The sequence below is a fragment of the Rhipicephalus microplus genome, chromosome 2 (assembly GCF_043290135.1).
Source record: "Rhipicephalus microplus isolate Deutch F79 chromosome 2, USDA_Rmic, whole genome shotgun sequence".
Classification (NCBI taxonomy): Eukaryota; Metazoa; Arthropoda; class Arachnida; order Ixodida; family Ixodidae; genus Rhipicephalus; species Rhipicephalus microplus.
Genome location: NC_134701.1, coordinates 262,287,990 through 262,360,078, shown reverse-complemented (window position 1 = coordinate 262,360,078; position 72,089 = coordinate 262,287,990).

Below are 72,089 nucleotides of genomic sequence, written 5' to 3'. Positions count from 1 at the left end.
GCACCTGTCGGGCTTTAGGTGGAGATGAAGTTCTAGTTGAACGTGCTGAGGCTTTTCTAATATGAGCGTTTATATTAAGAATGCTCACTCTACCTTCTACACGTCGCTGCGTAAGCAAGCCGCGCTTCAGCAGGCTATTTGCAATAAGTGACTAGCCACCTTTAATTGTTGAATTTGCATAGCAGAAAAGCCAACTTCACAATTTTTAAAAGGGTCCATTGCGTTTGATATGAGGAAGATAAGACGTTTTCTTAAAAAAAATGAAGGCTGCAGAAATAACTCTTGAATTTTATATCATCTTACCCTTGAAACTAGTTTCGTAAGAATGAATAATTTCCTCATCGTATATAAATATTTTTACAAAGAGCTCACAGAGAGCAGGCTTTTGAACTATTATTTATCTGACATACTATTCTTTACGAATATATGAGAGCACATCAGTGAAATATATTCACAGCTTCAGGGACTTGTATCGCGTGAGGCAGTGGGAATGACAGCCTTTTTTTCGAGACTCGAAAGAAAACCTTTTCCGGTACCCTTGTCATTGCATTTGACTATGTAAGCGATTTATATGGTATTTATACATATATTGAATATAAAGGAAGTGGCATGCTCGTCAATATTTTGTGAAGCAACAAAACGTGATGCTGAGATAGTTGTTGTTACAATAAATTATACAATACTGTACCCTAACATTTTCCATGCTATGCGAAGAAATAAACTCATGAATACAATTAAGCTTCTGTGCGCATTATGTAAAAAAAACTTGGTTAGAAAATGCCGCCATCATCTTTCCACGGTAGGAACTCAAGTGAACGCGTCGCTGAGTGGCGAGGGCATCACGTCAATGTTGCGCAATAGGATATGGTTTGGAAATGCCTAGTTTTGTGTGAAATATTGTGAAAGCACCCAAAACGGCATGAACTGGCCAGATACTGTGTCTTGTACCGTTACAAGTGCGAAACTGCTATATTGTGATATTCTCGTGAAAGCGCATGCAAGCATCGTGAAACCTTATGGAACGATGTCATTTAGCGAGATACAGCGTTCTGTATTGTAGTAAGTTGGTGAAAAACTGTGAGGTCATGCAGATATTGTAATTGTGAACACAACAGTCTAACAGAGCGTTTTTAGATACAAGTGCTAAGTAATTTTTATCTATAAATAATATTCATTAAATGGAGGAGAAGCGTTGCCTTTAAGATGTGGTGGCACGCTGATTTGCGATCCAGTGTCTACATACACGGGGTGACCAGTGAACGGTTGTGCAGCTCGAGCAGTCGGTTTTTACCAGCAGACGCTGCCTGCGTCGGCCTTGCGAAGCGAGAGAGCTGGGTGAGCAAAGCGTTGGCGCGAGATGCAAGCATGCGACACAATACGCGAGGCACGAGCATGCGCAGTGGCGGTGTGGAGAACACCGACGCAGGAAGGGTGACATCGTATGACCATCAAATGCTGCGCATATAAACCCCAAAACACACGTAATTGCAGAGTTGGCTTTTTCCACTAGCAATACAGTTAGACGTGAAGCATGCTTTACAGGCATACTTGCAAATCGATTTTTTTCAAGATCGGCTTGGAGAAACATATGTAAAACATTTGAAGAAAAAGTAAAAAAAGTGAAAATATATGCACTGCACTAATTCAGACGTCCTAATTCAGTCTATGAAGGTGAAATACGTCTTCTTTGTTGGGAGTGAAATAATTATTGGACGCCAATCCAAATAGCTCACACGATCCCTCATGCATGTGACTATGACGACACGAAGGCGAAAGCAATATTCTTCCACTTTCTCACCTCACTTTATTGTATTGAGTTCCTTCCCACCGCAACACTCCTGAAAACTTTGTGCATCTAACGAGTTTGTGCACTGCCGGTGGTACAGGGGGACATCAAACTTCTTTTGGCTCCTCAAGTAGTTTTAGAGAGCCTCCGTAGTGATCTTTGACAAAGAGGTATTGTCATGTGATAACATCATGTTACATCATGTAATGTGACGTAGTGGTGATAATGTCACAAAATTTGATGACCTCACGGAACTAGGATAGTCGTGCGCTGGATAAAGAAATTATGTCTTTTCTCTTTCTGGCTTCAGGTAAAGACGCCTGCTTGTGAAGTCTTCGTGAACATTTTTGTTTTATCACCCGTGTTGCAGTAAACCTCGCCGATGATCATTTTCCGCGTTCTATAAGGCACATAAGGTTTTTGCTTTATTAACAGTGCCCTTGTTTTGTTGTGTTCTAACTGTTGCTGTGGAGAAGTTGAGGTCCATATTGCCCCGGCAACTCTATATAGAGACGGACCCTCTGCCACTATTTCCACGTAACAATGTATTGAGACTACCACAAAGTAGAAATTGTGGCCTCGACACCCTCCCTAGCGCCAATACACCAAAGCCACCAGGACACCATTGGTGAAGTGAGCTTCATTGAAAGAGTTCCTAACGGCGAGATCAAGAGCTCTGTTATGCGATCTGGCGCTACCGTCAGAAAGAATTTCAATAAAGTATGGTTGTACGTGTGGTGTACTCTCCTTCAGATATGCAAAATTTTTGGTCAATTCACTCTTTTATAAATACTCGCTCTAGCAGTTGTATTAAAAAATGCTTCACTTTATTTCACGATTTAATACTAAGTACAGTTTTTGGTGTGAAATTGATTCATCTTACTTGATTCAACCTCCTGGTCTTTTCTGGAGCCCTTTGGAATCATAGGAGGATAGACAAATTGTCTGCCTATTTGTTGATTATTTATAATCAACAAAGGTTATTATGAAGAACAAGAAGGAGAGGAGAAAGAATATGACTGAAACATTTTCTGTTATGGGCCCTCAACTGGGCCGCTTAGCCAGCCCGGAAAGCACGCTGCATCGAAGCAGTAGCTTCAGATTTGCAAAGCCATTCTACTCGGTTAGGAAGAGAGGAGAAATGATAAGTGAAAAACAAAAATGTGTGTGTAATCATACATTCTGGCACTTGAAAGCTTCAGACTAACGAATTAATTCTATTCAGTTAAAAGAGAGTAAGATTCATACCTGAAAAATAAAATGTTCGCGTAGTTGTACACCCTGTCACCTAAAAGCCCGAAAAACTCAGTAAGGTTAAGATGTAGCTTCACAATGACGAAGCCTTTCAAACTGCGTTATTTCGAGATGGAAGCTCTAATCTATAAAAAAAAGTAGTATAACCAGCTCAGCCCCATTTTTCGTGGATTTTTAATCTTTCTAACGCTTTAGAAGGTAACGTAGAGAGAGAGAGAAAAGAGCAATTTACTGAGAAACCATTCATCATCGGAAAATAAAAAGAGCAGGCAAACATCAAAGAAGCCTACGTTGACGTGGGAGTTTGCTTGAAAAAAAAAACGTTGCTTTGATAAAAGAGACAGTTGTGAAATAAACAAAAACATGTGATGGAGAACATATTGTGGATAGAGCATGACGAGTTTCATGGAGCTGTGATAGACTCACTTCGGTCATTGATCATCAGACCCAGCGGTGACCATTCAAAGGTGTCTTTTTCTCTTCATTGTCATCACCTCCGGAGACGGATAGGAATGCGACAACTGAAAGCATGTGACAGCTCCGTGTGCGTAGCTCAGTTATCCATTGCCACCTCAGCTCAGTGCGGTTCATTCGATCTCCTCAGCGCATCGTCACTTCTCATACCTGGAACACTATAACATCTATCCTGATGCTATGGCTGCTTTTCGACGAGGTTGGTCCTCAGTTGATAGCGTTATTGATTTAGTGACCTCTGTTCAGCATCAGAAAGCTCAGAAGCGGCTGTCGGTAGCTCTTTTCTTAGACGTGAAGGGTGCCTATGACAACGTGACCCACGAGGCTGTTCTCAATGCTCTTGAAGCAGCTGAACTTGGAGGTCGTGTCTTTCGATGGGTAAGAAGCTACCTCACAAAGAGATCCATGTTCATTCTAACTGAAGATGGGTCTACGAATAAGTATTTCACAAGTCGTGGGGTGCCACAAGGCAGTGTTTTGAGTCCAACTCTTTTCAAACTGGTTCTTGTGGGGCTCACCGAAATGCTGCCACAGACGGCTTATATATCTCTCTACGCTGACGATATCTGAATTTGGGCGTCCGGCGTGACACGGCCTCAAGTGCGCGCAAGAATACAGAAAGCGGCAACAATGACATCGACATACCTTCGCCAGCAAGGTTTGACTATCGCCACAGAAAAATGCGCAGCGGTGGCGTTTACACGCAAACCGATGTCTTTCTACTTATTGTGCATCGATGGCAGATAAATCCCTTATAAGAGCACTGATAGATTCTTAGGTGTCATAGTATATTGTGACCTAACCAGGAGCCCGCATGTCACATACCTGAAAAAAAAGCTCATTGGCATTGAGAATGTATTCAAGTTCGTCGCCGGAAAAGCATGGGGCCCATCCGTGAACTCCATGTTGTAGCTTTACACGGCCCTCTTTCTCGGAACTCTCCGGTACAGCGTTCCTGTCCTGTCCAATACGTGCAAGACTAACATCCGTGCACTGCAAAGCGTACAAGCCAAAGCACTTCGGACATGCCTTGGCCTTCCAAGATGCTCATCGACAGTGTCCACTATTGTTATTGCACAAAAAGAACCAGTCACAACGCATATCACTGTCGAGACGCTGAGAGCGCACATTCGGCATTTATCACGGCTACCGTCACATCATTTAGCGTGTTTGACAGCACAGAGGCCCCATTCTTCGTACTGCGGTGTCGTGACAAAACATCAGGACATACTACCGCCTGGTTTCAACCTTGCGATGCATCCAGCAACTGCGCCATAGAGTCTTCGTCAACCTGACGTGCGCTTATCAGTTCCTGGAATCTTTAAGAAGGCACGCTTGTCAACGCTAGCCCTGAAGCAATTGACTTTGCGTCTGTTGGACGAAAGGTACTTCGACCGCATACATGTTTACACCGATGGCTTCACAGATTCCAACAGCTCTACAGGAGCAGTGGTTGTTCCGTCTGAAAATGTGTTGCTTCAGTACAAGTTTTCTCACACCACGACGTCGACAACAACAGAGCTCGCAGCACTTCAAGGTGCAGTAAAGTACATTCTTCGCCAGCAACCTAACCAATGGGCCATCTTTTGCGACTTCAGGTCAGCCTTACAGTCCCTATGGTTTGTTATGCATGGGTTACATGAACAATCAGTATATCAGATAAGGCACGACTACCACGAAGCGCTCACAGAAGGTCACGATATTGTATTTCAGTGGTTGCCGAGTCATTGCAGAATCGTCGGCAATGACCGCGCGGATGAAGCTGCTCTATCGGCTCATGACCAAGACCAGCGCACGCCATACCACTCTTGAGAACGGACGCTGCAAGGCTACTACAATCACTTGCTCGCCGTATATCTCTCCTACAATGGAATACCCAGGGTTTCTCCAACACGCACCTGTATTCGATCGACCCAAACTTGCAACTTTGTTTGCCAGGCTCCCACGATGCGCTGAAACTTTACTGTGTCGAATGAGGTTGGGCGTGGCATTTACGAATTCGTACTCTCGTCTCCTTGGAATGGCGAGCACTTCGGCATGCAACACCTGTGCCTGCGAGGAAACACTTCAGCACATTCTATGTCATTGCCCAGCATACCAGACCAAACGACGTATTATGGAAGCCAAGCTCTGTCAGCTGGATTCATGGCCGCTTACAGAAGAGAAGATCCTGGGACCTTGGCCGACGACTTCCCATACGTGCAAAGCCACGAAAGCCCTCTTGTACTTTTTAAGGACCACCAGACTTCACGACCGCTTGTTAAAGAACTGTGCTAGACCGTGCTGTGTAGTCTCGAACTGACTATTCATGCTTCTCTTTCTTACTCCTCTTCTTTTCTATCTCTTTCCGTTCTACTATTCTCCTTTTCCCCCACCCCAAGTGTAGGGTAGCCAACCGAGCCAAGCTTGCTTAACCTCCCTGCCTTTCCTATCTATTTATTTCTCTCTCTCTCATAAACAGAAAAAAAGCAAACACATCAGAAATTTGACCATTGTGACCCTACAACGTGGCCACGCAGGCGAATCTACGCACTGCGTACATGTCTTTGATGTTGCGTTTGTAGTAGTTTTCATTAAGTGGATTTGTTTCTTTAGTTGACGTGAGTGTCTGCCTTGAGTGGGTGTTTCAAACAGCACACTTTTCCCAAGCCATCGGTAGCGACACGTTAAAGTTGAAACAATGTACGAGGTATATGAGAACGGCTAGAGGGAAATTGTGTGTCTTTGCTTGAAATGGGGTTCTTTGCAGTCAATCTCTGCAAGACACCATTTATCCCACGGGTATGTCTGTCTCTCTTTTTCTTTCTTCGCGTAGTGAGGAAAGCGTTCTACAGAAAACGGTTTGATTTGGACGACGGAATGGAACAGTAAACATAATAATAACAAAAGAAAGCACCTGAAGTCAGCCACAATATCACAGAGAGACTGTCCCCGTTAAATGGGCAACCCCCGAGAACTTGGAACGGGCGAGCTCTTTGACTGTCTCAGAAGATGTGCCTAGAAAAAAGTTACTGGTATTGACGCGCCTTGAATGTTACTCCGCAAGAGGAGCTTTCCATTGCTGAAGCAGCTCGGACTGAATCGCAAGGAAGGTTCAGGTGATCTTTTTTGTGATTGCTTTTTCACATATATTTGCGAGAGCGGTAAGAAAAACACGCTTGTTGGTGATGTTAATAATCTCAGCTGGTAAATCGCGAATATATATATATATATATATATATATATATATATATATATATATATATATATATATATATATATATATCCGTTCAAAAGGTTCCTAGAACACGTTTACGTACCTAGTTTTAAACTCGTGTTTGCGGGAAGCGCCAAATTGGGCTACACGGGGACAGCAAAAAAAGAAGAAACAAAGGTACAAAGGTCCCTGCGTACATTATTTTGTGCTTCTCACAATTAAGGATCCATACCCACTCCCGATCTACATGTTTGTTTAGTTTTAAACGCAATTGAAGAAAGGGACCATTGTGGTGTACCGCAAATAAAAGTGTGACATTGTTCACAGTTGATAACGGGCGGAGTTGTCTCGTTCTGCAAAGAGCATGAACTTTCCCTCCTTCAGACAGACAGACAAAGAAGGCGGATTTGTGGCTATGCCTACTTCCTGCGTCCTGGACAAAATCAGGGATGCTAATACGAAGAATTTTCTGCCTACAAATGGCAAAGTGTCAAAGGTAAAAAGCCGTGCTTTTGAGTTGTGCAAAAGACTTAGTTTATACAATCTTGCGAAATTAGTGTCCGAAAACACAGGTGCTACACTACCTTGGAAGACATTTTTAGTGTAGTATAGATGTACCAAATTGAGCTCTTCGGAACATACTCATCACGGTTCGCACGATAAAGAACATGAAAAATGAGGGAGTACACGGCACTTAATGGGGAAAAATGTGACATATATAAACAGGAATAAAGGTACTAAAAGAGGGGCAGGGTTCATAACATTGTATTTGGTGTCTTCCCATAGGTCAATATATGCCCCGTTCTTTTCATTAAACTTTCAGTTGTTAGCGCTTGTGTCACGTACAGCCGCGGCCCCGTTTGTAGATAATGCGCGAGCAGCCAGTTCTTTCTTTGTGGTGCAAAAACTCAAGGCAGTATTTCATTTTTTTTTTGTTTCGAGGCCTCTGATGTGGGCAGCCTTACAGATAAGCCGCAAACGCTTCTGATTCAGCACTTCAGAGCCCGAAACTGCCTCGAGGTTTCGCCCCTCAGAGCAAGGATTGGCTTCTCACGTGCTATAGACAGACTTGGTTTTGGCTGTACTCTTTTGTTTTTATGTCCTTTTTTTTGCGCTGACCGTCATAATTTTCTCAGTGTATTGACACAAGAAATCGACATACCGTTTAGGTCAACTTGGCAGTTTTACGTGAGTCGCTATGTGTTGAGCAATTTAGCGCTAGTTAGCGCTAGTAGATGTATTCGCCACAAAAAAACTCCTGTAACGTCATACATTTCTTCAGCAGCATGAATTGCACGGGTTGTCATGAACGCCGGTAACGTAGAAGCCCAATGTTAATCAATGCTATACTTCTGGCTTACCTGTAACCAACTTCGGGTCACCTTTAGAATTTTGCCTTCCTATCAGCTATGCCTCTTATAGTAATGATTCTTTTTATTCAAAGAAAGGGGATTTCTATCGGCTCTTGCGTTACGGCTGTTCTGTGTAGCAAATGTTTGGCGTCTATTGACCATGCTTTGGCAAGTGTTATTGACCAAGGCAAAGGTCATGAGAATTTGAGATATCAGGACAATTTTATTGTAGTTTCAACTTTTACTAACGCAGTAAGCCACTCGATCGAGGCAGATCTAGTTTTGTAGGCTATTTTGATTGACAAAACGAAAAGGCTTGTGTTTTATTTATGACCTTCCCAATGACTGGAGCTTGAGTTTTTAGACATTAACTCGACTCAGTCATGTGTTTTGGAAGTTCAGCCTTAGAATGAGGAAACACTTCTTTCATGTAATTTTACGCTTTTGAACGTAAAAGCTATCTATCTATCTATCTATCTATCTATCTATCTATCTATCTATCTATCTATCTATCTATCTATCTATCTATCTATCTATCTATCTATCTATCTATCTATCTATCTATCTATCTATCTATCTATCTATCTATCTATCTATCTATCTATCTATCTATCTAGCTAGCTAGCTAGCTAGCTAGCTGCCTACGTCGGGGTGCTCTCGTGATCATCAACCCCTTCACTTGGGGTAAACCAAAATTAGTATAAGAGAATGAGATGCTTTGACGAATACTACTCGCTGGTCATGAAATGAATATTGTCACAATCCCGTTGCGCATGTTACCAAACACTTTCTGCCAAACAGTGGCACATACCCGCAGGCGGAAATGTGCCACTTGTATGGGGGTATGTGTCACAGTTTATATCTACAAAGAAACGGCGAAACAGGCAGGGGTACTTTGAACGCGTGACAGTAAAGAAAAAGCTAACATCTGCAGCGTTGACCAGACGGATGCAAAGAATAAATGTCAGGGCCATGGTAGTCTAATGGGTGAGGCACTCGACCTCCTGCTCGTGAAATTATTGCTAAATAGTTCAACAATTTATGCTTTACCTAAATTCACCAGTTATAATTTCAAAAAGTTCTCGATATAATACATTTAACTAAAATGAGGTAATTGTTTGCAGACATGCCGGGCTATATCCGACAGTTTTTACTGCCATGGCTTTAGATTGTCTACTTTTTGGTGAGTCTCTTCAATTCTGTGGCAATTTCTCGTTGTTTTTTATGGAGTAATCTTGACGTGAGAACCGCCTGTGTTCACCCAAGGATTGATCTTAAGGATCATGCACTACGCCACTGTGTAAGATCTTTTTTCGAAAATTTAAGGTCACGACAAAAGAACAACCTGGAAACCTGGAATTCATACGTTTTTGAAGGCTTTTTACACCACATTGCCTATCTGACAGGTCTACTGCTGCTACTAGGTACAGGTCAATGTTGTGCACAAGCATGGCAAAATAGCATTGCTCAATATTACAAGAAACATGCGGTCGTTATGGCGGATACTTTGTCTGCTAAGAATTTCGCATTTGCATGCCTTGTTTTTTTTTTGAAAACATTCACTCACTGAAAGGTGTTTTTTCACGCAATACGGAGAAAAAAACAACTATGCGAAACCTAATACTAGTCGAGTAGGGAAGCACTACGTCAAACAGATCAAAGGAAAAGTACTTGGGCCATTTCTCAGTTAATGCAAATGTTTCCCACTGTCTTCTTTTCTCTGGGTCATACATAAACGGAACTTTTTTTTTCTACTGGAGCACTCATCGTGCGCATAAAGCAGCACAATTTTCTGGGTGAATCATTGGTGGTCAAGCGAGAGAGAGAGATAGAATAAAATGAGGGAAAGGCAGGGAGGTTAACCAGAAAATGGAGCATCCCGTTTGCTACCCTGCACTAGGGGAAGGGGGAATGGGGAAGAAAGATTGGAAAGAAAGTGAAGAGGAAAATAGACGCGCCCGAAAAAAAAAAGTGGGGGGGGGGGGTGGAGCTGGGGTGCTACAGTCTATACAATAGGTCACTGCCACGCAAAAAGTTCAGTAAGGCCTTCACTGATTTTCTGTGAGCACACAAATCATGTCGTCTTTCCAGCACTGATTGCTCAGACAAAGGTCTGTCGTCAAGGCGAGCTAACGCAGCAGCTAGTTGCCGTCTTTGCACGCTGTAACGAGGGCAGTGACAGAGAACATGCACTATAGTTTCATCGCTGCCGCAATGACCGCAAGCAGCACTGTCTTCCATGCCGATTCGGAAGGCGAAAGCTTTGGTGAAGGCGACACCAAGCCATAGTCGGCAAAGCACCGTTGTCTCGAGTCAGGAGAGTCCAGACGGAGGCCGGAGTCGACGAGACGTGTCCAGTCTACGCAGTCGCGTGTGCCATGAGCACTCGGTGTTCCACAGGGATTTTAATTCTGCATTAGCGATTTTTCGAATGGTCATTGCAGCATCAGTCCTTGAAAATGGTATGGATTTTTCTTCACCATCTTCGTGTGCTGATCGAGCAGCTGCATCGGCATGTTCGTTGCCCAATATGCCGCAGTGACTTGGAAGCCACTGAAACGTGATTCTGTGTCCTTCGTCGAAGAGGTGGTGAAGCAGCTCTCTAATTTCCAGCACTAGTTGTTCATGAGGTCTCCGGCGTAAGGCGAATATCAAACACTGTAGTGCTGCCTTAGAGTCCGTGAACACGCTCCATTTCTTGGCTTCTTGGTGTTTAATGACTTGAATTGCGCTGCGTAGAGCAGCAAGTTCCGCAGCTGTCGATGATGTCTGGTGGGATAAACGAAACTTCACCGTTGTCGCTGTTGCAGGAAAGATCACCGACCCTGCAGACCCATCCACTTTAGTTGAAGCGTCAGTATATAGATGAGTATGCTCACTGTATTTCTCATATAACAAGAGAAGAGAAAGCTGCTTTAGCGCTAGAGACGAGAGCCGGGCTTTTGACCCTATGCCTGGAACCGTGAGTTCAACATGTGCATAAGTCATACTCCATGGGGGAGTTGAAATTCTGGGTGGAGTTGTATATCCCGTAGGAATGCGTGTGCGATATGACAAGACTGTCTGGCAAAATGAGGCACGAGGTCGGGCTTCTGGCAGTGAAGCTAGATGATGGGCAGGAGCACGAGTAAGATGCCTCACGTGTGCTCTCAGCACTTCCATCATGATATGCGTCTTTAGCGGGTAGTCATTAGCGATCTCGATTGTCTCAGCTGTTGATGAACATCGCGGTAGCCCCAGACAAACTCGAAGAGCCATGGCCTGTATGCTTTCGAGAGTCCGAATGTTGGTTCTACAGGTGTTGGTCAACACAGGCAAACTGTAGCACAAATAGCCAAAAAAAGCGTCTTGTACAATTGCATCATTGCATGTACTGAAGTCCCCCAGGTTTTTCCTCCGAGATACTTGAATAAGTTAGCAATTTCTGTCAGCCTCTTCTTCAATGGGCCACATGTGGGCCCCAGCAGAGGTCTCTATTAATGAATACGCCTAGAAATGTGTGCGTCCTGACATATGGTATGACTTGGCCATCAATTGATATAGCGTATGGTGTCATTGGCTTTCGACTAAAAGCAATCAATGCACATTTCGCTGGCGAGATTTTCGGACCCTGGTCCTTGAGGTACACTGATACCAACGTCACAGCTTTCTGAAGTCTTGTGCGTACCTGAGGTCTTGTCACGCCAGATGTCCAGACGCAGATGTCGTCAGCGTACATGGATAACTTGACCACACTTGGTAGTCGTTCTACAAGACCAATGAGAACGAGGTTGAAGCGGGTTGGACTCAAGACTCCACCTTGCGGGACTCCACGATGCGTTGGGTGTTGGGAAGTTGGACCATCTGCAGTGTTCACAAACAAGGTCCGCCCTTGTAAATAACTGCGTGTCTAACAATACAGTTGGCCGCCTAGGCCCACTGACTCAATGACTTCGAGGATGGCGTCATGTAGAACGTTGTCGTATGCTCCTTTTACGTCAAGGAACATGGCTGCAGACAGTCGTTTACCTGCCTTTTGTTGCTGGACATATGTGACGAGATCTATAACATTGTCGATCAAACATCAGTGACGGCGAAAACCAGCCATGGCGTTCGGATATATCTCATAGTATTCCAGGTACCATTCAAGCCTGGCCAAGATCAATCTCTCCATTACCTTTCCTACGCAACTTGAGAGTGCGATCGGTCGGTAAGAGGCAATGTCCAGGGGAGATTTGCCAGGCTTACTGGCAAATCTCCCCTGGATGTTGGTGGTGATGGTCTCTACTGGATGTTGATGGTGGTGTAGACCGAAGTGGTGCATGAATATCACCATGACTGGAGCGCTTCCGTCGGTGGCGACGTCGACGCCGGATTTTCTGTGAAGCTTCTCTATGGGTGGAGTTATCCCTGACCATTTCTTTCAGGATACCCATTTCTTTCTTGAGTCTTGGGCATTCCTTAGACATGGCCTCATACGTACCTCGACAATTGCCACACCTATAAGTTGTTGCACAACAGGTGCCTACCGTGTGCGCCTCCGCGCACCGGGTGCATACGGTAGAGTTCGCACAGACGCCCTTGACATGACCGATCTTGAAACACTTGTGGCACTGAAGCGGCTTTGGGACAAAATGCCGTACCACATGCCGGAAATGTCCCACCTTGACGTGCGTAGGGATTGAGTCGCCCTCAAAGACTATCTTGATTGATTTGTTGGGTTTAACGTCCCAAAACCACCATATGATTATGAGAGACGCCGTAGTGGAGGGCTCCGGGAATTTCCACCACCTGGGGTTCTTTAACGTGCACCCAAATCTGAGCACACGGGCCTACAACGTTTCCGCCTCCATCGCTAATGCAGCCGCCGCAGCCGGGATTTGATCCCGCGACCTGCGGGTCAGCAGCCGAGTACCTTAGCCACTAGACCACCGTGGCGGGGTCAAAGACTATCTTAACGCAGCTTCTGTTCCCGAGGCGGCTTATATGCTTAATGACCACTTCTTCGTACGCCGGTTTTATCAGAATGGGTAGATGCGTGTTTGGGATTGCCAAGTCAATGTCGTAAATGACACCTGCAGTGCAGGTCCCAGTCATCGGTACGACCGCTCGTACTTTGACATCTCCAAACACTATCCTCATTCGAAGCTTCTCCAGCGTGTCTGCATGTGTTGTGTCAACAGCTAAAACGTTCGTACGTGTGTTTAGCCGGACCTTTTTGATTTCATTCTGTGCTATTCCCTCAAGAACATTGAAAATGGCTTGCCTGTTCAATTTTCGAAAGCTGGCGGAAGGATCCACGGGCATGAAGAGAATGGTATGCGGCCAGCGTTCACTCCTTGCCTTCACGGTTGACGCGCTTGCTGGTGATGACGTCTTGATGAGCCTCCTTTTGGCCTTGCGGCTCATCACAGACACGAAGCTGCCATCTGATGAGTCGTCGCCGTCGACTGAGTAGATGTCCGTGTCTTCACTGGAGCTGCACCAAGAGCCTCGTTTCTTTGCGGATCTTACAAATGTTGAGCTGTAGCCAGACGGGCCAGCAGTTCGTTCTTTGTCCATGGGCACGAGAACAGGAGCATCTCTTGAGCCGTCGCTGGTGATGGACCATGAGCCTTGAGCCACAGAAGAACTTGAGGGCGCCGACATTTGACCACGTGGGCCTGCAAAAGTCGCCGCTGCCATCGCCACAAGGCGGGACGCAGAGACCGTCCCAGGAATCGTGGAATATATAATGAAAAACAGTTAGTAGTGACAGACGCGTTCTATCACTAAGTAACTTCATCGTCGTCCCATCGGTAGTCAAGCGAGAATTCGTGTTCAATTAGCAGCTGATGCTATAATTCAAAAGATAAAAATAAAGCAGAAGATAACGTCCACTTTTCATAATAGACTTAGACCAATATTTATACTTCTTGCGCCAATTTTGGGTCTTGCTTTTTCGACGTGTCATGTCATCATCCCATTTCATCCCATATTCTACTATTCTCCACTAATAAATACTACGCATATGAGAGGAGAGTTTGTCGGTACTACCTAAAAGCAGTGTTCGGTTTAGCAACGGTGCCAGAATGACCACCAAATTTCGCTAATGCGCTCGAGTTTCATATCTGAAGCCACAGACGCGAGCATTTATCTCTACAGTAAATTCACCTATTTTTTTAAGTATGGCTTTCTGGTCCAAGTTTTCCTAATGACGCCAGTTCCTACAGTAACGCCATTCCGTTACTTTTCATGTTATCTTGTTTGAAAGAACTATTCATTTTTATCATGACAGTTTTTCTGAATAACTCGGGTTACCGCTCAGGACCAGCAAAAATTAAACAAAATGAAATGTTTCTTAGAGGTTTAATACGGTATCACATATATAGTATATAATAAAATACTTTTTAATAAATGTCAACAGACCTTCAGGCCTACAACAACTAGTCCCAATTTCAGTGAGCAAAGTGCAAGAATCATGAACTATTCAGCGGTGGCAAGAGGAGGGAGGGGAGATGGTTGTATAGCACGGCCGTATTAAACCGAAGGCACTACCTTGTTGCTAAATGCGGAGCGAAGTTCCAGTATGACATCACAACAGGAAATATCTAGAGCAGCTTCGCAATTCTCGTGCAAATACAAGCACTGGAAACTCGGACAGAAATATAGTATTCGATGGCAGCCACCACCAAATGGCCTACGAAAAAAGAAGAGCCGACATCGAGTTGTTTATCAGCTGCCAGAGGTCTTCCACAGCTTTATCGAATAAGGCGCTCGGTCCGATTCTTCTCCAACGCCTCGTGCGCGCGACCGGCGCATTTTTAGGGTCTCGGTGGGGCCATTTCGCCCGAGTGGCTTCTATGCTGATGCGATGACCCCGGGCACGCCCATGCATCTCCGCTGCACCCCGTATGAGCTTCGATCGCTTCATGACAAAAAAGAAAATTTATGCGGGCCCGAATCAAGAACGGTTCTTTTGTTGTTGTATGTTTGTTAAATTTCTTCAGTGTTGTTTAAGAATAATTTTGGCCGTATGCTGCACTGCCCATATACAAACCCTATAGGCATGGGAGGACGGTTACAAATCGAAAGTATAACGAAAATAACAAAAATAAAAATATTCCATTAAAATATCTATTTTGCCTTTGAAGGATCCACGCCACATCTTTAATACTGTAAATACTCGTTCAATAGGTTTGTAATAACATAATCTGGGATTTCGCGTCCCCAAACTACCACGCTATTACGAGACATCCTAGTGGTGGGCTCTGGAAGTTTTGATCATCTGCACGGCGTTCTTTAGCATGCAATGACATCATACAGTACAGGGGCCTCTATTATTTCGCGTTTATCTAAAACTGACCGCAGCGGCCGCGAGAGAACCCGTGACCTTGGAGTCAGCAGCAGAGCCCCCTAGCCATTGATCCACCGAGGTGGACAATTCAATAGGTTCATGTTCGCTTGATCAGCTTTGTATGCTTCTGAAGTAATGTAGCAAACTGAGCTAGTTGAAGCATGCCGATCAATTTTTGTGCACTGATGATGATGAGACTTGTTTGTTTAGCCTGCACAAGGTGTTTTTGTTTTTTTATGACTCTTTGTAGTTTGAAGCACCAGTTTTTCAGCGCCAGCCAGATCCAGCCATTCACTAACATCTCCTCTAGCCTTTCCTAACTCTCGCCCATCATCTAACCTTCGTGTGCGTTTTGCGTTCATGGGGGAGCGAACCCTTTATGTAGGGCCTCACGACACAAATCAGCTGAAGCAATGTTTTGTTCAGTTGTGTACAGTTGCGTGGGAAAGCGTCTTACATTACTCTTGTTCACTATGCTGGTGGTGAAGTTTAGTTTTGTACGAGACATGGTGTTTTGAGATAGCGTGTCGTTGTTCGTGGTGCTATTCGAAGAACGAATGGAGGTGCATTACGTCAATGCTGCTGCGTGCAGATGCCCTACGAGCACTGGGAGGTGGCGGTCGCATTGCTTCGAGCCACAAAGAAGTAGTACGAAAGAACAAATCTGACTGACGCGTGGTATTGAAAAGGGAGGAGGAAGAGGAGAAAGACTTTATTTAACCCAAAAGAAAATGTGCGGTGCATGGTGGAGTTGGCAAAGCAGCATTACCCGGTGTAGGTCTCCGCTAGCCTGTTGGCCCAATCCAGGATTTGGTCCTGAACCTTGGGCGCCACGCTGTACAAAACAGCCTACCACTGCTCTTTACTAATAATGTGGATAGATTTAGGTTGTGGCTTACGAGTACAACCCCACAAGGTATGGTCTTGATAAGCTCTTTGTTGGCAGAAAATTCATAAAGATGAGGGGTACTGGGAAAGCGCGCCTGTCGTATATCACCGTGGGAAAGCGCTCGGACGCAGGCGTAACGCAAGCAACCCTGCCATTTGTGGGGCGTCAAGACCACTTGCTGAACTAAGGTGGACCGACGGCTCCTATGGAGCAGCAAGCGTTTGCACTGGTAATGAAGGAAATAGAGGAGGCATTTTTTGAAGCATTGTGCTTGTGCGTACAATAATGTCCTGACTTTTCTTTAGTTTCTACGGTGAAACTAGGCTGTCTAAAGGAGGCCAAGTTTACCTCAAGATCCTAATTGCCACTTTTATGTCTAGGGCTTCCTCACAGTTTAACTAGAAACAAATTTTATTCAATTAAAGAAAGGCGCAAGCTCTACAGTCACGAGCAAGACGAGTTCAGTTGCTGGCAATACTCGAGCAATGCTTTTTTCATTACGTAAAGCTTCTGTGCCTTTGAGCCGTGACACCTCCCGATAATGAAAAACGAATATCCCGTAGATCTCCATGAAGGACGCAAGCAAAGCTGAGAGCAATCGTACTTTTCTTTAAATAACTTTTTTTGAATAAAAGTGCTAGCGAACATGGAAAGCTGGAGTTACGTGTAATAAAATGAATCTGTGCTGACATATGTTGCTGACAGTCTGATATAATAAACCACTTTAATGAACTGCTGTTCATGAGCTCTCCTGTAGACATTAGCGAAATAACAAATCATCTGTGCACTAAAAGGCGTGTGCGTGTGTTTGTTAGCGTTCCAACAAAATTTTATAACCTGAAAATCTCTACTCGCATTACCAAAGGTAAAATATACTTATCATAAAAATCTGATACTTTCCAACACTGATATCTCAAAAAGTGACCCCATTATAATACCTAAGCTTGTCGCTAAATTAAAGTGTTGCTTATTTGAATAACAACGCCGTGTTTTATACAGCTACTTAGGTTTCTTCCTAGCTGTGTGCAGGGCGTGTCAGCTATAGAAGGGCCTTGTCTGCACAGATGCGTGAGGCCATTTGCATAGCATACCCGTTGCAGTCGTCGCGAGAACCAACACAGCATTCTCTATCGTGGACCAGCGGAGACGAGAAAGAGCCACAATTCCAAGGTGCCACAGCTAAAGTGCGCAGCGATTGCGATCGTTTGCCGCAAAGTCTCCAGCTTCCACATCATGTCATGCCCTTATACATTTTTTCCTTTCTACCCGCCAGTTTCAGAACCCCTCCCCCTAAATTCATCGACACTCGTCCATTGGGCGGGCATCCGTTTTCATATTTTTCCACGTTTTGCCTCATCCTGCTTAAAGTTTCCCGCCCTATACTTCAGGCCGCTTGATCAAGTGGGCCTACCGCTCTGTTTTTCGATGCCCTGAATTTTGCGATCGAGCGATTTTTCATGCCAATGGGTGGGAATTGTCCAGAACAAGCACGTAAAATATAAACAAAAGGTGTTGTATATTTACGTGACAAAAGCACGATGACGTACGAGGCACACTGTAGGGGTCAGGGGGTCAGGGGGGGGGGGGGAGGGGGGTGTCTTCAGAATTTTCGATCTCAGCACATGTGTCTCTTCCTTTCGTTCCTATCGATATGAAACCGCCACGACTGAAGTCCAACTTGCCTCCTTCAGGTCAGCAGCCGAGTACAGTAACCACAGTATCTCCTTGTCATCACCAAAAATAAGTAAATTAGAAACTAGTCATAACATTTTTCTCCTTCCACGTAATGTGCAGAAGGATAGGATCCTGGGAAAAATGAACACATTCCTATAAAAGCTTTTATCCTCCCTTAAGTTGAGAATCAGCGTAGTAGCGTACAGAGACAAAAGAGATAAAGAGGAAGGTCGGTAAGTTGATTAGATATTAGCATCCAATTTCCTACTCAGCCATTATTAGTGTATTTTTGGTTTATACTACAATACATGACAGTAATAGTATACTTTTAGCTCTATTCACAGAAGCAGACCATGCTATCTTCCAAAATTGAATTTGGCAAAACTAAATAGTGTGGATAGACATTCAAAATCACTTGCAAAACCTTTAGGCCTTTTCAACAGAAACGTTTTAAACTATCAATGTGCGCGCACTAGTACAGCTCTTGCAAGAATCGGGAATAAAATATATACACTGATCATTACGAATAAATATTTCGCATTGTTAACTATAGTCAAATACATTTGGTCACATCGCGCGTTTTCGTGTGTTTCTTGTGTTTCGTGACAGCCGGCTTTGAAGTATGGCAACTGACGAGAGACCCTTGGAAAATTGCCTTGATGAACTTTTCAGTAGTGCAAAAACATTTCTTGTGTGGACGTGATCTGTATGTGTGAACACGAATTAAAGCGCATTTTAGAGCAAGTCGATGCACGGAATAATAAATACTGAAGGCACCAAGGGACGAGAACACGAAAAAAAACGATGTGTGAAGGCTGATGGCGTGTGAACATTGTTGTTTTGGCAATGGACATCTTGATACGCAAATTTTTTTCACCTTATGCAATTGACCACTTAACAATAAAAACTCTCACGCAAAATAAATTAGGAATAAGCGGAGCCATACTTAAGCATTAACCTGTTCGTGCATACACCTAATGAAACATTTTTTTTGAAATGTAACTCTATGGGCCCCTTATGCACACAACTAATACGACCAGATGGCGAATTCTATTTTACTTTTCTTCTCAGTGGGCGTGCTGTTGCTCCGCCACCACCCTTCGAAATATTCTTGAACTTAATGGGGTTTTTCATTGCCTCCATGATGAGCTTTCCCTTGGCAAATCTACTAATCATGGAATTACATCATCATGTGACGTCACGATGACCTCAGAGTTACATAAAAATTTTGATTTGTGACGTCGTGATTATGTCGTAGTGTCAGTAATCATGCGATAAGTTTTTATAGACGCTGATGGGAGAACATCGATACGGAACTCCGGTCAACTTTCGCTTTTGATGAAGCATCTAAGGCTTGCACCTTTAAAAAAAAACAACTAGATATCGTTCTACAAACAAGCACGTATATCTTTGAAATTTGTTTGCTTTGCTTCCTGTAATTCAAAAATTGGGTAAAACAGAAAGTATGCCTCGAAAGTTTCTCAATCGCGGAAGTGACGAGGCCGCTAGCACACCGCGAAGACGCTTGACTGTTGTCGTGAAATAACCACCCCTGTTTGCATGCCGGTTACGTCGCTCACCACATAAGCACTCGCGGCCATCCAAGGGTGTCCGTGTGGAATCTTTAAAGCGATTTATGTTGCGGCCACGGACAGTACTCGCCCTGGGGCTCAACACAAACAGCGTGGAGATAATTCAGCTTTCGCTGTCTCCTCATCGTTCTCTTTCGTGTTGGGCATGCGACATTCTGTCTAGGGAAAAAAATGTGGAGTGAGGAGTAAGTTTTCAACAGCCTGAAACACGTCATGATGGCTTTTGCCTGAATACAGCCAGGGGATGTACTCTGTGATCTTACTGCATGTTAAGAACTCAAGGGGGCGGAAATTATTCAATGCTATTTATTACGACGTCTCTGAGCCCCAATCACTTCGAGAACTTAGAATTGTGATTTACGTATATTAGTACTTAAAATGTACGTATTAAAGTGCATGGCATACATTTCTGATCTAGCATTTAGTTCAGTTAATACAAATAACCTTTAAAAAGTAATTTTTGTGTTGAATATCATATTTCTCAAAACCGTAGATCCCATAAACTAATCAATCAATTAGGCAATGTTTAGAGTGTTTCTTCATATCGAGGTCACAGAATCCATAGTTCCCTATAAATGCAATAGAGGAAAATGCAATATGGCAGTAATGTATATGCGAGCAGCAAACCAAGATGCTGCAGGCAGCATGAGAAAAATGGGTAGATCACAGCTTTTTCTTAACTTTACTCATTTGGCTCCAGTTAGCTTCATGTGGTTTCCATCTGCTTTGTCGCAAGACAAAACTGAGCAAAAGTTCAGTAGTTCCACGTCACCATCTTGAATTTTTGGGGCTCACTAAGAGAATCAGCTCATTAAGTTCACAATTGTATTTTCTTTGCCTCGTGACAAAACTATAAACACGACAATAAACGGGGTTCCAAGCGCGTGGAAGCTGCGATCACGAAGGCTAGCAAATGCGAGTGCTACCCATGATTCCCATGGTGGCAGAACAATCGCACCACCAGAGTTCGTTTTAGTAATATTGTAGCAACCTCAATGGCATGATTTGCTCCTGTCAATGCCGGTCTTAATTTAGAGGGGTGAAATCAAACGACACCAATGTAGTTAGAATTACTTAAGCACTAAAGCATCTATAGCAGTCAAATCTATTGTGAGATCCTTCACTACATGCGTCGTAATTATATTCTCGTGTTTATGCGAAAACTTTGTAATTGTGCTATATGTTCGCTATAGTGACTACAGATCCACAGTTTCAATTAGTCAGGCCACCTAAAACTTCTCTCATACAAGTGACGCGTAAGAAAAAAAACGACACCTGCGCCTAAGGCAATGCACATTCACAGCGAAAGCTAGAAAAGCGGCCTTTCAGAGCCTTTTTTAAATACTCATTGGGTAACTACTGCAAGCACACTTGCTTGCTACCCACTAGGACATTAATAATAAACGTTTGGGTAATAGGCTGGCATTCGCTATGCAATTTTTCGTCATTCTTCTGAGAAGCATTCACTAAACACTTGCAAGAAATTTTGTGCCAATTGTTCATGATATCGCTGACGACGATAAGGAATTATGCCTGAAGTGGGTATGCACCACAGTCAATAGGTGAACAAAAACAAGCTTAAGTAATGGGTTGGAGCATTGTACGACCCACTCATTTCGCTATTCGCATTGTGCGATGACTAGTTGTTTTTTCACTGTTTTAAAACGCTTTTTAAGTCGTATTAATGCGATTGCTTTCCCGACATCAAGCCGACCTAAGGCTGGTCTGCCAACAAGTCCCGAGCGAAAAACTGGAAACCATAGACCATGTATTCTCACATTGTTGAGAAGGAGTATACTTTTGGGACGTACTTCAAAGGACGATAAAGAAGGAATTTCCTTTAAATTCTTGTGGTACAAGATTTCTTCCAATAGTTGACGAAGATGGAATGCCTTTTGATTTGGTTATGCAAAGTGGCCTTCTCTGTTCATGGCAGGCCCGTATGGCGGATTTTATTGCGATAAGGATGCATGGCCTGCACGAATGTATCTTCGTGAATGTACGACCACGCTTGTTGAACTGCAGAAAACTCAGGAGATTGTACCTGAGTGGCTGCCGAGGCTGGAGCCCTAGGCAGCACATAAGAAATTTCAGTTTGGGTCGCACTGTTTTTGCTTGTGGTTTAATGTGCGCGTCTATGAACAGGCAATAAAGCAAAAAAAAAGCGTTGTGCCTCAGTTGTAGAATACTGCGCTGGCACCCATCGGACCCGGGTTCGAGCCCCACTGTGTCATTGGCTCTAGGGTTTTTTTTTCTAATTTCGTGCTATGTCTCAAGTATGCGACGTAGCATAACTCCGAATGATGTGGAAAGATAGTTACTCATATAAAAATTTATTTCAGATCTTTGAGCTCTTTATCTCGTCATTTCGGACAAGAATGTCTGGAACGTAAGAGCAAAATGCAGATCTGCTTTCTATGATGGGACAGAAGCACGCGAGTTTACACACTAAAAACGAGTATTAGCAAAAACATTACGCACTGTCACTATGCACATTATCTGTGCTGCGCTTAGCCAAAGATCAGGTTTTTTAATCACTATTGCATTTCATTCATTTACTTCTATAAGAATATATTTACATTGACTGAAATGCGGCAAATACGAACATGCTTATAATAACGGTTTCCATTCTTGTAAGCCAAAATTAAACAAATATTTCAGAAGTGCCCCTTTTTATGTTATGACTATATGCCGTCTTTCTCTTCAAAGAACCTTTCTTGATTTTGTTAGAACATGTTTCATTAAACTAGAACTCCGATTAAAAAGCCTACTGTAAATTGAGAATCCTCCTCTTACACAGCCATCTCTTTCTCTCGCGGAGGATAAAAGCAAATACATGGCACATTGTTTTTCTATATGCTCGCTGCGCTGTTTTCTAATCAAACTTCGTTCGGTCCAGCTTTACGAAAAAAGCTTAAAATTTCCAGAAGGTACAATAGAACTTAAACGATTCAGAGTGTACTTAAGGATATGGTTATAAGTTCGCATCTCCTTTTCGATTTTTCTGGAGCATCGATGGACTCATGAAGGAAAGGAGGCTGAGAAGCGGGAGGGGAGCATCAGTCGTTTGGGGAGCGAACAAAGTTAAATTAGTCAATTAAGGGTGGTGAGCACCAAAGACTGCCGAGCACGGAGCAGAGAGCCATTCTTCAAAAGTCTTACCCCCCCCCCCTCCCTCCCTTTGGCCACTCTTCTGGGACAGAGAGAAGAAAATCTCTCAGACTGTCTTCCCCAATGCATCCCCAATCCTTGCCACCATTTGATATGAGTGATTTTTTTTTTGTTTCTATGAGTTCTGAAGCTATTTTTCTTGCTTTTACTTTATCCATACAAGGTTCCAAGTGTTTTTCTCAATCACTTTTATTCATGACATCCCGCGTCACTGAGCGCACCTTCCTTCTGTTCCACATTTGTTGCTTTACGATGAAGCACCTACAATACTTCAGCTGCCTAAATCTTCATGTTAAAGCGACAAGAGTATTAGCATAGCAGGTGCCCTCTAACGACTTCCACAAATCTTAAAAGCACTAGCGGTTTAACTGCAGTGCATGTTAAAAACGTGTGAACAAATTTATTTATTTATTTATTCAATACTGCAGATTCGAGGTCCAAGCAGGGTGGTAATACACATACAAATAAAATAATTGCGAAACGAAACAATAAAGGGCAAAGAAGCTTGTTTGGTAGGTTAGTTCATTGATCACATGTATTAGTAAGACAGTTCCATTCACATATAGTTCTTGGAAAGTACGAATACTTCAGTAGGTCTGTGCGAGCAAAATATGGGATCAAGGCCTTTGGGTGGTGGTGTCGGGTGGGCCGGCTACTAAGGGGTGTCAAATACGGGGATGGGTCTAGAGCTATTTTTTTGTACGAAGTTGATCAATGAATTCTAATCTAGCTTTCTGTGTTCGCATCTGCAGTAAGTGAATGTTGTTGGCTAGCATTAAATTTGAGGGTGAGTCTAACTTAGAGTACTTGTTGAATATAAATCTAACAGCTTTTCTTTGAATACGCTCAAGAGTGTGTATATTACGTTTTGTATAAGGATCCCATACTATGCTCGCGTACTCAAGTTTTGGCCGAACAAGGGCTGTGTAACAAAGTAGTTTAAGATTCGTGGGAGCACTTTGAAGTTTATGTTTAAGGAGAATGACTAACACAAAGAAGGTAAGCAAAAACAGATAAAGACAGTACAGGCCAGTGTTTGTTTTTTTTAATTCTGATCACGTTTTAGTTCAGCTCCCGACAAGAAGACGTTCATGTTCTTCAGATCCGCGCTTGGCTTGATAAGTATGTTACGCCCCGAATTTTTTGTTTGCTTTGTTGTTTTCTGTTTCCCGTAGCTCTTGCGATTTTTTTTATGTTAGACTGAAGATTCTCTCTCACTTTTTATTTCTTTTATAAAAGGGGGCGTCAACACTAAAAGGAACTAACTAATGAAAGATTTGACCATCCATCTTTGATATTACGGCTACGCGCTCTTCGATAGATAGCTTCACTGTAACATTCATTATTGTACATGTATCACCTTCTGATTGGACAACCTGCATGAAAATAAATTGATTACGAGCGCCAATTTTCGAAGACGAAGCATTTTTATAATGTACGTATGGGGCGATTGAAAGCTCGGACCACTTGAAAAATATTGCCTACTTACATTACACAAGTATGCTCTCATGCGTACTCTGTTCAACTATACGTGACCGTTTTCGTTTCGAAACTGATGTGATTTGATTACTGGAATTATTTGCTGTAGGTACTGAACTATTTGACATTATTATTGGAGTAGGTATACCAACTCCAAATGCCCGGAATTCGAGCACAAAACTGATGCTAAAATGCAACCCGAGAAATATCAACTTCTCGTTCGACTGAAAGGTCAACCAGCAATGAAGACATAAATGTATTAGGCAACAATACTAAGTGAGCTTATTAGAGTGATAGTTATGCAAAAAGCTTTAATTTTGCTCTTAGAAATAACTGAAAGAATTTTACGCAAAGCATATTGTCACTCATATACTAAAAATGCGACCCACTCCCTAACAGAAATCAGCATTAAAATGGAGAACTATATTGTGCGTTTATAGACAGCAGTGTAATTTGAACATTTGAGTCATGGTTAATAGAATGGTCATACAACAACGGGTATACTCGTTGCAAGCAGTGTGCGTTATGTGATTTGTTTTCAATATATCATGCGTGATGTCGTCACATATATCATCGCGAGAATATCGTATACCTTATTTTTTCACCTGTGCACAAAATAATTTCGCGAGCTGCATATCACCAATGCCGAGAGCAAGTTTAAGCACTTTTTTCTTCTTCATCTCTAGAGTACGTTGGATAAGACAACTTCTCAGGCTAAGTTACATGCTTATCTTTTCCGACCTCCTAAGCACCCACCCTGTCGACATCGTTATTAGGCGATGAAATAGGTTTTGCATCAGTACAACACTTTCGCTCCTTTCGTGGATTTGCACCCCAACGACTTCCTATCTGCCTATATTCTTAGGACAGATTGGCCTTCCTCGATGTCGTCCCTTGCTAGAAGGGTTTGGGTTCCTAAAGTTATTCTCTTCCTGGTTCTGGTAGTTGAAAAACATACTCTTGTGCACCATTCTCCTACCTCACTATTGTTGTTTCCTCATTGCAAGGTCTACACCCCACTCGTAAGAAGTGTTCGATGGTGTCAAAACTGGACACAAAACCATAGAGCCTTAGCGTGACCAGAAAATTAGAGTAGCGCCGTGGCCAAAACTATGAGCAGGACACATGAGTTGAGCAGAACAGAATATGAAGGAAGACCACAGGGAAAAGTGCCGGTTGCTCTCAATGAAGAAATCCCCATAAATCTAACCAAGACCGCTTCTACGTTTGTTGTTGGAACTAAAGAAAAACGTGATTGGGTATGCCATATTTGAATCCGGGACCTTAGTTTGGTACACACAATTACGAGAGTGCCACGTGAGGGCATCAATGCAGAAAATACATCCGCAAAGCAGATGTCTGCATGACAGGATGTGTCCCATGGCTGCTTTCTTTACGCTGCTTCCGTTTGTAAAAGTAGAAAACCATTTTTTGCGACTGGAAAAGGTGATGGCTGCCCGTAGGACACTGATAATTATAGGCTCTGTTTCCATTGACTGATTGATTGATATAAGCAGTTTAACGTCCCAAAACCATGATATGATTATGAGAGACGCCGTAGTGGAGGGCTTCTGAAATTTCGACCACCCGGGGTTCTTTAACGTGCACCCAAGCCTGAGCACGCGGGCCTACAACATTTCTGCCTCCATCGGAAATGCAGCCGCCGCAGCCGGGATTCGATCCCGCGACCTGCGGGTCAGCATCCGAGTACCTTAGCCACTGGACCACCGCGGCGGGGCATGTTTTCATTGCCGCTCATTTTTATTGCATTTTGCGTATTTTGCCGAGGTCGGAGAAGATTATAGGCGCGTTAACGCGCACGAAACAAAACAATCGCGGTGGTGCCCATGTGCTCAGTGCATTGGTAAGACAGAAAGCTTGATAAGGAAAAAATAAAGTGAGCGCCACATTTTGCAAGGCCAACAGCTAGTATTTGGCAGCCTGATGGCAACACAAAGCAAAGCGGAAAGTTATCCGGCGCTGCTGGCACACTCATAAGCACCGAAAGAGAAACGTTATCCTGAGGCAATCGTGCGCGCGGATAATGTCACCCACAGGCTGAAACCAGCTCCTGCTCTTTCATCTGTAGCTTTTTCTTTTTTTTTCTCTGTCTTGAGCCAGAATGCCGATCCAAATCGCATTTGTTTCGAATCCCGCCGAATGTTGCGACCCCGAAGCACGATTTCTCCAAATCCTGCCTGTGGGCAAGCTTTACGGCGTGGCAGCATTGGTGCTCTGCCACCGCCGATAACGATTCCACACTAAGATTCCCGGATTTGGATTAGTTAATTGCTGAGACGTGCATGTTTATTGATCCGAAGCGTATACAGCGCTATTGCGCATTTTTTTCTCTTTGTTCTGCGTCGATTACAATTAGTTTCTCATTTTTCTATCGCAATAACAACACCTGTGCTCACCAAAGCTGGTGTAGCGGGGGGTGTACATTTGCAACCGAGAGCATCCCGTATATTCCGGTCACATTCAGAACCCGCTGTTGCATCTGAATGTTCAAAAATATGGTAAGATTTTGGTACTTTAGGTTCAACTATATACTCAATCTCTGTCTGATGAACTTTCTTCATCTGAAATTGTCGCATTCAACTAAGGAGGAGGCTGCATGTAAAGGGCCCATTCAGTACCTACTAAAATGTGCCCATCGCAATTTTAGTGAACGTGTATACTTGTACGAACTAACGCAAGTGCAAAGAAAAATAGCACAAAATAGACCTTGATTGACCGTCAAGCATACAGGCATGCACACGGTCATTTTTTGCGTTGGTAGTGGAATAAGCAGAGCTACCGCTCTAAAACTACGCCCTCACTGTAGTTCACTGTCAAGATCCTAATAATTTTTTTTGTCTGAACACTCCGAATGGACTCACTTTCTACGCCAAAAGGCACGTCGGTAACAGAAACAGCGCGCTTAGAAGTTCGCTTTTCTTCAGCAAGTGAGAAAATGAGCTGTTAAGAGGAAACCGTTAAACTATACCAACGCACTTTTTCTTTTTTTTTCTCGCCTCTCCAAGCTATCCAGTTACCTCTCGTAAGTGCCGTTCAAGTGTCACCGGGGAGCACTGGCTGCGCGTCACGCATAAAGAGACGCTCAGAATATATGCTGTGATTTTTTTTTTTTGCTAATTCTACCTTTCCAGGCACTTGTCGCACTCTTCGTGGCCGATTGCACAACTTGGCCGTGCCATTCACCGACGGGAATCAAAAAATGAGTCGACAAAGGACGTGAAAAACGACAAAACTGCTGTGCTATCGGGGCATGCTCTTTTCCGCCACTTGAACTCCTCCTAATTCAGTGTATTTTGCTTGTTTTCAGGAAGATTCCGCATTGTTTGTGTTGCCCATCACGACATAACACTCCATACCACGGTCGCGTGTCTTCGCTTTGATGTGAAAAACTGAAACGTACGAGGAAATAGCAAAAAACAACTGAAGAACATTGTTTTTCTACTACTGAAGCTGCTGTGGTGTCTCCAAAGCTGTCCCTTCCACGCACCATCTGGTGCGCGCGTTGTTTGTAGACCGCGATTGATCCGTCATCGATTCCCCCGCGCCCCGCACAACCTCACATGGGTACGCTGCGAGTACCGGGCTTTTTTTGCTGTCTGAGACTTTTTTGTTTCGTGCCTAACCACATCGTGTAGCTTTTTCTCTCCGTTCGGTATCTCTGCGATTCTCTCCCGCTCCTCGCACCCGTCACATATTGTGTCGCTGGCTGCCAGTGGCAGCAGTAGCAGCGATCTCCGGCTTCGACAAATGAGACGCCGAATCCTTGTGATTCCGCGTTCAATTGCTCAATAATTGAGTTCGCGGAGTTGTAGTTCCCGCTGCGCTCAATCTTATTCTGCACTCAAAGCCCCAAAAACTCACACTTCCGTCGCAATCGTTTCACTCTACGCTTCTCAACTTTATTTACGTTCGCATCTGTAAAATAAAAAAAGTATATATTGAAGAATGACCGGTAGGTAAACACAAAACCACAGTATTATTACATCATTAAGGAGAGGGCGTGATCGCGGAGGCATGCAAAACCACATGAAACGCAGAAAGTTTTCGATTATTGGAAGATGGCAGTGACGAAGCGATTAGAGTGCTTGACTAAAAATAAAATATAACTTTTTCCTTCTAGACGTCTTGCGCAAATGCTCAAGGAACAACAGAAATACTTTTTCTCTTGGCTCGGTAAATAAAATGGTTGACGTTAGTGACATGACTCTGCACCCTTTTTTCACACACTTCGAAACCTGAAACTTTTATCCGGGTTGGAAAGATCACACATCGAGGTAACCGTACAGTACACGTGCCTATATCTTCATTGAAGGTTTCTCGCTAAGTAGCATTCATACACGATTTTCTTATAGTTGCTTTTCTAATGTCGCGATGTTCAACTGTAAGATATTAAAAACATGATTGTATAGGCACCATATTCGTTTATTTTGTTTCCATTCATTTTATTTTATTTAGGTGCTCTCAGAGACCGAGAACACAGGAAGGAGTGGTCTAAGAACAATAAATCAATAACTGCAATATTGTAGGTGGCAGATTTTTTTACTGCGGCAACGGAGGCCGGGACTAGGTGTTTTCCTTATTTGTTTTTATGTTTTGATTTTTTTACTAGTAGGTGATAATTAAAACTATGCGTGTTACGCTCCGCAAACTCATGTGCCTAGGAGTAGCAAGCGCAACCTTTGTACAATACAAATAATTCTGTAATATTCGTAAAAGAGAAACTATGATGAGTAAAATAATCAATTCATCAATTGCTGGCTACAGTTGTATTTAAATCTCAAGAAACGTTTTGCATCATATAGCTGCACGTAATTCAACAAGTCATATGTGATCAAGTGGGCTTTTTTCAGGCACGTGCTAAGATAAACTTGAAACATCCCGACCATGTTGACGACGAGCATATCGTTGATGAGAGCATCGTCATTTAATTGTACCTGTATTTTATTTTTTAACCTTGTATTCTCCTATTTTCGCTCTGTTGTTGCCAATCAAATACTTATGTTTACATTTCTTAGGAGGTTCCATTTCAGCGTAACTACGGGACCTCCTTTTGTATATTCTATTTTTGTACATCGTATTATGAAATAATAAAACTTGATTCGATTTGATTTGATCTGAGCACTCACGACTGAACTATACAGCTACTAGACGGGGACAAAAAGCACCACGTGGTTTCATGTCTTCGGAACACATGGTGTCTCGCACAGGGATCTTGCACTGGTGAAAACGGAATTCACTTGTTATCATTATGAACGCATTACATTAAAATGAAATGGTTGTCAGTTCAACGACTGGACTGAGATCTAAGAAGTACAATGTTGCTGTTATAACCACAAATAGCTCAAAGTAGCCCATACTATTCAACACTAAGCAGCGCAGCTGTTATGCATACAAGTATGATATTTCAACAGATATTTAAAGCTAGCCACTGCACTGTTGCTAGTACGCGTCTAAAAATACATATGTTCAGCAGACATCCAAATCAAGCCAACACTAGCTATCACTGACGATGCTCCAGTGTGCGCGTAAATACGCAAGTCCTGCACACAACTAAAGCTAGCCAACACTGGCCAACACAAGCTAGTGCTTCTAGTACGTACGTAAACACGGAACCTCAGCAGCTATTCAAATGTAGCCGTGCCAGCAAGCACTGACTGGTATTGGTCGTACGCATGTAAATATGAAAGTTCAGTGAATGTCGTCAGATCTTCTCGCAAATAATCATATCCTATGACAAAGATCTGGAAGTGGCTTATGCCTCAGGAAAGTTTTTTATTCTAACTGCAGCAATGAGCGATACGATGCCGCAACGCAAACGTAAAGTTTTAAAAGGATGTAGTAAACAGGGGGCTGAACATGAACTGACTTCGAACTATATACACTTGCAGCGATGGTCGAAGATAGAGTGGCCAGAGAAGACAAAGTACACAAAAGCGATACCAGTGAAGCGTGGAAGCGGACAGCGCAAAGAGGAGAAACAACCGGCAAACAGAGCGTTCAGCCATAGAACAAACAGAGCACGAACGGAGCCTCAGAACACCTCGAGAGGCCCTCTTCGACCATCCAGGCGGCAGCGAGGAATCAAGATGAGTAAGGCCCTCTTTGCTAGCGCATACGGAGCACGATAAACGAAGCCCGCGCCCAGAAGCGTGAAGTGCTCAGGCGCCACATCAGAGAGCTCGCCATGTACTCCCGCTTCTTCAACATTTGACCGAGCATTACCGATACGTTCCGTCATTGCTCAAGTGCCACGCGCACCGCAAGACTTCGGTGCCGTGCTTAAGGTCAGAAACACGGACGTGCTTCGCCAGCATCTCACCATTGTGTTTCTTCTCATCTCGAGGATGCAGATTCATTTTCTTGTTTGTTTTTTTCAATGACAAAACAGGATGAGATCGCAATGTGGAACTTAACGTTTAGTACGAAGCACAAAGCGTTTAGAGGGTGCTGATTTTGAGGGCCTTGAGCAGTTTCATGGTTCGGGTTATGTGAAGCTCACTAAGAGCAAGAAATTGATCTTCTTTGGTTAGGCATGTTTTCCAGTCCTTCGGTATGAGTGCACATACATAAGCAATAATGAGCCGGTTTTTTATGTACGGTATTTTGTTTCTAATAACGTCATCGGGGTTTTGATTAAAAACTGAGGCAGTGCCATTCCGATGCAAGTTGTTTTATTTTTGAGGCAATATTTCTCCAGTCATTCTGCTTGACCGTTTGTATTACGCTTAGGTTTACTTATAGAGCACCATTTATTAGGCACTCCCACTCTCATGGCACAATTTTGATAATTGTCGGGGTTGAACCTCCCAAGAGCATCATGTGATTATAAGAGACGCCGTAGTGGAGGGCTATAGATTTAAACCACCTGGGGTACTTAAACTTGCACGTAAGTATAAGCATACGGGCCTCAGTCATTTTCGACCCCATCGAAAATATGGTCGCCTTTGGCACAACTGGCTTCGTCAAACCAGACTGAGCAAGTTATATCTTGTCTCAGACAATGCATCTAGAAAGTGTATATGTCGTTAATTTCTAACCTCGCTACAAACTCTCCTCCTCTATAATTCTTTCAGACACAATTATTTTTCCTAAGTACAGAGAAAAAAGCGAACACTTCCTTTTTGAAGACTTTTTTTACCTTTCTCCCTCTTTATTCGCACCATGCCATTTTCTTTTTAAGCAGGAATGCCGGATTAGTTGAGTTAACTACTTCACTCAAAATAGTTGCACTCGCATTTCGCCCGTGGACATGATTCACCAGAAGGTGGTCATATGCAGCTTCATTGAAAAAGGCGTCGTGGAAATGGTGGTCGCGTTCATCCAATATAACACGGTTGAACACTGAAGCAAAACACGCATATATTCGGTGTGTTTAGCATTAGTGCAACACACACACACACACACAAAACGATAAAACGCAAACACATATTTTTGTCACATTGTTTGATTCCTTTTTTTCGGCAGCCGTGTTAAACTGACGCCACATTTAGTTGCTTGTCAGACGCGAAGAACCACCGTTTCTCCTAAACTTTTTTTCTTCTTGGTTTTTCTTTTTGTACTTCTTTCGAGAAGCATTTGTGCACTGCTCGAGTTAAAGTATAGCGCCAGTGCTGTCGACAGTCTCTTCCCACGCCCTTATGGATTCGCGAGTGCAAAGTTCTTCCACGCGCTTTTCCCACTTGTGGGCAAAAGCGCCTTACTGCGACAACGAAAGCTTTGACCAATTAGGGCGAAACGAGCGTTCTCCCCGCTGCCATCAACGCCGGCTTTGGCCCCGATTAAGTTTTATGCTGACCTTCATCGCGAAATGTCGAAGCTGCCCGCTGATCACGGGCTCTTTGACAGGACAAAAGCCGTTTCATCTAAGCTATGAAAGAGAAAAAGAGAGATACAGCTAAGGTACAAGCGCGCAAAAACGAGCAGCAGAAATGTCTCAGTTCGAGATACATAATGCCAAACTTAAGTGAAACTATCAGAAACCTATATATTTTAGGTATAGACGATGTCACATTCGAAGCATAGGTGCCACCGCCATGCACAGTTGAACAAATTTGTACTTAAGCTAAAGCTTTAGATGGCTCATCAAAGGCGAAAATTTGCCGTCGGTGACAATGCGAATTAAGCAAAATAATTATCATCACGTGTTGACGTTATCAAACGATGTCATTATTACGCCATAAATCTCCGACATTTTGGATATTGTCATATGGTCACTATGACATCATAATAATGTCATTGCATTAGTTTGTTGCTTGCTCGAAATTCGGCCAATCACAGAGGCAGTTCCAGAGCACGTGAGAGAGGGAGAGAGAAAACAAGGTTTAGTGAAAGGCAGGGAGGTTAACCAGAAGAGGTTTTACGATTTGCTACCCTGCACTGGGGAAAGGGAAATGGTGAAATGCAGAAAACACACAATGCCGCGGAATCCAGGGGCATTGCAGGACAACGCTAATTGCAGAAAGCATTTGAAGGGTTGCAAAAAAGGATAAACACACCTACTGAGAAACAGAGAAGATAGCATTCGCATACGAGTCGTATTAGGGGAATTCGTGAGTGACCCCGTGATCTCGGCATTGCATACCGAGACTTACTATCGAATGCCCTAAACGTTGAATGTACCAACAAAACAGTTTTCCTGCGTATTCGAGTGCTGTATCACTGTTCGTTTAGTTGTTAAGAATAAAAACAAGCCTCGCCATATACACAAAGTGAATGATGATGGGCCGAAGTACAGGAGGTAAATCTGGCGAACCATGCATTTTCTGTACATTTTGCCCCCTCGATCATACAAACACGTGACACAAACAGGGTGATGGAGTATGATATAGATTACAGACAGTGTTTTATTATTCATATATGAGCGATGACGTTGTTTCTTCAAGAGCTCTTTTGTTTTAAGGACCACAAGGGGCATGGGTAACCTTATGTTAATTTAGTCATATTGGACTAAGTTCATGGCAACGTTTGTCTTTGAGTATAGTGGCTTTGCCGTCAGTAATATAGAAAGTCAAATGATCTTGAAATGAATGTGTTATAAAGTTGGAGAATGCAGTGGTGATACAAGTTGATCTATCTATCTATCTATCTATCTATCTATCTATCTATCTATCTATCTATCTATCTATCTATCTATCTATCTATCTATCTATCTATCTATCTATCTATCTATCTATCTATCTATCTATCTATCTATCTATCTATCTATCTATCTATCTATCTATCTATCTATCTATCTATCTAGCTAGCTAGCTAGCTAGCTAGCTAGCTATGTTACCACCTGCTGCCGGGTGCTCTCTTGATCGCCCCCTCAACTTGTCGTGAACTAGAATTAGTATGTGAAGGTAACATGGTTCGACAAATACGTACGACACACAGATCAAAACCTGAAAAATGTCCCGATCACATCGTGTGCGTCATCTAACAATATCCGCCAGGCAGTGGCACATACCCGCGGTGAGTATGTGCCACTCGTATGCGGGTGTGTGCCACACGTATTTGAAATTTACTATCTACACAGGAAGGACGAGAACACACATGGGTAAATTCAACGCGTGTGCCTTATGTAAAAGATTACATAGACCGAGTTGACTCGAGGAATGCAAAAAAAAAATAAACGTCAGGGTCTCCCTTGGAATTGAACCGCAGCATTCTGCGTGGTAATCAAGCATGCTACCACAAAGCTACGCCAGGTCGAGGAATTACTTTTCAAAGAGACCCTAATGTAGGTGAAATGTCATTTGTGGGTGCAGTGCTGACTATCGAATTTCATAAGCATTACATATGTACTCCTTTGATAGAGCCATCACGTCAAGTTAACGTCAATTGTGGTTAATTGCCATGCGCGGACGTTGTTTTATGTAGCAGTGTCCAGGGTCAGCATCCTCACGAGCATTAGCGCTTCATATCAACATCTGGTGTTGCTAATTGATTGATTGATTGATTGATATATGAGATTTAACGTCCCGAAACCACCATATGATTATGATAGCTAGACGACGTAGTGGAGGGCTCCCGGAAATTTCAACCCTCTGGTGTTCTTTAACGTGCACCCAAATCTGAGCACACGGGCATACAACATTTCCGCCTCCATCGTGAATGCAGCCGCTGCAGCCGGTATTCGATCCTGCGACCTGCGGGTCAGCAGCCGAGTACCTTAGCCACTAGACAACCGAGGCGGGGCTGGTGTTGCTAATACGCCTGTTCCAGTTGACATCGTTGCGCAAATGCAAACAAGTGGTTACAGAAACTCCTGCATCTGTTCAACATATGCCTGTGCTTGCGACATTTTTACATATATTTTGGCGTTATTTCAGTATAAGTGTCGCTTATTAAAAAATAACAACACGGTCTTCTTCCCTCCTCATGCTTCGCATAACGTCGATTCCTACAGTACGTGGAAGCTGCCGAATTTTTTCGAATTCACTCTTAAGACCAGTCGAGAGTAAGACACCGACCGTTTATTCAATTGGCCTACATTATCTCCTCGTTTTTTTTTCTCATACTGGGCTTAAAAACAAACTTTCTCCTTCACACCGCTGCAGTGGTCTAGTGGCTAAGGTACTCGGCTGCTGACCCGCAGGGCGCGGGTTGGAATCCCGGCTGCGGCAGCTGCATTTCCTATTGAGGCGGAAATGTTGTAGGCCCGTGTGCTCAGAGTTGAGTGCAAGTTAAAGAACCCCAGATGGCCAAAATTTTCGGAGCCCTCCACTATGGCGTCTCTCATAATCATGTGGTGGTCTTGGGACTTTAAAGCCGACGTATCAATCAATCATTATCAAACTGTCTCCTTTCCAATCTCTCTTTCTGACAGAACACCATCATTGAGCAGTAGACGTGAAGAGGCAAACAATTCAATCCTTGAATGCGGTCGCAGAAAATTTACCTTACGCAACCTCGTCACAACACTGGTATCAGCAACTCTATTGTCTAAAAGAACACATCGGCATTTTGTGCGTTCGTTTTTGGTTTCGATGAACTGCCGGCACCCTACTGTGATCTTGGGCATTTATCAGACAGAGAAAGTAACTGCTGCCCAAGATTATGTGCTTTGTTTTGACGAGTAACATATAGCTTGATCAGCGGCGCAGGACAATCATTTCGGGAGAATCATTTCTCACGATTGAGGGCGCATGTTGGGACCGAGAGATAAAATATGTAACTTGACACACGAATTCAAATGCATATACTCCGGACAGTTCGCACAGTGGGCCACACGATCCGCCCAACTTTTATAACGATAACTCACGATATTGCCCCCTTTCCGTGACCAATCAGCATTTTTCTCCACAAAGGTTGCAGAACGAGCCACGACATTGCAAGCACCGAACGTTTCGGTACATAGGACACAGCCCAACAACAATCACGCAACAACTGCGACGTCCTCTTCTTCATCGGCCGGCAGGACTTCCATTCTTCTTCCACCGAGGGGCCGCCTTTCACTCCAACCTATAACACATAGAGCTGTAATCGCTGCCAGAGAGATACAAAATATTGACGCCTATGAAACCGGGGCCCATAAAGCATCGCCCAGAGCAAAGGTAATTTTTTGCGGGCCCGTTGTCAACGTTTTGTTATTTCTCAGCTCTGTGCGACTATTAATCCCGTTCTCCAGAAGCCGTCAACCTTCGTTGAGGCACCCGGAAGTTGTGCACCAGCCGTTCGCCAACTAAGACACACTTCCTTTCTACCGAAGACGCAGAAGCTGATTTGCCTAATGTTTCTATTCCGGCGTTCCTATGAGTGACGCGACCCACTCAAGACGATTCCGAAGTTCCATTTGTCACCGGGAAAAGACTTTTGCTCCGCCGCCTGGTGGACCGTAACAATTGACGCAGCGCACTTTGGAAAACCAAACACACAACAAGAACAATGCTCTCTTTCCGTTGCCTCACACATTACCGATTCTTGTTGTGCGCCTGAGCTCTTTTTTCCTTGTTGAGAGACAGCAGCCAGTCTGCGTGCGATTTTCAGTATTTCTCTACTTAGAGCGGACAAGATGTGGTCGCGAGAACAAAAGTGCCGTAGCAATTGAGTGTGTTCATTTGTCTTCCTTCGGTGTTGACTGCGGCTTACTGTACATATTTATTTAACAATGACCTTTTCCAAGCGCCTATTAGTTCAACAGCCATACGGTAGAGGTTTGATAACTTAAACACGGTTCTTCATTCTCGACGAGAAAGAGTTGATGTTGAGAATCATAAACTTCACAAATAATAAAACACTTAGAGAATGAGGCACAACATATTAAGGGCATCTGGAACACTATTGTACATATTGCTTTTCTTAGGTGGAGGCTAGTTTGTATATGACTGGTTTCTTGATCCCGAACAACTTGAATGAGGGAGGCGCCACGCCGTTTTTAACAAACCCATGACAAACACTGACCTGCGTGCCAACGGGTGCATGCATGTTTTAAATTACACGTTTCTTCAATTTTAATCTTTACGCACTCGTGGTTAAGACATGATAAAGAGCATTCCCTCGAATGTAGGTAAACCGAAAAGGCGTTGCAAGTATGCTCCTTTTCTCTCTCTTTTTTTTGCCGATCGTGGTTGTTAAATGCGTCTAGGAGCATATAGAGCAGGGAGCCCTCAGTATGCGCAAATATAAGTAACTGCCCAGCACACACTTGAAGAATAACATCCTGCTTAGCGCATGAAGTGTGGGAATGCAACATAAAAAAAATATCTACCAACACAAATCTCTATGTGAAAACTCGACGGGAAATAAAATGGTAACGACACAGCGAAAAAGGCACTACATTGTAAAAATAGCTCGTTTGAAAAGTGAATATCGAACTCACCAAACGTACGGCACGGCCTTAAAAAACAGACACATCTTTTTCGAGTGACTTTCATTTTTTTCTTTCATTTCAAACTCGTATATGCATGCAACCGGCATGCTTACTCGGGGATCTGCTACTCATGACGCCTCGACTTCGTCCCTTGTAATGACAGCTTTATCTGTAAGATCCTTCTTTTTGATGTTGGTGCTCCTCAGCGCGTGCCGCGATCCATTCGTACGCACTTGCCTCTTATAGGCATTCGCGTTTCACTACAAGCTCACGTTCCTCGCCCACTAATGTGATGGACTGAAGGCTTCCGTTGACGCTTCCTCCTCTGTTATCATTCTCTATTTTTATTTTTCTGTAGTTGCTCAAACTCCGATTTTTTTATCTCTGCAGTATCTCATTTCATCTTACGAGAGAAGAAAACGTCCGGCGAAACACACGGGCACGTGCCAGGAATGATTGATGACCCCGCTGGCTTTTTTTTCTCGTTCGGAATCTGATCTTTAAAGCAGTGTAATGGTGGAGAAAGAAGATGCCAAGGAAGAAGAGAGCGCGGGAATTTTCCAGCCTCAATGAATGCCTTCGGTGATAGTGGCATCAAGCTTAGGCGGACACACAAAAAAAAAAGATGTTTTCATTTCATTTCATTTCATTTCATTTTATTTTATTCGGACATTTCCGCAGAAATGCCCACGAAGGGGGCAAAAGGAGAGTGTGTCTCCTGACTTGGCCCCTCTTCGTGAGGCACCTCGGGCAGGTAGAGCAGGACAGTACAAAACACCATAACATATTTTGAAATACAATACAAGTTGAAAAACAGTGAATACTATAAATATTACATACATTACATATTTCCTTTACATACACTGTAGACTTGTGTTCTGTTTATTACATTGTAAATTCGCTTCTTAAATTGTGTTATGTTTTTAGCCTCCTTAGCGTATTCAATTATTTCAGGAATCCTGTTGCACAGTAGAATGATTTGGTTATTAATTGACTGTACACCATAGTTAGTCCGGCACATTGGCCCGACCAACGCAACAGTACGCAGATTATACGTAAGATCTCTGCTTAAGTACACATCAGAAAAAATCTGGAAATTATCTTTAATTTTTTTGAAGATTAACATGGCTAGTTGCATCCTATAGCACTCTGGGAACGGGAGTACATTATACATATAAAAAAGAGACATATTAGTGGGGACCGAGGTACTTATCAAACCTAGTGCGCGTTTTTGAAGAAGAATTATACTTTCTGTATTTGTTTTGTTACACGTACCCCAGACTAAAATGCAATAAATGATTTGCGAGTAGATAAAAGAAAAGTAAAGCTGCCGTTTAACTCTCCCTGGAAGGAGATGCTGTAAGCGTCGAATTAGACCGATCGATCTTGATATTTTTATTCGCAGGTTGTCCACATGGTGGGACCAACTAAGGTCACTTTGAAAACACACACCCAGAAACTGAATTTTATTTACCTGCGCAATATTTTCTCCATTAAAAATCAGAGAGATAGCATAATCTACAGGCCTATTTTTTTGTTTGAAGAGCATAAATTTAGTTTTTCTTATGTTTAGTTCTAGCTGATTGACTGTAAGCCATGATTTTAGTTTATCCAACCAAGAATTTGCAGTTATTTCAATATCGCGAAGATCTAAACCAGAAAAGAAGGCATTGGTATCGTCGGCGTACATGACTATGTTTGGTGTGAACTGAATGTTAACTATGTCATTGATATAAAGTATAAAAAGTAGAGGACCAAGTATCGATCCTTGGGGAACCCCATACTTAATTACGCCCAAATCAGATTTAAAATTGTGGAGCTGTACATATTGTTTCCTGGCCCAAAGATAGCTTTTCATTAGATCAAGCGCAATCCCGCGTATTCCATACAGTTGAAGTTTCCTAATTAATATATCGTGCTTTATCGAGTCAAAAGCCTTACGGAAATCGAGAAATATTCCCACAGTGTAAAATTTTTTTTCAAAGTTATGAAAGCAATATTCACAATGAAGTGAGACATTTATCGCAAATTATTGCTGTATTTATAGAAATTAGGACATAAAGCTTCCGCAAAAGAGAACAGGGCCTTCACTTGTAAATAACTTCTTATTGCCTCCTACTGAATGATGTATACGATGCTTCAGTGACTCAATGATGCTTCAGTGACACTTTATACGATGCTTCAGTGATACGATGCTTCAGTGACACTTTATAAAAAAAGTAAAAAGAAGATTGTAATTTGGCTCTGTATTGTAGGTCCTCACTTGCCGCGTATAGATGTCTTTAAAGAAAGGACGTCAACTCTTAAGAAGTCATCATACTCTCGCAGGATAGTCATGGGAAATGGAGCTATGATGACTCTTTAAGGAGAGTCATATGCATGGTGAGACAGTACTCACAGAAAAATGTTTTGTTCTGGAGTTGTTCTTCGTGTTTCGCCGCGAAGGGGATGGTAGGTGTATAGGAAGCAAGTATCATTTCCAGGCTACGTTTTCCACGCCATTTAGCTGCTGCGCATAGGTAAAAGTCAGTAAATCTGAATTCGGTCCGTCCACATTGATAATCAGGTTGCTCATATTTTTCACTGAATAAACATTGTTGAAGCACACGACCAACAAATGGAGAATGTCACTGATTCGGGAAAATACAAGGATATTAAAATGAAGAGACACGTAGCTCATCTTTCTTTTACAGGTGCCAGCAGAAAGGCACCTCCAGTGAATCAATACATCAATCAAATCCGTACATCACGAGTAATAGATGCTCAAGTGGAAATTAGTTTTTTAATTTTATAATGCTCACAACTTTACATCCGCTCACTTCTCAGCAGAAGGGCAACTACTTCAACATTAAGTGCATTGCGCGTTCTATGCAGCTTATCACCAGTTCATCATATGCGCCTTCGATAAACATACTTCAACACGCCAATACCATCCTTTGAATATGACACCATTCCACGCCCGTACTAACACGTTTAAATTTAGCTTCTTTGCACGAACTGTTGAACTTTGGAATAACTTATCCGGTGACATACGTTCTTTGCCCTTAAATGAATTCTTGTTATCCATAAATACCCTTTGACAGTTTGCCTTTTTCCGTTTCACTGTTTACTGTGTTTACTGTGTTCTCTTCCTTGCCACCATGTCTTCATTATGCCACCATGTGATGCCATGTATTGCCACTTTGTATTTTGCTTTCCTTCGCAAAGTAATACATCATGTTTTGTACCGGCCTGTTACCCACTCCTGCCATGGCCCTTACGGGTTGCAGTATGTAAAAATAAATAAATAAAAAAATACTAGTTGCTAGTGTATTTTTCTTAAGATAAGCGCAATGGAATCAGACCCCGAATACGTATTCGCTCTTACCATTTGCTCATTTACCCATGGAATGCCGCCATCATCCCTTCTACCATATTTCCTTCATTGTTTAATAATGCAACCGTCGGCAGTGACGTCAGTGCGAGGAAGGAAACGTCATCACGTGAATACATTCATAACGGCACCATAAGACATCACGCGTTATCCAAATTTCCAACAAGACAGTGAATTCATAAAGTTACTACGACGTCGCATGACCAAGTGATCGCATGACATCATTGCTTTGTCAAAGCTTGTCTGATACACTGCAAAACAACATGACTGCAAAAAGCTTCCAACGCTTTCAATCCCCGGTGCAGTGCAAAAGAGCGTCAAGTGCAGTGAGATATATCAAGGGAGTGTGTGGGGGGGGGGGGGGAGGAGAATTAAAAGATATAACTGACTGAAGAAAAAGCAAAAAAGACGGTGGCTTCGCCTTCGAGTCATCTTACGCAAATTCACAGGGGCCACGAGACTACTTTAACCGACAGCCGTAATCTATTCAAAGCGCACAAAAATCTCTGCGCCATGACAACGTTAGCATGTGTTGCCTAGCAACCAGTTACACAGCTGTGCGCCTGTTTCATTGGCTCATACCCTGCTTGCACTGCTCCGCTACCTGGCCGCCTGCCTGGACAATGCGCGCGACCGCTCGGTGGTCTCGCCCGACCTCACGTCACGGTGAACTGCGCATGTGCTCCTTCACAAACTTGTGGAGGTCGAAGAATGTTCGCATCCCTATACGAAAGCCACTTACGGGAAATTGCATTGTGCTGCCAATCTGGACTAAACTGGTTGAAGTAGGGCACGATATAGTACGGCCGAAACGACTTTACTGGACTCGACTGGAACTTAGCGTTACTTGATAGTACATCGTGTAACTTAGCATTAACGCGATCCCTTTTCCGACATCCAGCCCCCCCACTGCCAGTTTGCTACAAAGTTTCTTTGTTTATTTTTTCTTATATCGATTGATAGAGGTTACGGACACCGATGGCGGCGGACAACATCGGTGCACGGGACCCTTATTGTGATCTCATAACAGCTTTCGCAGTTAAATATCACGCACCCGGACTCACACCGACTCAAACACAAGGTTTGATCAGAGTGACTTGGCCGACTTAGGAGAATGAGAGCCCAGCTTTATTTTCCTGTGCTCTTATTTTTCCTCTTCCTTCTGCTCTGCAGTCGAGCTCTCAACCATGTTTCAGTGATCGAAAGGTGAACTTCTCATCCAGTGTTAGGATGAATAAGACAAGCATTTATAATCACGAGCAGTCGTTTACGTACCATCAATTGTAGGAAACGTAATGACACGTTGTATCACATGATTCTTAAAGTTATATACTTTCAAGCAACAACCTGCCTGGCACATTTGGAGGATTATTAAAAAAAGCATGCAATGAAGGAATGATGATGTCCGTTATTTCATTCAGTACGGTAGACAATAATCCTGACAATGTCTGCATACGTCGAACAAACTGAAATTGCTGGTTCCTTTGAAATGGACCATTAGACGTCGCTTTGAAGAGGTATGATGATCTCTAGCAAAGGGGAAATATATCGTTAAAAAATTTGTCATTTGTGTAAAATGCAGAAAGCTATCCGTGTGCGCAAAGTTTGATGTGTATAACAAGTGTTCTCAATAAAGTTATGTTCGTGTTTAGCCTTACGAAAGAGCCCAGTTATTTATTCATTTATTTATTCAATTATTTATTTATTTATTTTATTAGAGATGCTTACTCTGCCGATCGCTTCGCGGTCGGGACGAGAATGAATTTTTTTCTTCGCAATCTCTGTTTACATTTGTCTTCTCTTTAATTCCTTCTTTCTCTAATCAATTGTTGCTAATGTTTTATATCAAAACGTTATTTAAGAGGCATCAAGTGATCTGGACACAAGCACTCCCAGACCCACATAAATTTTACGCAGTAAGACCCACTGTGAACAAACGTAGTGAAGCAATCACTACCTTCATTTCCAGCTATAACAACATACAAAGTCATTCAATGTGCAATGAAGGATGCCCTTCAAAAAAACTGTTTTGCTGCCGGATTCTACGCTGCCACGTACAGTTGGTGACAAATTTCAAGTCTTCTAAGGGCTTCGCGTTTGCCGGTTAGATGTCGACGGTTTGTGCAGAAATAATACAGTGCAAGCCTTACATGCCCAAAAGGCAACCGTCGGTGGCGTCCACGTGAGTGATGCCAAAAAGATCATCATACGTGATGATGTCACAGTTCCCTCAGCATTATGACTTCAAAACAACGATATGTGGACTCCCGTAGGGAGACCCCATGTAATGACGTCATCGAATGACATCGTCACTATGTTGATTGATATGTGGGGTTTAACGTCCCAAAACCACCATATGATTATGAGAGACGCCGTAGCGGGGGGGGGGGGGGGGGGGCTCTGGAAATTTAGACCACCTGTGGTTCTTTAACGTGCACCCAAATCTGAGTACACGGGCCTACAAGATTTCCGCCTCCATCGGAAATAAGCAGCCGCCACAGCCGGGATTCGATCCCACGACCTGCGGGTCAGCAGCCGAGTACCTTAGCCACTAGACCACCGCGGCGGGGCCATCGTCACTATGGTAAAGGTGGTCTGATCCAAGAGAAACGCAAAACCACATGAATAGCAGCAAGCTTTATGGAGACAGGGAGGGGGGGGGGAGAGGGGACGGTGTCACTTTCCTTGAGCTTTAAATATATTGGTTGACACCTACGAGGGATCTTAGGCCATTGGTCTTAGAAAAAAATGCATGAAACACCACGTGAGACATTTACTGCAAGAAGACATGCAACAATTACCTAGTTCAAAGAAGAAATGTCAAAATTTGATTGATTGATTGATTGATTGATTGATTGATATGTGGGGTTTAACGTCCCAAAACCACTATATGATTATGAGGGACGCCGTAGTGGAGGGCTCCGGAAATTTAGACCACCTGGGGTTCTTTAACGTGCACCCAAATCTGAGCACTGGGGCCTACAACATTTCCGCCTCCATCGGAACTGCAGCCGCCGCAGCCGGGATTTAAACCCGCGCCTTGCGGGTCAGCAGCCGAGTACCTTAGCCACTAGACCACCACGGCGGGGCAAAATGGCGAAATTTGCCATATGCGAAAAGGTGTTCTCAAAACTGCAACTTTCCTGCATGCCAATTAGTGATAATCAGGCACTCCTAGTCAAGGAAGGACCTGGCATGTGAACGTAGATAAACCGAATCTGTGTAGGCCGTACACGAACTATACAATTGAAAGAACTCGCTCTGGAGTACATCAGCAATCCAATGTAGCACTCGCCGTGCCGTATAGACCTTATTGGGACACATCGCCTTGTTTCCTATAGCTTCGACACTTGCGCATCCATTCAGATTCTTTAAGAGCTCACCAGGGAGCTTTTAGACTGTCTCCACTGCATACAGTAATTAAACTCGCCGAAGACAAGGAGAACGGGGAAAGGACAGCCGGCACAAAAGAGCACGTGCGTTAATAAGCGCAAAAAAAGCAGATTCTTGCTTTTCATTCTCAACAAACGCAGTCGTCTTGGTCTTGTCTCGTTTTTGCGACATGGCGATGTGACCAGGATAGCAGCTTCTCCTCTTCCTACTGACAACAGAATACTAGGATGAAGGACTGGTCACAGAAGACGGGCGAATAGCAGGCCCCAGTGCGAACTGACGGCAGCGAGACGGGACATCGCCAGCTGAGAGACGCACAGATATGGAGGACGTCACAGCCATGGATGAAGAGTCGGCACTGAAATCTGTAAGCGATCAGCTGTTTCCCCAATCATTAAAAATGAACAGGGAAGATATCCTAAAGAAGAAAAAAACCACTGAGAGCGCAGATAACCAACCTAGTGGGCGAATCATAAAACAAGATTCAGAAGAATCAAGACCATATGGCAATAGCGCTGCTAGCCTGCAGAACAGAGGCATCGCCGACATGTTAAAAAGGTTTACGAACAGATGGAAAAGTTTTTACCGCCGGAAAAAACCGAGTACGAGTTTTCGAGGACCTCTGAGTACGAACTGAAGTTTATTAGCATTCTGCATAACAAAAAATGCGTACCTTCACAAACAAGAACAGCATGAGCTAGTGAAGGATAAATCACCTCTAATGACAATGCCAAGCAAGCGCCGAAAGCAAATGCAGCAAAGCTACCAAATGTATAAATAATGAAGTTTGGTGGCGAAAGGAAGAAGTGTCAGAGTGTCTGACAATAATTTCAATTGGCTGTTCACTTCAGAATAGAATTGAACGAGAACCAAAAGTTCGCGTACCTTTTGCGATCACAAACCGGAAGAGTAGTAGATACCATAGAGCGACTACAATATTCAGACAGCGACTATGTGAAAGCTATCGACATGCTTAAGCAGCGATACGAGAAAGACAAAGTGTTTGTAAACATGCACATGAAACAGCTAACCCGAGTATAGTAGCAAGCTGCAATGACCATGGAGACTTAAAAAGAATGTCAGACAAGGTAGAAGTTGACACATGTAGGCTGGAATCCTAAGGCGTGAAAATCAAGTCCTATGCATCGGTGCTACTGTCAGTGTTAACAGATGTTTACCGGCGTATATACGCATGGGGTATCTACGCAGATACACTGGCCGGTATATCTTCAAGGCAAGATCTAATGCAGCTAAACATTATGAATAATTCTGAAGGGTTTAATGAAGTACACAGAATATTAAGTTCAGAGCAAAGAGGAATTGGTCAAGCGAAAAGAAAGCCACGGAAACAAATTTCATAGTAGGCAGCAGAAAAGAATGGGTAATTTTCAAAGCACCACAGCAAAGTTTTGCATATTCTGTGAGACTCATACTGACTATCCTGATCATTGTAGGAGGAATATGACGCATGAAGAGAAACAAAAGTGAAGCCGAAAGCGTCAAGTATGTGCTTCCGTGGCACGAGGCCTCGCCATACCACCGAAATATGCAAGGTAAGCACAAGATGCAAGATATGCGGAAATTTTTACGCAACGTGTATGTGCCGGAGAAAAGAAGTTACAGCGCTTACATTGTAGGAACTTACATTATAAGAAAGAAATGGATATTTAGGAATCCGAGTTTTGAGAAACTGAAGAAGGCAGAGACAGCGATAAGAAAACTAGAGCAACGACAGAATCGAGAACGTATTATACTCAACAAGAGCAATATGACTAGTACAACAAGAAAGCTTTTTGTGGTATCAAAGATGAGCAAGGGCTAATGAGGCACAAGGGTCGTTTGTCTCAAAGTGGACTGACCTACGACGAAAAATATCCGATTTTGCTATCAACGTGAACGGCCGCTGCAAAGCTGCTAGTACGGCATGTGCATCAACTTAGTTGCGTTACATGGGTGAATAAGTTCAAAACTTTCGCAGTTTAGAACGAAATATTGGATATTCCAAGCAAGGCCGCTGGTGAGGACGGTAATTCGTGGATGTTTGATAGTATCAACAATTTGACGCTAAACCGATTCAACAAGAAAAGACACCCCTGTCTGCTGACAGAGTCAGTGAGCGATAACAATTTGAAGTGACTGGTGTAAATTTAGCAGGAACAATGTTCATAAAAGACGCCATGAAAGGCACGACAAAACTGCACATTACAGTATGTGTGTGTGCAACAAGAGCCATAAATCTTGAAGTTGCCGAGAGCTGCAAAACAGAAGCATTCTAACATGCATTCCGGAAATTTACAGTGACAACAGGCTTACGTCGCATCGCACAATATATAGCGACCACGCAAGAGCAATTAAGAAAGTTAACAGAGAAATCAATCGTATCCTAAAAGACCCACAAGAAGAAGTCTCTAAATGAGCCAACCAAGGAGATCGCATAAAGTGTAAGTTTATCGCCCAACACGCACGTTAGTGGGGAGGCTTCTATGAAAGGATAAGCATGTAATCATCAATGAGCAAGGTCATTGAAAAGAGACTGCTAACCAGGGACTGCTAACCAGGATTTCGTTCGCATCGAACGCAGTTGTGTTGGTCTCATCTCGTTTCTGCGACATGCAGAGCAGCTTATTACTTCTTATCATGTTACTGTTTTCTCTTCGTGGTCCTCTTGTACCACAAAACTAGTTTTCATCTAGCCGCTTATGTTTCGAAGGGCTTCTTCGTGACGGTGAGTCACCAGACTCTTCATCCCGAAGATAAATCACAAGACTTTGCAAATAATAGAAAACATGAAGAACGATGGATTTCTTCACCGTGGAGATCCAAGCTCAAAGTGGGGAGTATTCTAGGTTTCATGTCTGTTCCTGTTTATTGCATGAAATTTCCATAGTGAAGTGAGCCGCAATAGTTTTGTGTCCGTATTTAAAACTTCCGTAAAAAGCATCTTTCTTTCTTACAGCATATAGCACGCACGATTAAAGTATGCACAAGGGGTAATCGTGAAACCCGTCATTACTATCGCTTACTTATGATGCATGGTATTTACAAAGGCCGTCGGAGTGGTTGCGGCAGCATGCGCATACTGGTGATTTCGCTGCTGTAGACAAACATCGATGCAAAATTTATAGGCCAAAAAAGACGAAAGCCTACATGTAGCGAACGAGTCGCTTCATCCCCATAACCCAAAGCATCAACGTGACAGATCACAAGATGTGAGAGGCGTGCCACGTCGGTTGGGAGTATAGATCCGTACATGCCAGCGAGTAATTTTCTATTGCCGAAGCCATAATGCATTATAGAGCTGAATAATGCCACACTTGCCTGTTTACGCTCGTCTATTGAGAACCGTGTTCACAAAGTTAACTCCTTCCGATCAATCAAACCCGACACCACCAAATGAAGGCTTGCACTCCACGTTACAGCTGAATCTAGCATAATTGTTAGTATAAAACATTGCACATTTGCCGGATGGATAGGTTTCAAGCATTGAACACCTCAATAAGTCTCAAGTAACAGGTTGTACGTGAAGTGTTGCATCTCTACAGGAGACTCAGTGACAGGTTCTGTGAGTCAAACTCGAGTGTCTTGATGCAAAATCGCTGTTTGAGTTGAAAGATCTTGGTACCTTGGCCTACGGTTTCTTTCATGCACAATGCCATAAGAGTCATAATGAATCACCTGAAGGCTAACAGACTTCAAGAGCGTCTACGAACTACCATAGCGAGTTTTTGTGGTGTGTTTCCACTAACTTTTCATTGCTCTTTGTTTCTTTTTTCTTTGTTTTTTTTCATTTCTTACTTTTTTTCATTACACCTCCTTCCCTCCCGTGTAGAGTAGCCAACCAAGCCAAGCCTATTTGACCTTCTCGCCTTTCTTCTTCGTTTCTCCCCCTCTCTTTCTCTTTCAAAAGGCATCGCTGGTGCCATGCACTATACAAAAGTGTCATTTGCATTGTTGAGGTCTGCGCTAATTGGTATAAATCCTAATAAATAACACTTTTGTGCATATGCGTGTGCGTCACCATGCGTGTTATTTGTGGGCATACGTGTGGTCATCGTAGTATGTATTCTAGCAAGCAACCGACACGTGGAGTATGAAGCCAGGGCATGAATCAAACTAACATCTGTAGAGCAATCAATGAAAAATATCTATCTATCTATCAATCAATCAATCAATCTATCTATCTATCTATCTATCTATCTATCTATCTATCTATCTATCTATCTATCTATCTATCTATCTATCTATCTATCTATCTATCTATCTATCTATCTGTCTATAAATTCACAAGCCAGCTCGGCTTATCGTGAAGTGCTAATCACGGTTTACTCGCCACTTTCTGCATCCGACACGACTGTTATGCCATAACGTGTGACATCTAATTCGGCCGAGTCTAGCTCGTGGGGCCTCATCAAACTATAGCGGACACAAACGACGATCGTCGCGTTTTCTTTATGTCCATATTCTCTCCCCGAAACATGTCCGCATAATGCCATTGCCCGGCGCTGTTTTGCAACCGAGAGACAGGAAATTAGTTTCCACCCCCTCTCCTTCCTCTGGTCTTCCCCCCGCGCGGATTGTAAGTTCGAGTTTATGCACATGTGCTGCCCGTCGGAACACCAATGGCCTCCGGGCGAGCCTGACTTGATAATTTGGCCGGGTCTCCGTCAGTGTCCGGAAGCTTTATCTCAATGACCCAGGACGAGGATGGAATGATAACAACATGATGACATGAACCCGCCTATCATCTCTAACCCATTCATTTTTTTACTATTTGAATTATTCTCTTTTTGCATACGGATCCAGTCTCGAGAGCTATGGCTGCAGTGATACGCTCGTGGAGATTGTCATCGCCTCTTTCACCGAAGTGCGTCATTGTAAACATTGTACGTCGCCATTGAAGGACTCTCTTTAGAAAAATACCTGCGATTTCAGTGGATGCAAGGGTTTACTTTTGTGACACAACGTTGAATCGAGCTGCATAAAGATGGTCAAGTCAGCTCTCGAAAACATTGATTGAAAAGTGTGGACTTCACTATAGACCAGTTCATGGGCTGTCTCGGAGGGCTGTGGTGTTTGCTTTTATTCAGACGCATCCATTTACATCCAAGTGCCAATCGATGGCACTATAGGACGCTGGCTAATTCTGAGAATTTCATTTGAAATACTACTTTATATGCCACTCGTTTATTCATCTTTTCCAACACACACAATATGACAACGGTGCTTCTTTTGAGCAGTGAATTAGCTTAATACACACGTCACATATCGATTTATTGACTTTACGCGCTCAGATTCAGGCCATAAAAGATGATAATTTATTCGTGTGGCACAAAAGTAGAAGCCGAGGTGCCACGTAGGTTTTGTTCCTTTAGGAATTTCCAGCAGTACATATAAATTTAGTGGACGTATCTGTGGGAAAATTGGTATTAGCCTAATACAACTTAATGAACAAAGAGTATCCTAGGACACTCGTGTTTTACACCAGAAAACAGCAAACTCCGTGGTTGCTACCATATTCAAAAGCGCGTAGCGCCATCTGTTGCCAGTGAAGCGAAGCAATACCCTCCACTGCCACGCGAGGAGACGCTCTGCAAATCAAACGCGAAACTTCACAACCCGAGTGCGGCTGTAATCACGTTTCGCGCTGTTCCTGAGCTGGAATTTTATGCTGATATTCCATAAAACGTCAAGGAGACATTTCTCGACAGTCCGGAATGTCTGCAGCACGTGCATTGCATACTGCAGAAACAACTTCATCAGGTGCGTATTATCCGACTGAAAGAAACGCGAACAGCGTTAACTAAAGCATGCCTTGGCTGTGACAAGGCAGAATTTTCGCCGTGACCCAGCGTCAACGTAGCGCTAGAATCTGGCGCCAGCTTACGCTCATGCACCGCATGTGTATGAATTGAGAGTCCTGTACGGCACTCGGAACACACACGTGCTGCAAAAGTGCTAGACAGAACAAGATTTTAAAATGCTACGGTGACGCCTGCCGAAAGCACTTGTAGATTCGCCTAGTGACAGTCAAGGCATGTCACAGTTCGACCGAGTCAAAGCCCAAGCTTTCCGCACCGTTCACATCTCTTTTCATCGCGATAGTAGGCCAATACAGTTGTACAAAACATGGGCGGCCCGTGCATCCCCGCGTGAGTCATAATACGTAGATCGTATTATTGACATGTGGCCAGCGAAAGAGTACGGCAATAGTTTTGTGCCGCATACTACAGACATACTGCACGCAAATCACTGCTGTAAAGTGGAACAGCTTGAGTCATGCTTGAATAAACGCAAAAAAGTATACTTACTCGTACACTTCACTGGGCTCGTAGTTTTTCCTGCCGATTGTGATTATATCCTATAGGGTGGCCGAGCTCAGCGTCTTTCGTTCTGGACGGAAATCTGTGCAATCGCAAGACATCGCACCGGCACGATTCTAGCTATGCGCTGTGTACTTCACAGGCAGTGCTCAGCAATTTCTTCTCTTGAGCTGGTCGTTGTCGCATCAGATGACAGCGCAGTCGTACCAAGATGACATTTTGTGAGCGGGCACAGCCTTAACAGACGCTTTTTCGCAATTAAAACTCCCAGAGCCACTGCATGCCATGCTAGTGAGGCGTACCTTGGCAGTTGCAAACAAATTATGACGTCTCTGGGAGCGAGGGTATACCGCCAAAAGCGCCTGGGTGAGAAATAGGCGTGCTCTCGTCTATACCACTGTAATATTACAATTTGACGTTGTTTCTTCTTTTATTTCAGACCTCCATGTTTTGAGCGACTCTGTCGTCATTGTGCTAAATGCTCAGATACTTTCAGAGGTCCTACTATCTGCTAAATTGAGAGCGGAAGAGCTGTGGACAAACTCAAGTGAAATGCTGAAGTGAAGTATCGGAAGTGGAATACAGTGTACGTTTATTTTACCTTGAAAACACGATGATACTTGAACGTCACTACACGGAAATAATATAAAAAACAATGATGAGTCAAACTTGCATTCTATCAGACAAAACAGTAATCAATGAAACAGCATGAAACATTGCTTGACAAAAGGATCGTCAAACCAGTCCCAGTCAACCAAGAGAATCTCTTTAACGCATCATATACTACGTGGCATAAGCGTAGAAACGCGCCAGGCGTCGAAAAAAATTGAATTGAGCAACGAGTAGGTGTTTTAAAAGCCCGCCTATTACAAGGCGCTCAGAATCATCATCAGCAGCAGAACGATCACTAAACTGAACAGCTGCGTAAGTTCCCGGGTTGTGTACGCGTGCCCTTTGCTGATAAGCAAAAGGGATAAAAATTATGGCGTAGTGGGCACTTAGAAACTGTGCTTGCAATAGGCATTCTTTAATGATTGATTGATATCTGGAGTTTAACGTCCCAAAACCCACATATGATTATGAGAGACGCAGTAGTAAAGGGCTCCGGAGATTTCGACCACCTGGTGTTCTCTAACGTGCACCCAAATCTTAGCACACAGGCCTACAACATGTCCGTCTCCATCTAAATTGCAGCCACCACAGCCGGGATTTTATCCCACTACCTGCGGGGCATTGATATTTCGAAATGGCTGATGATACACGCACACTTGTCCGTTCCCTTAAGGTACTATTGAAGCATGCACCGAGAACCTTAGCCAGGTCGCTCGTAGAATTTCGCCGTGAGTTGGGGCGTTTTTAGATACGAAGCAGCTTATGGCAAAGCTCAATCCGGTGTACACAACCACCTTTACTGCGCATGCGCAACAGCTGGCCAAAGCACTGCTAGAACGTGCTCACGCGCTAGTGCGTCGTGGCCTGCAAAGACGCTGGGTGAGAGGCTGTGGACTCTCTCCCTAACACACTCTCAGCAATTATTTGATGGCGTCGGGAAACGAGATTCTGCAGGCGCACAATAAGCCAACGCGTGGTATCTTAGTGAGCACGCGCCTGCATGCGCTAGTGGCTGTGAGTAAAAGTTGCAGCTGGGCGAGTTCATATTGCAAGGTAAACTGGTGTTTTCCCCGACGGAGCGCTGCCTATTGTTAGCGTCGTTCTTGCCATTCAACTGTGACTGCTGCTCTGGGCGATAAACATTCATGCATGCAGAGTGTGCGCCTACATGAGCGCCCAAAGCGCCTCTGAAGAGTGGGCGTTGGCTCGCACTAGATCTGCACGAACTTCAATTTGCATGACAAAGTAGATCTGAATTAGTTTGAAGCAATGCAGACATGCCACTCACTTAATTGCTCAAGAAGCGCAAACGGAAAAAAGACGAATACAAAAGCCTACCAGCAAGTGGCAGCCAGAGATAGGAAAGGTGAGCAAAGCTTTCCAGGAGGGAGTTTCCATTAAGCCTCGATGTCGTGATGCGCAGGACAGAAGTAACAAGGCTGGATGCGGCAATCAGCGGGGTGATTCAACTGTCGAGACGTGTTTGAAAAGGGAGCGCGGGCTCTTCAGACATCGAAGTCCCCAAACTCTGTGCGCCAATCTATCTCTCTCTCTTTCGTTCAGCCTGTCTCACTCTCAGCCGGGTGACTAATTGTGTTGGTGCTCCATCCTATGGTTAGCCGAGACCAAGCGTATGCATTAGTACGGAAGAACCTAAAGGCGTTCGCTTCCTGCCACGAAGGCTATGGAGTTGCTTCGCCTGTGCACCACACCTGCTGCACTATGGCTTGCCCGCAGCAAAGATTTCTACCCGCGTGCATGAGTGCACGGAGTAATGGCACGGACTCGTTGTGCGGGGGCACTTTTGCCCCAGGGACGATGGCTACCCACATGTATGCATCGATAAGGATCATATAGATAAGGATCATACGAATCCACTGGTCACAGGCTACCCCGACAGCGGCTATCTCACAGCCCCTTAGCTAAGTGCATCATCATTTCATACCAGCCCGTTCAGTGCATTGTGTAATGAATCTTTCACTTGCTTGTGCGCCAGGAGTTCATGAGGAGTCATAAATGGCAATGTATTGCCTAACTTATTCGCCAGCGTCACATATATTTGGATCAAACCTTAGCATTGTTTGTTTGATCTCGGGGAGATTAAACAAATAATGCTATCCTCTCTCCAACCCATTCATAGCATCTCCAAATAGAATTGCACATCAAGCGCAAATGGCGCAAAAAGTATCCTTGAGCCCTTACCATATGCTGTATGCGAATCAGACGCTTAATATTTTTCTTTTCATTGTAGTGGATAATTCACAGCTGCCTTGGGCTGTTCAGCACAGCATCCAGGATTCATTGATTGACCTCACAGCCGAGTAGCAATGGGGGTGAAACGCAACATATGCGCATCTGAACTATTGGATCAAGAATTCGGCTATATGACGTATAGAAGATTTGGTGCACTTTCTATGTTCGGCTTCGTTGTGCAACACAGTTTGACTCCTTCATAAATATTCTCATCGGGGGGCTCACGGGAATTGGAGTAATTTTTTTGTGTAATTCTTCTTTTTTTATGCTGGTCGCTCTCCCGTTCAGTAGTGCATGACAGCCAACCAGGCATAAACCAGTCTGACTCTTGCTCAATCGATGCAAAAAACATTCTTAAACAAAAACATTCTCTTTTATTCAATTCCAATAATCAAACCTATAACTGCTGTGAAAGCCGCTTACCTCAACAATTATGGCACGCATATCTGAATGTTTATTATATTATGCTGACATAAATATTACTACTTCTATTCACTTAATATGAAGTTGTAGCTTTGTAGTCCTGGAATTATGGTTGGCTTGCGGGGTCTACATTCCCAAAATGACCCAGGCTACAAGTAGGCAGGTCACTGAAAGTGGTGAAGTTCAGTACGCCAGCTATGAATGTCTCACAAGTCACTTATTCAAGATTCTAGAGCTCACTGAAAGAATAACGGACGTTATTCTTGGCGGGGTGGCTCTCTAGACTCATGCACTGTTCCTAGCCCCCTGTCTCGTATTCACTTGTCGGCTCGAAAAACGACTATTTACTACTTAATTTCCACTATTCTTACTGGATGACTCAAGGATTCACTTTTCCATGATATTTAGCCACACGAGGGGGTAAAAAAATGAAACGCTAACACTAAGTAATAGTGAACAGGGCCTCCACTTGGCAGGCGGGGATCAAAAAAGGGAGTCTCCTCCTCGTAGTTGTGGACGGGCGGGCCAACCACTCTCTTCAATTTCGCCTTGTGGCTGGATCGTTATTTATCGACTTCGCACCAGCAGACCAAAGTGCACGGCGAGTCATATATACAACGATTTACCGGTCATAATCTTTGCCTCCCCGCGCATATTTCACAACCCGAGACCATTTTATCGCCTGCTCCTCGCTGCTGCCCTTGCAGTTTCTCCCCAAGTTTTGTCCTTCACAACTTATACGCCATTCGTGTCCTTCTGTCCTTCCCTCTTACCCAAATCTGCACGCCCAGCCTCTACAAAGCCAAGGTTGGCCACTTTCTAGACATTATTTAGGTGTCAGCGCGGTAGCGTTGACGTCGATGAGTGCTGGCAACGGCGTCACGGCTCTCGGTGCATCCTCGTTAGGGAGCGCCACCGCCATTCTTACCACGCAGTAAAATTTTTGCGCCCCACTGGGTTGTTCCCCGCCTCTCTACTCTGGCGGGTTTCCGCAATGTCGAAATGGCGACGCCTGCTGAGTCGTATCTTTCGTCTCTTTCACTTCTCTCCCCACTCTTTCATTCTTTCTTTCTCTCTTTCTTTCTTTCTTTCTTTTTCTTTCTTTCTTCATTTCTTTCTTTCCTTTTCTTTCTTTTTTTCTTACTTTCTTTCTTTTTTCTTTCTTTCTTTCTTTTTTTCTTTCTTTCTTTATTTATTTCTTTCAAACGGCTTGACTGTTAGAAGAACGAATGTGTCTTGTTTCGCACACATAGAATAGCTCAGCCATGAGCGCAGTAACATAGATCTCCAGCTTAATTTTTATCACCTTGGTTTCCTAAACGTCCAATACACAAACCTCGGTCCATGATCGTGAGCCATTTCCCTCCGCACGGGGAATGCGGTAGCTAGAATCAAGCAAGCGACATCTGGCTTTGTCTACCAACTGGTCGCGACCAGTTCAGTTGCCGCTGCCTGTGATCAAAGGTACGACGTTACGTTAGTTTTATTATCTAGCGATCGTTGAACCCGCCCGGTGTTCTTCCCTATTTTGTCGATCCCGCATAATGGCTATAAAAACAAAAAGCGACAAGAACATAGTTGCGGAGTGCCACAGAATCTCCCAAAATTAAAGCAGTTCAGCATCCCCTCTTTTCTTCTGAGCCAGAATACCATGGTTGCCGCAGCCATAAGCATACGTAAACATCATGTGTCTGGTGCACGCTTATTAGGAGCGCGACGGGAGCTGAGCCACAGCACCGGAGAAGCCGAATGTCCGGCTCTGTTATGGTGAGATTAGAAAAAGCGGCCTCTAATATGGAGGTCGTCTCAATCTGATGAAGCCCGATAATCAGGCTTATCGAGCCGGTAAATCCACCTGCCATATTACTCAGGGCTTACGGGAAGATGAAGGGAGAATGGAGAAACATCTGGGAGAATGTGGTTGTTTTTTTTACCTCTCGTTTCGCCATGAAATCGTATCAGGAATAAAACGCGCATCACTCAAACCCACAGTGTTTGCTTTCAGTGATGTACTGCACCGGCGAGAGCTCTAAAGGAAGGCGGATACAGATTAATTTATATCCCTCCCCTCTTTCTTCGTTTTCTACATGGTACGACGTGATGGATACACTGAACGAGAAAAAGAAAAGATGCAAATAAAACGGGTAAGAAAAAAATCCGAACAAAAAAAAAGAAATTGCCAGGCCTGCGCAGAACGTGCGCAGCATAGTCACAGTGAAAGCTGAAACAGTGTCCTTTCCAGAGCCCCTTGTAGATTATCTTGGAGCAACTAATACAGGCACACATGCAAGATACCCACGACGCCGTAAACCACTGTAACATTCAGGAAGTAGGGAAGTACCCAATATGCCACTGCTTGTTATTAGGCGGATAAACGAGGGTGCTCGCTACGCGTATGCCATGCGTATAGTATGTGCACGTTGTGTGGTGGCTGATGACGGTGAAGAATCATGACAGAGTCTTTTATAGTGGCTTGGAAACGCTGATTGGCCCACTCGTTGTGCAATTCGCAATGTGTGACGCCTGGTTGTCATTTTATTCATCTACAATGCTATATTATATATGTTGCGCAATACGCATTTTGTGAAGCCTAGCTGTTTATTCTTTTACGATGGTATATTATATAGGTTAACACAGTTCCTTGCTTGACATGACAGATGTACAGCGTGTATTAGCGAAAGAGCTTCACAAAAAAGCATGGCTCTGTGAAGGCCACGCAGAAGTTTTGGGCTCAAATCAATTTCTAGAAATTTTTCTAATGACATTTTTTTTATTCTCGTGACAGCGTTGCTGTTACGGGCACCAGCGTTGATGGCGTGTAACTACGGTGCCTAAATCAGCGATTGTTGTGATCTCAATACAGCCTTTACTGTATTATATCTAGGGCACCGAACACCATCACTGTCCCCAGAGTCATGGCCGAGAGCTCAGAGTGACTGCTTACCAATGGCTCTGTAGGTGGTGGGAGGGAAGCAGATAATAACAACTACTCCCGGTGGCATTTGTTGCCCAGGTTGACACCATTTCTCGATATTTAAAAGCGGGGTTGAAGTCACATACCCTGACCCGCTGTTAGAGATACTCATGCTTGATTGACAATCACAGCCGGTAAGGGTGGCTGACGTTTTTAGACATTTTCCTTGTTTTAATTTTCCTAATTTTGCATGATTGTTGGTACATACACTGGTGGCAGAGGTGGTGGTGGCAGGGGTGGACAGAAACCCCACTTCCCCTGCTGTTGTAATCTGATGACCTATTTTGTTGTAAAAAAAGGGAATAAGAATGATGCTCGTATACCCGTATGCGCTATCGTAAACGGAAACGACGCAGAGTTGGTGATTTGGCGGATGCGCAGAGTTTAAGCGCTTCTAAACGGCAGTCGTTTCACTACTCTCTCCTGAGATTTTGGTATATAGCTGTGTTTGTACGGGGCGCTTATGTGTACGCGAAAGTAGAGGCGAGGCTGAGCAAAGAGAGGGCTATGAGAGTCGGTTATGTCTAGTAAATATCACAATGAGCGAGCTACCAGCACACCCATCCACTAAAACGAGACGCGAGACGCTGACTTGTTCAAGAAGGCATCGTATTTGCTTGGTCCATTCCAAGACACTTGATGTCGTTACAGTGCCCTTTCAAAACAGTCATAGTTTAGAAGCATAAGTACGGCTAAGAACCGAAGGATATGATTTCCAACAGAGTTAACTGACAGCTGTAAACTTAGTCCTCCGGAAGTGTTGTCAAGGAAAGCGTACATCGTGTTCAGGAGCACAAGCTGCAGTCACGGCCTCTTCTATTTCGCGGGGTGGATCGAAACGTAATGTTCCTCCGTCACACAGAGAAGTGTGCTCAAAACTTCAGCAAGTGATTTTGCACGCACGGCTTATAAAGTGTACAATAAAAGAGATAAGCGAACGTAGCGCAAGAAAGCTAAGAAGGCAGGAAAGATGGGCCCATACATTTACGCTCACGCTCATACAATCACGCCTCTGTCATATATTATTACCGATGACTTGTAACGATTGATTGACAACCTCAAACGCCTCAGTGTTAGCCCACTTCTAACGCAGGAGCCTGACATTCAAAAGCTTAGCAAGGTGCCGAGAAGAAGCGGTTGACATTTAAGACGTGGCTGCCAGATACCTATCGTGATCATGTGAAGAAAGTTCACAGAATAATGAAATGTTGATGAAAAACATGTGACTGTAAACGTTAATTAACGCTTGACCAGGCCAGCAGATTCTTGACAAGAAATGTGCACAGCCGCTCAAACCAAGTTGTTTTAATGTCTGCGACAAAAACTTGGGTATTTACCAATAACGTAGTTGAACAAGTCAGTCCTCCTCGCAACGCTTCATCGAAAGCAAAAAAAAAAACACGAAGAATAGGCAGCTAATCACTTATTGTTTTGCGTGGAATCGGCTCCCACAAAGCGTGTATTCTGCAGGAGTGCTTTTTTTATGGCAATCTAAACTCGAAATGTGCTGTCCGGTTGCAAACCCGTAGTGATCGCGCATTCTATATTTGCAATTCCATGTTAAAATTAGGGTTTCGTTAAGTTGAAGTAAAAGAAAAAATTAACAGAAAAGATACAGGTGTCGTTCGAAGAAGAACATGACTGAAAATTAGGTCAGATAAAAAAGAAACTTTATTCTCATAAGCAGAGAAAATTTGGCCAATCTGTTTGGACTAATATTTTACGCAACTAGTAGCTGGTCCAACGTTGAAGAAATACAAAAGTTGGCAGCACATCTATATAAGTAATCATGCGGTAACAAGCTATTGTACGTGAACATGGATAAATTTTATGTTTACATTTCTGTCTAGATGGACGAAAAAATATTTTTCTAGAAGAGATAAGTGCCAGATGCCATTCATCTACGACACGGGAATGCCATGAGAGTTATAGTGGCACAAGGCGGAAAAATTTAAACCTACTGCGAAAAAGAAGGGCCGAATGTGCGTGAAACATCCCGCGGAAATGGAGACTAGAGCGCCGCACGGGCCAATTTTTTCAGCCCTAGCTCGGCCCAGCCCGAAAACATCATGCCTCTGGCCAGCCTAGCCTACCCTGCTGTTTATAAATATGGCCCATACCCAGACCGGGCCCGAAAGGTTTGGGAAGGGCCTTGCTCATTTTAGTCAGCTTTGTCTGGAACATAAACTAAGCGCTGTCCAGTCTTCGGTTATTATGAAGGTGCCTGGCTCACAGACGATATACTCTAGTGAGTGTTTTGGAACTTCGGTGTCACGACTGTCACTGGAATACTGTGTATAGTGTTGGTTAGTTACCACCGTAACACTTCTGCAGAGTAATTGCAGGGTAACATAAAATACAATTGTAGTCATAGCTGTCTGTGTCAAGTACGTAGTGCTAATCATACAACAATATTTTTGCATTTAAAAGAATGACTAAAATGTTCTGCCCCCTAAAGTGGGAAAGATGGCAGACATTTATAGCTTCAGTTTACAGAAATTGCATGCGAGTAACAGTAACACGTCTCAAACCTCATTTATAACGCCATGCAATAAAAAGGCACACTGCAGCTACTCCTGAGAGGAATTCACCCGGCTGCGTAAGCATCACATACAAGAAAGTTGTCGTGTCAGCTACTCGGCTGTCTCCAACGTACATTATATTTATTTTTATTTGGCAAAATATGAGAAGGTGGGCTACGTTAGAGCCGGCTATCTCAAGATCATGGCAGTAATGTACAACATAAACACAAAAAAGGAAAAATGAAGAATAAAAAAAATCAGAGGCACTATGTACATACAATATACACTATAGGGCTTATAAGCCAATAATAATCTAGATAGATAGATATGTGGGGTTTAACGTCCCGAAACCACCATATGATTATGAGAGACGCCGTAGTGAAGGGCTCCGGAAATTTAGACCACCTTGGGTATTTTAACGTGCACCCAAATCTGAGCACACGGGCCTACAACATTTCCGCCCCCATCGGAAATGCAGCCGCCGCAGCCGGGATTCGAACCCGCGACCTGCGGGTCAGCAGCCGAGTACCTTAGCCACTAAACCAGCGCGGCGGGGCCGCAATAATGATCTGAAGGTGCCTTCTGCGCTAAAGTAAAGGGAACGCCACAAGCAGCACGCAGATGCCATCTTTTTGTTATTTTAAATAATATTAGACACATTTTTGAGACACCCTGTATATAAGTCTCGGGCCTAATAGAGGCTTTATTCAGGTCCGGGCCCGATTCGAGCGTAAAGCTCACTGGCCCCAGCCCAGTCCGGGCCGGGCCCAATCCAACAACGCCTTACCCGGCCAGACCCAGCCCATGGGCTGGGTCCGGCCCGTGCAGGGCACTAGCGGAAACACACCCTACAGGAGATGCACATATTGGCAGTAGGAAGGGGAAGTCTTGGGATCTCTCGCTAAACCCACTGAGGGACTTCTCTGAATTTGTTATTCTTCGACCTAGAGTGTCACCTGCTTATTAAGTTGACTCAACAGAGACCGAGCTTGAACAAGCACTCGACGGACCCCGGCAACGATACTGTGCTTAAAGAAGAAAAGTAGGCCAGAATAGCGCCAGGAATATATAAATATTATTAGGAACTTTACCGGATGTGCGTCTGGTTAACCTCTCTGCCTTTTCTTGCATCTTTATCTCTCTCTCTCTGTAGTATTATTGACAATTAAAATACACTAAAAGCCCGATAATTTTAACTCAGAAGGGGCTATGAAATTGTTCAAATTACGCGGAGTTTCAAAAAGTGAGCGGGTGCTAGAAATAATGGACATAGTAGCACACAGTGTGAGCAGAGCCCAAGAAGCCACCTCAGGAACCGTCATCACGAACTATGCGCTACACTCTTATGATCAGGTCGTGCACAAACGGCTTGGCATAGATATCAATTAACAAGGGTCTGAATAAGACTTACTACACGTTTATTAATACACGCAAGGGATTTCGGGAATTAAGTTTAAAAGCAAACTGAATTAATTGGGCAACGAGTGAAATTCCAGAAGCAATCACAGGCATGCATCCGTCTGAGCAGTAAGACTTATTGTTAGTTAACGTAATCAAAATAAAAGTAATGAGACATTTGCATTTTCTGGCGGTTTTTTTTTTGTTTTGTCGCGACTACATCAGCAACGTTTGCAGCTTGCCCGTGTGCTCCTGCGCAACGTCTGGATTTTCATCTTCTGAGAAATACTGCTGTTTTGTTGATTTGCACCTTTTGAAATTTTGGTTTTGTTCACTTTTGTAAGACATTGTGACAACCCTCCATTGGCCAACTTCTGCCAAGAAAAAGAAAAATCAAGGGCTCCCAGTCGGAATTAACCATTTCGGGCATAGATGCGTTCGAACTATCACGAGGTTTTTACCACAAAAATACACAGTGCTGTGCCAAGATTAGGGTTCACCAACCGAGTGCACTAACCCCTGTACAACTACGATGGGCTACTCTCAAATCCGTCAAAAGAGTTATTAAGTGACTAATTCGTAGGTAATTAGGAATGTTGGGGAATGAATAAAAAAATCAACGTACCCTTACTGATGAGCAAGATCTGTTTGAACGTACAAAGTCAATACGATTTCGCAAATGAAATTGGCATATGCGAACTTCGTGTCGTGAAGCAAATGCACAACATCCAACTGAGTGAGTGAGTTGTTTGTTCATTGAGTCACCGCAGCTGTTCATCGTGCGTTGTTGCCTGCTGCATCTCCCGGATAATCATTCTTCCCAGCTCCGAACGGCGGTAAATATCGTTTTCTCTCTCTATTTTCTCCCGTTTCACGCCATCACAAACACCGGCTGAAAGAAAACAAGCATGACCAGAAGCTCTTCAGGCAAGCCGTGTGCATAGGCTGGCATACGTAGGGTGAAGCCAGGCGACGATCTGCATGGCGAGCACGTTGCACCAGTTGCCGAAAAAGCAGCACGCTCCCCGCCACGCTGGTTCCCGAAGGAAGGCTGAAAACAAAAAGGATGAAGCGAGATGCTCCGAATGTCTTATGCGCTCCTGCCAGCGCGTCCCCGCAACCACCATTTTCAGCCAGGCCCCGAAACAACGCCTATCGCTTTCCTTCTTATCCACCTCACCTTTTATTCCACGCAGCTTTTCAGCTGTCTTCCCTGGACTTTTAACTCCTTCATCGATGCTCTTCAATTGTGCGCCCATTCTGTTAAAGTTCCACCGACCTTCTTGGTTTCTCTCGGTTGTGTTACTTGCGGCTTGTTAGTACTTCCAGCAGTGTTATCAGCGTTCTGTTGGTTGTTGTTGTTGTTGTTGTTGTTGTTGTTGTTTGTCTTGGCTTCTCCTGGTTGCGTTTCTCGCACCTCGCCACATTGTGCCCCGCCACGGTGGTGTAATGGCTGAGGAATGCGGCTGCTGAACCGCATGCAGGTCGTGGGATGGAATCCCGGCTGCGGCGACTACGTTTTCGATGGAGGCGAAAATGCTGTAGGCTCATGTGTTCATGGTTGGGTGCACGTTAAAGAACCCCAGGGGGTCGAAATTTCCGGGGCCCTCCACTACAGCGTCTCTCATAATGGTTTGGGGACGTTAAACCCTACAAATCGATCATCAATCAAATCGCCATATTGTATATTGCTGTATCATCTGTGTAAAGCTCTTCGTCGTCGCTTGCGAAACAAGTTGCCGTCCTCAGAAGAACCAAAATGTTTTCTGAGCATTGGTTTCGGTGAAGAAGGGATGCTAATGGAAGAATGGGAGCAGAAAAGTAAAGGCTGACTATAAGTGTCAGGTTTCACAAAATTTCCACGACTTCTTCAACGTAATCGACTGCGTATTGTGACGACTGGTTGCAATGGCTGCTTTCGCCCTTCGCTGCCAAGCATGCTCTTGATCACAGTATCTTTTACACTGCTTACCTTTAAAATGTCATTTGTGGACACAGTGACTGAGGAAGGGAAAGCAATATGTATAGAAATCTTTGTTGGGAAGTGCAAATATATCAGAAGCGTTTTCTGTTTTCTCTCTCGTTACTCTTATCCTACCTCTTTGTTTCCTCTCAGCCCTTCACCAATGGAGTGTAGCAAACTAAAAAAAATTCACGCATATCCACGAAGTGAATGATGGCCAGTGGAAGATGTCATGGATTTTTTTACAATAGTTACTAGACAGAACTCGCCCTGATGTCAATGACAACTGCAACGCATGACACTCAGCTGGCATGGAAATGATGGATAGTGCAAAAATTTGGCTAGTCTTCATTTTTTCGGGTACGTTTGGCTTCACGCGGCCTGGAGCCGCCTTGTCGCAAGATGAAAACCAGCAACTCTTACGCAGTTTCATTTTGCCACATTCAACTTTCAGATTCACCAATTGAAATTGGCTCTCGAAGTTCAGAGTGATCAATTCTTTTTTTTTTTCAAAATAAAAGAAAAAAACCAGGTAAACAAAGACGCAAGTGCGTTCGAAGCCACAAGCGCGAAGATTAGGCCAAGTTGTGTACTTCTCACGGAGACTGAACGATTGCAGAGCCAGAGTCCCCGCTAGTTGATTTTAAGAACCTCGATTTGCGAAGCGAAGTCCTAAGTGACTAAATGTCTGTGTTGCAGTCGTCGTCTAGTATAAAGAACGGACAGATGTTGAACAGATGGAGAGATGAATGGACGGACGCACCGATCGAAAAATGGTCAGACGGCACAAGTGATTATGTATTGTGCTGATATATTCTAGATTGATATACGCACACATAAAATTGGTTTTTCAAACAGATGCTTTCGTTGCGATCAGTGTCGGTTTCGACTGTAGACTACGGCGCTCAGAGGAGCATTGTGAGGTTTCAAGGCGGTAAGGCCCCAATATTTATATTCCACTTGACATCTATCTATCTATCTATCTATCTATCTATCTATCTATCTATCTATCTATCTATCTATCTATCTATCTATCTATCTATCTATCTATCTATCTATCTATCTATCTATCTATCTATCTATCTATCTATCTATCTATCTATCTATCTATCTATCTATCTATCTATCTATCTATCTATCTATCTATCTATCTGTCTATCTATCTATCTATCTATCTATCTATCTATTGAATAAACAGTCACTGTATAATCAATCACCTGAGTAGATAACCAATCACCTGAATAACAGAAATCACCTACTTCCGTTCCTTAGGGACACAACTGAGGAACAGTACATGTCCAGATTTAACGCTCTCAGCGTAATTCTCGCCTAGCAATGCCAGCGAGCAACCAAAAAGAAGCACCGTTTTTGAGTCTCGCGACTTCAAGGGGAAGCTTTCGCACGCCGACCACGTCGGTCGCAACAACACACACGTCCTCCCTCGTGAATTCTTAAAATGATATATGTAACGTTGTAGAAATTCACCACGGGGACAGCGAAACTCGCTCGCGTGGTGTACCACACCGTCTCTTATACGCTGCTTCTTCATTCCGTGGTGGTGAACAGTTGCTTGCGGCTGCGCAACATCGACTCTCGGGCATTCTCTTTCTCTCACGTCTTACGGGAAAAAAGAAAAACGGTTGTCATTCTTTTTGCAGTGGCAAGCTCTGTTTCCTTTATGCTATTACAAGCCATCTTTTGCTAGCGCGCTGGTCGTCACGTCCAAGATTTTCAAAAAAATTTTGCTATTCAAAATGGATACGTTTGCTCCATTTCGTTTTCTGCTTTTCAGGTATTCTGGGTCGTATTGTTCAAGCTACTCCGCTATTCAGAGCTTACCATAATCCTTGAGCAGAGGCATACCAGCTTTCTTGCATGTCATGTCTTCCTATATATTAGTAAGTGTTACCTCTCTATCTCTGCTCTGGAGGCTACCATTTTCTCTTAGACAGTTTTTTTGGGTCTGCTAATGATTTGTAGCCTCCGTGTCTCGCTTATAAATATAATTAATTACAGATTGATTAGCGCTTAGAAGTAAAATATGTGTACCAAAATAATTGAAACTTCAGTTTCATTTCTGAAACTTCATTTCTTCAGTGAACCCTTGCGATAAAACTGTTGCTTTTCATCTAATTCTTTGATTCTTCATTCTATCTATTCATTCATTCAGGCAGTCATTCATTCATTTGTTATATGTGTGCATTGAAGCAGATAGATCATATGAGAAAGAAGCTATGTTAGTTGCAAAACGGCATGGTTTCTTGGAATCTTGAAAGTAGTGTATCCCATGGCGAACATTTCGTATAAGTCGTAAATGTTGTTGTTATTCTTGAACTTGTATTACCTTCGATCGGTTCTGTTTTCTGTCTCAGGCGTGATAACTTTTCTCAGTTTTCGATTTCTGGCACTGTCTAATCGGTGCTCCGAGGTGACTCTTTTTTTTCTGCAATGTTTCTTGGCTTCTTTTTTTCAGACGTCAGGCAATCATTTTTTTTCTTGCTGCGCTTATCTACAAACTACAGGGGCAATTTTTTGTGTCACGTCATTCAGCCTTCTTTGCCTGGCACCCATCACAACTAAAAATGACAAAGCAGGAGGATGATGGATGACTATACTACGTTTTTTTTTTGTCATGCTCTCATGTTAAAAACTTCTGGTGCAAAATTAAATAAATAAAATGCATTACAATGAACGGGGTGACGTTTTCTAATACGCATGCACAACGTAAGAGATCAGATCAGATGGTCCCCATGTTTCGACGTGAAGGAGAGCTGACAATCCAGCCTAGAGTATGAAACAAGGGCAGCAATGAGCGCATCAAAACACGCTCAGAAAATCAGCAAATCAGCTTAAAGTCAAAAAGGCCTGTCAATGTTTTTTGCAGAAATAAAAAATTGGGCAAGGTTCTCTTTACTACCTAAAAAAAGAAATAAATATGTCACATCCTCTCCAAGTTTTTTTTTTTTTTGATGACATGCTAAACGGCCGGTACATATTTAAGTCCTGGAGGTCCACAGTGATACTGGTCTCGGCCTCTTGATTGTCCTATCAATGGTGAAGACCACCTGCAAAATAAAAATTTGGCCAAGACCAAGCTATCCTAGCCCATACGTGCGATCTACTTAAAATACTTTGTACTTTATTACTTTTATTGCACTTCACTGTCCAGAACAATGCTTTCCACGTACAAATTAACTTGAGCTTTTAATGCAGTGTTTTAAAGCCATTCGTCTTGAAGTGCTAAAACAAGAGCGTCACTACAAAACGGGTAGGAAGGAGAGAATGAGATCCTATACTGCAGCACTGAACGGCACTTGACTCAACGCGACAAATTCCTTGACTCACTAAATCAATCAGGGAACGCAGGCCCCTGAGAGGTCTTAAGTGACTTCGCCTTGCAAGAGCTGCAAATCCCGTGATGCAGCGCAATCTCATACAGCGCGTCTGCAAGCAACATAAGCACTTCACAAGAAGCGACCGGCACTGCAGAAAGTAGCAAGAACAAACTGCTAAACGGCATGGGCTTGCAAGAAGAAGCCAGTGGCGTATATGTGCTGTCTATGAATGAAGAAAGAAAAAGCCCGGAAGTGAAGCCTGTCTGGTCACAGTTCGAGCCACAAGCGTAAGAGCAGCGCTGATGCAATAGGAGCAGTTGCACCTGGCAGACACCCTAATCCGGCGCTCTTGGGCTGCCATTCTGCTTGCTGACTGCACACGCAGTACTTCATCATAGTACCGTACAGCTTGAGTAGTGCTTACTTGCCGTGCGCATAGAGTTATTGTAAGGTGAGCTGGAGCGGGCGAGATTCGATCCCAGCGATCGAATCTCGCCACCTCCGGGGACAGCGAATATTTCGTCCACTTTAATTCACTTAAACTTGCGTCTTCACACTATTAAAAGTACAACATTTAAATACAGTACGTTCTTGTTGAATTAATTGTTTGTCAGGTTTAATTACACGTGTCTAGCTAGGAAACGGGTCCCTCGAAAAATGAGATCACCTTCGTTTGTTTATTGCAAGATATTTACAAATCTGAGTTTGTACATACATATTCTATTCGCGGTGAGGAATACTTCAAGAAGGAGCACTTCAGCAACGCAGTACTGTAATGTCAATACATGAAAATAAACACGACAGGACGATGTACTTCACTTCTCACCCCTCTTTTTGTTCAAGTTGCAATGCTGTGCGTGCCACCAACAAACTTGAATCATAATTGCATACAAAATTACAAAATATAAAACATCAAAACGTGATTTTTTTTCATTTTATTATCAAAAAGCGTTGAAATCTGTTCCGTCAATAGCGAATATGCTCTGCATTGCAAAACGAATAAATTAACTTTTCGCCTTCAGAGATAACCATTTTTGTACTTAAAAAACCATTCAAATACTCTTCAGCAAAATACAGCGTGAAAAACAGAAACATGGATCTCATCGCGCTTACTTTTCACGCAAAATATACACAACGTACACCTTTATATGATTTTCCTCATCGAATTTATTTCGATGCCACCAATCATTCACATCGATAAGTTGATAATTTGCATGCTTCGGTCACTACATTGAAATATCTGTTTGTGTAAGACTTTCCTCGTGATTGCAAAGAAACAAGGTACAATCAGGTCTATTACTCAGTTTTCACGTATCGAATGAACCACTTTCAAACCATCACATTACTAACGCAGCTCTAAAGAAACAGACCGTACTGAATCATCTTGAACTGCGTAACTTTAAAACAGGTGCCAACGCACAACTATAGTTTCTTGTGGATGAGGGCATCACAATAGCAACGCGAACAACTCATGTGTCTGCAGGAAAGCTTCCTTTGCTTTCCCGCTCGTGTAACTCATACTACATTGCCCGCAACTGCCAGGATTTATCTGACTCGAAGCTACTTTAGAGCCCGCATGAACTGCACTTTTGTTGCTAGTAGAGGAATGAGGTTGTAGGTAGCTACTTATCCTTCGGGAATTCAGTGGCTCCTTCTTTAAAGCCTCGCTAACGTGGAAGGTGTCGGGCATCTGAAAGAGATTGTGCTGGTCTTGTCAGGTCAATGACGCATTTTCTTTCACCTTGTATCGACGTTGCCGAGTTTCCGTGCGGATGTTTGTACTTCCTTTTCAGACTGCTGAAGAAATGCCAACACTATTTTAGTGTCTAAGTGTGCTCACCTTGTAAACAAGTTATATATGGAAGAAACTGTTCACCCGTCACACGACCAAAAAAAAAAACAAGTTTATAAGCTTAAGACAACTCTCAATGTTATTTTTTATACCGTCTTGCCCGGCACGCTGTCTAATGAATAGTTGTGAAGCGTGTAGTCTTGAAAAAGTTGGTAGGACATAACTGAATATACGAACAGCACAACCTATAAGTAGTTACACCGTAACTACGGAATCAATGAACAAGGACAGGAAAGAGCGCTGACTTCAATGATTTAATAGCAGAGTGGCTTGCATATATCGGTAAAAAAGAGAACTGGCATGCGTAGAGAGGTTGTAGTTAACAACCACTGTGATACAATGTCAACAAAAGTCTTGTCACTTCTTCATTGAGCTGGAAACCAGTATATCGCTTAAAAATAATCGAAATACACAATCTCGTTTTGTCATAGCTGTACTGATGGAAGACTTGCACTAATACCTTTATATTTATGCGATAAGCCTCAATTATCTGACGCGTGGCCTGCGATTGGTGCTTGCCTATTACCTCACAACGCTCATAAGGAAGCACGCCGCTGCAGTCACGTCAGTGGATTCCGAGGTGTCCTTGAACCGCATTGAGCACGTTATTATTATTCTCTCTGAAACAGTCATTCAAGCAACTTGCGCTTTGCCGTGTTTCTCACCGCAGTAGAGCAGAAGAAGATACACGACACCAATAGCACAAGAAACGAAGCGAGTTGTGTGTGTCACAGAGCATGTTACTCTAATTGCAGCTTAATAATTCACCAATTTACAAAGCTCTGATAGTTTTCCCGGGGCGGAAAAGACAACTGCGATATCAGTGCATTTCCTTACTTTTTTCAACCTACGCTAAATGTTGTGCTGATAACGAACTGCCACACAATTCTTAGAAACTGACGCATCTTGAGGCTGAGATTGTCTTCCTAGATTTTGTATTTGTTTCAAAAGCTTTTCCGCAACAGCAGACATCAGGGCGTTCGAGTAACGAGCGCTCCAGAGGCGCTCCACGTGTACTTTGAAACTGCGTTGCATCGAGGGCGGGCATGACCTATTAAAAGTGTTTTGAAAGAGCTGCAAAGAGCTCCTAAGAGAGTTTCGAAACAGCTGAGTGGAAAGGTAAAACGGGTTTTCTGTTTCTCTGTGAGAACAGCTAGCACAAATGATTGCTCGGAAAACATATGAGAACAGGTGAGAAGGTTTGTTATTAGGGTTTGCCTTGTTAATGCGACCCTAACGCCGTAAGTAAGGCACATTGGTACTGCACATGTACCACAAAGCAGCAAAGCATGCTTGCTCATGCCGTGAGAAAACACGATTAAAGAAAGTGCGCCCGTGCTTACAAGTAAACTGTGAGCCATCAGTGTGAGCGTGCGAGATATCAGGCCTCAAGGAACACTTTCCGGTGTGCCCCGCCGCAGTGGTCTAGTGGCTAAGGTACTCGGCTGCTGACCCGCAGGTCGCGGGATCGAATCCCGGCTGCGGTGGCTGAATTTCCCATGGAGGCGGAAATGTTGTAGGCCCGTGTGCTCAGATTTGGGTGCACGTTAAAAAACCCCCAGTGGTCGGAATTTCCGGAGCCCTCCGAAACGGCGTCTCTTATAATCATATGGTGGTTTTGGGGCGTTAAACTCCAAATATCAATCAATCATTTTCCGGTGTTCCTGCATAACACTCAGTAATGTAGAGCACAGTGATGCGGGCTTCGCTGATTTGAGGGATCTGCGAGGAAAGCAAAAAAGAAAGCCTCCAAACGCCATCGGCATTCCGCGAACGTTTTTACCATATAATATTGACGTACAGTGTCCATTTTCATGAAAGGGAACACGGAAGCGCGTGGCCTGCGCGCTCCGGCTGCTGCTGTCAGCGCGTTCAAGCGGAAGCCATAGCTACCACAGTCTCTTTTGGCGTCATCTCGCGGCGAGCAAACCAACCATTCGTTGCTGATATAGAACGGCAATCTTGCATCTCCTCCCCCTTCAAGGCGATTACCATCTCTCGCTTAATCGCCTTGAAAGGGGGGGGGGGGTCCTAATCTTGCCGCTGATTTTATATCAGCAACGAATGATTGTTTTGCTCGCCGCGAGATGACGCGAAAAAAGTGTGGTTGCTATCGCTCCCGCTTGAACGCGACGTCAGCAGCCGCCGGAGCCCGCAGGCCACGCGCTCCCGTGTTCCCTTTCATAAAAATTCACACTGTACATCACAAAGTGTTCACAGCTTGGCTTGTTTCGGCTGAGTACTGTCAAATATTGTAATGGTGAAGAAAGAAACATGGAGGAGTGAACGAAGAGCCACACTGACATTGCGTATCTGTTTCTGTTTCGTTGCTCGCCGGTGCGATGTTTCGCAGCATATGTGGTACAGACATAACACTAGCTGCCACTATCGCACTATCACTCTCTCCCATTTGCGAACACTGCGTACAGCTTTATACTCCTGTCGTTTCCTGTTAACTAAAGAGTTCATCTTTATTCCTACTCACGCACTGTCGCATCCCATTGTACTTGTTCCAGTTGTTGCTCACGTACACTTCCCCGAACTCTCACAACTGTGAAACAAATCAATGCGAAACACGCCGTGCCACGAGTACAGTTTTCCATTGTTGTGTCAAGCACAACTCCGCAAACTTAGTCAGCGTTCCAACAGCACGCGTAAGATGGCATACGCATCCTCGCGTTTCGCAGGATTAGGTAAACTGTGCGTAGAAGCGCACCATGGCGCAGAGGAGTCTTCTATACAGATGAGCGCTCACCATGTTTGACACCCGTGTAAACAATGAAGAATAAAACAGCAAAATAAAACACAACCGCAACAGTAACCCTCTGAACTACAGCGCAAGTCCTTGCAGAGGAGATTCGAGTGGAACCTATGCGTATAACTTAGCCGTCATGGTTAGAGAACAAAGGCGCGCTGGAACAAATATGAATCGCACTTGAGTATTCGAGCGACGGCGCGTTTTGTATCAAAGCACGATTGCAAAAACATGCGAGAAGGAATCGCCAACACCGAAACGTTCGGCGGCTAAGTACACGATGTGAGCTTGGAACCTGCTTACCCAACTGTTTTAGTGAAATTGTAAAGCAAAGAGAATTTGCCAACGTGTCTTCTTTCGTTTTCGCCAGAGAGTATAGCTGAGTTGCCGGCCTGTTCACTGCTTTTTGAGACTATTGCGGACCTTCTGTTGCATGGTAATTGATGCCCTTACAATGTAGCTTCCTCTCAATCTTATTAACGGTGACCGCTTTTGTTAGGCTGCAGGTAACCACCTGGAAATCGAGCCTCCTTTTTAAATTCAGTGCTATATTTGTCGTACCTAATTATGAACTTGAGGCTAATTTGTGCATTTAGAAGTAAACTGGACCACTAGGCTACCTCACTATAAGATACGCTGGATTCCTCTAAATAGGATTCGTGGTAAATCCAAGATTACAACGACATGATTGTTTTGCACTAGATTACATTAACAAGAAAGAGAACACATAAGTGTAATTGTTCTACTCTAGGAACGCTTGACTCTAGAGCTTACGGAGTCTGTTTATTACAATATTATCTAACAGTGCGACTATAATGGGCGTTTCATTGGTATGATGCTTACATACTCTCTTTTCTCAAGCGGCTTGAAGCACTGGCGTGGCTGTGAGGCGCAATACTTGACTCTAACGCAGCATGACTGGGTTTGACTGCAGCTCCAACCATGATTTTAGGTCTTCGCATCAATCACAATTTTTTGCGCAAATTGATGTCCCCGTCGCATGGGGCACCGTACTTTCTACAACATGGGTTTATTCACGATATCTTGTTGATATTTTCAAAGCCCGGTCACACTGGCCCTGGGTTCATATAGACTGATTCTCGTGTGGTGCATAACCTTATACAACGGGTTTTACTTTGCATGATGTGCGACAGGGGACTGATTCAAACTGTTCCATGACGTACCTTACAGGTGTGTGATCTTATTCGTGTTGTGACATGTGCATCGTCTTTTTCATACACCAATGTCCTATCATGTCTAGTTTATGTGAAAGGTTCAGCTTAAATTGAGGACGACGAAGCCAGCGATAGAAAGGGAAATGATAGGTGTAACCGCAAGAAACAGAAAGAGAGCAGAGTGGACCAGGGAACAAACCGGGGTTAAGGATATCATAGTTGAAATCAAGGAGTAATGAACATGAGCTGGGCATGTAGCGCTGAGACAGGATAGCCGTGGGTCGTTAAGCATAACTGACTGGATTTCCAGAGAGGGAAAACGTGTTAGGGGGCGAAAGTTAGGTGACCCGATGTAATTAGAAAGTTTGTGGGTATAAACTGGCAGCAGCAAGCACAGGACCGAGTTGACTGGCGTAACATCGGAGAGCCTTTGTTCTCAGCTGGGTGTAGTTAGGCTGATGATGATGATGATGAAGCAGACAGCCACAACAACGCCAAGGCTTAGGCGCATAGACGGGCGGGGGGGTGGGCGAATGGACGAATGGATACAAACAGTCAATATGCATATGGTTCGCTGAAAAATGCTTGACATTTATTATAACACAGCGATGGTGCTTCATACAAATAGTATTTCAGCAAACTTGAAATGTGTGGCTCCGGTGTTTGTCGCGGTCTTAATTGCGACAGTTCAATAAAGCCTTTCAAAGTTATTGGTTCCATCTCTGCAAAACTTTTGAACTAGTGC